Consider the following 72089-nt stretch of genomic DNA (forward strand, 5'->3'; position numbering starts at 1 on the left):
GAATCGGACGATCTTCTAGCATTCGCAAGCAAGAAGTTATCCAAGGTTGAAAAGAACTATTCCACCACCGAGCACGAAGGACTAGCCTTGGTATACATGCTCCAAAAGTTTAGACACTATTTGCTGGGTGGACATTTTAAGATGTATACAGATCATTCTACATTGAAATACCTGGTCAATAAGCTTGTGTTGGGGGGGAGAATGTGCAGGTGGTTTTTATTGTTCTAGGAGTATGATTTTGAATTTATTATGAAGCCTAAACGACTAAAGGCGGGAACAAATCAACTATCACGCATCGAAATGGGAGAAGAGCCCACTAATTTGGAGGAGGGATTTCTTGATGTGTAGCTATTTATAGTGCATGTCACGGATGGTTACTTTGAAGACATCATACACTTCCTAAAGATAAGAACTAACCCGAAAGGCTACACCATCTAGCAGAAAAAGGAGTTAGTGTTGTCCGCAACAGACTTTTATGTCATTGCCAGACATCTGTACAAAATGGGGTCTGATGAAGTATTGTGATGATATGTACCAGAGTTTGAAAGAAGCATTATCCTCGCAGACACTCATTGGGGTGTCATGGGAGGGCATTACGCAGGAAGGGTGACTGCGCAAAAGATCCTACACACAGGGTTGTGGTGGCCAACCCTCCATAAGGATTTAAAAGGCTACTACATGGCGCACGACGTGTGTCAAAGGACCGACAGGCCATCATGGAGAGATGAGCTGCCTCTGATCCTATAGATGATGTTACAACCTTTTGAGAAATGGGCAATAGATTTTGTGGGACCCATTTAGCCTCAAGGAAAGAAGATGGGTGCGTAGTACATTATCACTGCGACTGAGTATTTGACTTGATGGGCGGAGACATAGCCTATGAAGGACTGAACGGGTGTGACTACTACAAAGTTTCTCTTTGAGAATGTATTGACGTGATTGGGTGTCAAAATATTTTGATGAGTGATCATGATATGCACTTTCTGAACGAAACAATCAGCGTGCTGATGGCGGAATTTAAGGTATTTCACTAGAAAAACATGCCTTATCACCCACAGACTAATGGGATGATGGAAACATTCAATAAGGTACTGGAGAACATGGTAACCAAGGTCCTACCACAACATCATCCGTGACATTATCCTAGGATCAGAAGTTATGGACGTCGAAGCTGTGACAACTAAGGGGACTGTGCAAGAAGTTTTTATGGAGGCAGAGGGAGTTGCTATGGAGGTTGTATAGGTATTATCTAAGGTCCCTAGGTCACCACAGATGCCTAGACCAAAACCGACCCTAACCAAGGAGAGTGCAAAGGATAAGGAAGGAAGCAGGCTACAACACTGGTGCGCGCATCGCCTAGAAGAAACCCACAGAAGGACAAGCCCACTGCACAGGAAAAGGGCAAGACTATTAACTTGGAACCGAAGGAGGAAGAGATTGAGGACATCCTGATGGATGTTGAGGATATAGGAGTGGAAGTGGAGGATGTTGATGTCGAGGGTTCTTACCCTATCACTAAGTTTCCCGAATAGGTCCCTCCGTGCAAGGGCAAGACTAAGGTGCCGAAGGACATTGACGAAAGCAAGGTTATCTTGCACATATATCTGCTGTCAGACGAGATTGTTTTTGAAGGACCGCACTTGGGACAGGTTCTTCTCTTGAAATTGGAAGACTAGGACTTAGCTGACACTGAGAAGTTCCCTCACTTGGTGAAAAACCAGCTACTGCACTGCGTTGTTCATACAACCACTGGGATGATTGCGTTGGAACCATAAAAGTGGCTCAAGGGTGTAGGCAAGGTAAGTCTTCTCAACCTGCTATGGGTTCCGCACTACAATTGCACACCCATTACATTATTAGTAATCAAGAAACTGCTATGCTTGGTGCACAATGGGTGTCTATGGCTAGAGGAGCCAATAACCATCACCAACATGTTGATCCATAGGATTACATGGCTACCATATACAAGGGAATATCTGGCCATGATGTTTGGTGGAAAATGTGGCGAGCATACCCTCATGAATACCATGAAGGAGTATCTGTGATCCTACGGTCAAGGTGGCCATGCAGATATTGGCAGGAAAGGTTATGTGGAAATATCGCACAGATGAAGTGTCGGAACCTGTCGTCACTCTAGCGGCCCAATGCACATAAGGAGTTTAGCTTAATTGGGCAAGATATCTATGCAGTGAGTTCCTCATGATCTTCTGCGAGGCACAGGAGCTAAGAAAGACCTTCCACTATGTGTGGCTCTTGCTTTCCATTATGTTGGTATCCTAGGACTGGCCTAAAGATAGTCAATTTCCCTCAATCATTCTAGACCTGCCAAAAGCAGCGAAGTACGCTTCGCTGTGAGCAACCAAGGATTCTCAGTGCATCAAGGATAGCAAGGTCTTTTGGATCTTGATGGAAATGAATATATGCATGGCCATCAACCACAAACCACAATTGTCACATGTTGTGTTTGACAAACTGCAGGAGTACATGGAGTTCAAGGCAGAATTTCACCATGTATTGATTAGGGCATGGAAGGGCCCTCAGGAAAAGTGGCATGACTTGTCATACTTGGCAACTGATGACATGATCGATGTAGTTCTTCATTGCTAGTCGGGAGAGTGGCGCACTGCCTCAGACTTGGCGGTGGGATTGAGCGAGTCCACCGCGCAACACAAAACGAAGGATGCCAAGCTCAAGATGGCATAGCTAGCTGAGAAGAGGAGGAAGGAGCTTGATGACAAGGCCCAGGCAGAGCACGACGCTCCACATTAGGCGGAGGAGTAGACAGGCAGTGTAGAGCATGGTTTTGACAAAGGTCTGAGGTCACCCTCACCTGAAACAGAGGAAGAAATGAATGAGTAGATATAATAGCACGGAGTGGACCCATAGACAGTGTCATTCGATATCAAGCTTCTAAGAGGATAGGAAAAAGTTGGGCTGTGGAAGAAATCCAAGGCAAGTAATATGTTGCTGGATCTAATCACCCTAACAGAGGGAGATTTGAATGACATTGGAGATACAGTGTGGGATGTCACTGCAGAGGTACTACAACAATTCAAGCAGTAGCAACAGTAAGCATTGGGGGCCATCTAGATGGGTCTATATAAGTTTCAAATTTGTGTATCACAAACTGGCACGACATCCACTCACCTCACCATCGGTACTTCAGAAGCCACTAGGATGTTGCATGCAAAGGACTCTCGAGCGATAGTGCTACCAAAGGGAGCACTAACCACAAATATCGAAGCTAAAAGGCTTCCTGTCAGTGCCCTCAAGGGAATAGGGCTGAACTTGGCAGCACTTCCTGGTGAGGCTCTCCACCTACTGCAGGATGGGGTGATCACGGAGCTAATGGCTCGTGAACAACACGCTTTGCAAGTGATCAGTGAACAAAAAAACAATAATGTGTAGATGGCCCTATAGTGAGACTCTACCATCTCCACCGTGAGTGACTTAACTGACCAAAACAAGCACATAGTTTAGGTAATAAAGGAAGCATGTGTTAAAATTGGCAACCAGGGAAAAACTTCATGTGGGTCATCTTATTCATGGCTAATAATATTTTTATTAGATTCCTCTCATCTAGAGGTGTAGGATTGATATAAATATCATCCAATTCCGATAAGTATTCATGAAGATATGAATTTATTTTGATTATGGAATTATTATCAAGACGACCTACAACTCATGTAGGCTCAGAAGCCCAACAGTCGCATCTATTCACCCACCAACATTGTGTATAAATATAAGAGGACTTTTCCTCATCTAGACTCAGTCATCTCATCACATCTCTCTCTCTCTACTGTGCAGATATGAGTCTCTTCTCTACTGCGCTGAAATGGATCTCTCTCTCTCACACATGTGAAGCCAGAAGCTGTTGAATTTGAAGCTGCAACTGCAGAAGTAAAGATTGACTTGTGTGGCCTAGAAGATCTCCTCTTTGGAACTGTGCTGTAGATTCATCTGAACCTCCTCTGAAAGCCGCAACTTTTGGTGGTGGAATGAAGTCAATCCGACGAACGGTTTGCAAGATATCGACTGCCCTAGTTTGAAGCCGGAAACTACTGAAACTAAAGCTGCAACTGCAGAAGTAGATATTGACTTGCGTGGCCTAGAAGATCTCCTCATCTGAACTGCGCTGTAGGTTCATCTGAACCTCCTCTGGAAGCCAAAACTTTTGGTGGTGGAATGAAGTCAATCCGACGGTCGGTTTGTGAGATATCGTCTGCCCTAGTTTAATAATGAAGCCGCTAATGCTGATGCTGCTGATCTAGGGTTTGCTACTGCTGATATGAATCAGATTTATTGTACTATTTCTCTCTACTGAATTATTGAATATAAAAGAAGATTTGATCAAAGGGTTTCCCCACACATTGTGGGGTTTGTCCCTGGCTAGCCGCCACATCTTGTGTCTCTTGTCTTGGCTTGTTTTCTGTCGATCGTTTAATGTTCTATCTGCACTTCACTTTATGTACATGTGATTGCTAATCGATGGAATATAATAAGAAAAAGAAGTAAACTGTTATAAGCATAGAACATACCATAACTTAACATGGTATCGGAGCTGAGGTGAAGACAAAGCCCGAGCAAGAGCAAGAGCAATCATTGAAGAGAAGATTGGCAAGACTATCCTAAAAGAACTATGGGGTCCTCAACACTCTTTCCTACCGAAGACAAGCTCCGTGAGAAAGCTGACTATCACGGATGGAAGATTTCTATCGATCTAACCCTTGAAGATCAAGGAGTGCTGGACCATGTAAGAGGTAATATTGTTGAGCCTTCATCAAAGGCATCTGTTGCTGCCTGGACCAAATGGAAAAATGGAGAAGTCAAAACAAAGAAGATCATCCGGGACTCTATCGACAAGCGCTTGGTGGCCTACATCTCTGATCTAGACACCTCCAAGGAAATCTACGATAGACTGGTGAGTTTATTTAAAGTTAATGATGCAAATCAAGTTCTGTTTCTTAGAAATAAGTTGAGGGAAATCAAGAAGGGTAAAGATGAAAGTATGCAAGCATACTTCTTAAGAATCACTGAGATCAAGAACGATCTCCTATCTATTGGGGAAACTATTACTTACAGAGAAATGGCACTCACAGCTCTTGGAGGATTATCATCTGAATGGTATGTGTTCAAGACTACTCTTCTGAACTATAATGTAATTTCTAGTTTTGAGGAATTAATGGCTAGATGCATTCAAGAAGAAACAAGGGAAGAAGTGCAAGAAATGCCCATGCCTAAAGGTCCTCCTGCTGCCTTTTCTTCTCATGCAAAGAAAAGAAATAATTCCGGGACTAAATCAAAAGGAAAGGCTAGACCTAAGGGTGGAAGAAAATGACGATGTTACATTTGCGATAAAGCAAGTCACTATGTATGAGATCATGATCATCATGATGAATGAGATCATGGACATGGGCAGCATGATGATCATCATGATTAGAGAAGCATGGTACAGTATGCTGTGGTGCAACTCAAAATCCCTCTGATGGAAATCAAAGGAATGACAAATTCAACAGCATAGGTAAGAGGAGAGCTGCGGATCGGGGAAGAGGAAAACCATTCAAGAAGGCTAGAAATTCCAGATGTATTAAATGCACCTGACCTCAAAAATAACCTAGTGTCCATCTCAGCAATGGAAGACAAGGGCTACAAGGTAACCTTCAGCAATGGCAAGGTACATGTATATGGAAAAATAATGTTAAATATGCCTTTACTCTTGGGTTTAGTGTTGATTCATCATATCAGGTCGATGGAAGTCTGCTAGGTGTCATGTCTTGTGACACAACTCTTCAATCCGAACTTTGGCATCAGAGGTTTGCCCACCTTCATTACAAAGCTCTACTTGGTGTAAAACAAATGGTGACAGGGATGCCCGAATTCCAAGTAGAGAAAGAAGGTGTATGTCCGGGATGTGTCGAAGGAAAGCTCAAAAGGGGACCGTTCCCCTCAAGCCAAAGCAAGACCTCCGATGTATTACAGTTGGTTCACTCAGGCATATCTGAGGCTGGCATTAAGAGGGAGACTACTACACCATATACTCCTGAACAAAATGGTGTGGCAGAAAGGAAGAACTGCACAATTATGGAAGTTGTCCGGGCCATGCTACATGATCAAAGTCTTCCTAAGTTTATAAGGGCTGAAGCTACAAACACTGTTGTATATGTACAAAATCGATGCCCTCATCAAGCATTGGGTTCCAAGACTCCTGAAGAAAAATTCACCAGTAAGAAACCTGATGTTTCTCATTTTAAAATTTTTGGAAGCACTGTATACTTTCATGTGCTGAAAGAGAAAAGAAATAAATTGGTAGCATCTGGAAAGAAGGGAATTTTCGTGGGCTATGGTGAAAATACTAAAGGCTATAGAATCTATGTAGCCGGTCAAAGGGAAGTCATAATTAGTCATGATGTCACCTTTGACGAAGATATGGCTCTCAGCAAGGTGATCAATCTTCCGACTTTGAGGAGCTCTCAAGAAGCCGACACCAGGGAACCGAAAGAAAAGGATGATGAATCAATGCCTGATGTAGAAGAACCCATGGATCCGATTGATCCTCCTCCATATGAGCCTTCCTCTTCTAGGAAGAGGCCTTCATGGCTTAAGGGGTTACTTGATGATGCCGAAGGACATGCTGCGCCCCGAGGAACCTTTCGTGAAAGTAAGAAACCTAATAGGTATCAAGGATACCTGACCATCATGAGCATGATCATACAAAATGAGCCTTCGTCATTCTCAGATGCCGTCAAGCATCAAGTATGGAAGGATGCTATGACCGAAGAATATGACTCTATCATAAAGAATGATCTTTGGGAAGTAGTTCCCAGACCCCAGGACAAGACTGTTGTTACTTCCAAATGGCTTTACAAGATAAAGCATGCAGCAGATGGAAGCATGGAAAAGTATAAGGCTCGTTTTGTTGCTCGAGGTTTCTCCCAAAAGGAAGGTATAGACTATGATGAGATATTTGCACTTGTTGCCAGATATACGACCATCCGCTCGATCATAGCCCTTGCCGCTTCACAAGGATGGAACCTACATCAGATGGATGTCAAGACTGCGTTCTTGCATGGCTCGATCAAAGAAGAGGTCTACGTGGAGCAACCCAAAGGATTTGAGATTTATGATCGAACATCTCATGTATGCAGGTTGAAGAAAGCTCTCTATGGGCTGAAGCAAGCACCCCGAGCATGGTATGAGAGGATCAATAGCTACTTGATGAAGCTGGGATTCACTAGGAGTGAAGCCGATCCTAACCTTTACTTTAAAGTTGAAGATGACAAGCCTCTCATACTGGTGTTGTATGTGGATGACCTCTTTCTAACAGGTGCAGACCCTCTCATTCACAAATGTAAGAGGGAGCTGGCCTCTGAATTTGAAATGAAAGACCTAGGACTGATGCACTACTTCCTAGGACTTGAAGTGTGGCAAAAGCCAAGAGAAATTTTCCTATCTCAAGGAAAATATGTGGTGAAGATATTGGAAAGATTCGGAATGGTGGACTGCAAGCCTGTAACTACTCCGATGGAGCTTGACTTCAAGAAGTTAAGCAGTAGTGCTGGTGGACCTGTTTTACGAAATGCTACCGAGTATCAACAACTCATCGGAGCATTAATGTTCTTAGTGAACTCCCATCCAGATATATGCTTTGCAGTCAACACTTTGAGCCAGCATATGGTTGAACCCCACCACATACACTGGATTGGTGCCAAGAATCTGCTGAGATATCTTCGTGGCACTATCACTTATGGGTTAAGATACATTTCCAGAGATGTGAGACTATTTGGATACACAGATGCTGACTGGGCAGGAAATGTGGAGGACCTTAAGAGCACTTCCGGGTGTTGTTTCTCCTTGGGATCTGCTTCGGTATCCTAGATGAGCAGGAAGCAGAAGTCGGTAGCTTTGAGCACTGCCAAAGCAGGATATATTGTTGTTAGCATAACCTCGTGTGAGGCAATCTGGTTGCGAAAGCTCTTTAGTGAGCTGTTTGGATTTACATTGGATACCATTGTGATTCTCTGTAACAACCAGAGGTGGGATTCGATTATTGAGGAATCCCGTATTCATCAATTGCTCCAGAAGATAGACATCATCTGGGATATGGTAAGTCGATGAGCATGGAAGCTCCATCACATTAAGATGATGTACAGGTTGATACACATTGTCAAAGCCCCTAGGAAAGATCTAATCTGTGATTTTCCCAAACGACTTGGAGTCGGCAAGAAAACCTTGTACAAGGGTCCTGCATGTTGCATACATTGAGCTCTGGGAGCTCTGAGGACTAGCGATTCCTACTGGAGCAACATATGACCACAAGGTGACTCACCCTCCCCTGGTGGTGCACTCTAGAACAAGATGATTCGCTCTCTTGTGGGACAAGATGGTTCGCTCTCTTGTGGAACAGGATGATTCGCTCTCCTGTGTAGCAGGATTGATGAGTTCTCCTATGAGGCCTGGATTGATGTGTTCTCCACGACGATTGTAGCAGGATTGATGTGTTCTCCTGTGAGGCGTGGATTGATGTGTTCTCCATGGCAATTGTAGCAGGATTGATGTGTTCTACACGGCGATTGTAGCAAGATTGATGTGTTCTCCTGTGAGGACAGGATTGATTAGTTCTCCTGTCGAGGCATCCTACCCATGCAGTCTAGGACTCATGGGAAGTACCTCTCATCTGATCAATGAGCAGGGAAATGAAGTTAGGGACCATAGTAGTACCGATGGACGCATCATTGTAAGTACCGTACTCACTATGCTAGGATGACCTCCATTGATCTGGGATAAATGATACTGGTCTGGGACCAGTGGTAGGAGTTGTACCATACTATGACGCTAACTCGGGTCGGTTGAGACTGGTCTGGGATCAGTGGTACATACTCTGAGACTGACTTTGAGTCAGTGGAGGATGATATTGGTCTGGGACCATTGGAGTTGTACTCACTATGAAGCTGACTTTGGGTTGGTTGAGACTAGTCTGCGACCAGTGGTACATACTCTGAGACTGAGTTTGAGTTAGTATGATACATCCTCGATCATTTCTTCTTCTTCACAATTTGGACAAGAGCAGAGCAGAACAGAGCAATGCAAGAGCAGAGCAGAACAGAGCAAAATAGTACAGATCAGTGCAGGTAGAACAAGAAAAAGTAGAACAGGCAGAATAGAGCAAAGCAGGGCAAGGGTCAGGCTGTACAAGGCAGTGCATTTGATGGATGAATAATAACGACCGATAGACAGATTGCAGATGAAGTTCTCCATGGTTGAGAGGGAGTGTTAAAATTGGCAACCAGGGCAAAACTTCATGTGGGTCATCTTATTCATGGCTAATAATATTTTTATTAGATTCCTCTCGTCGAGAGGTGTAGGATTGATATAAAGATCATCAAATTCGGTTAAGTATTCATGGAGATATGAATTTATTTTGATTATGGAATTATTATCAAGCCGACCTACAACTCATGTAGGCTCAGAAGCCCAACAGTCACATCTATTCACCCACCAAAGTTGTGTATAAATATAAGAGGACTTTTCCTCATTTAGACTCACTCATCTCATCACATCTCTCTCTCTCTACTGCGCAGATATGAGTCTCTTCTCTACTACGCTGAAATGGGTCTCTCTCTCTCACACATGTGAAGCCGAAAGCTGTTGAATTTGAAGCTGCAACTGCAGAAGTAAAGATTGACTTGTGTGGCCTAGAAGATCTCCTCTTTGGAACTATGTTGTAGGTTCATCTGAACCTCCTCTGAAAGCCGCAACTTTTGGTGGTGGAATGAAGTCGATCCGACGAACGGTTTGCAAGATATCTACTGCCCTAGTTTGGAGCCGAAAACTGCTGAAACTGAAGCTGCAACTGCAGAAGTAAAGATTGACTTGCATGGCCTAGAAGGTCTCCTCATCGAAACTACACTGTAGGTTCATCTAAACCTCCTCTGGAAACCGAAACTTTTGGTGGTGGAATGAAGTCAATCTGACGGTCGGTTTGTGAGATATCGTCTACCCTAGTTTAATAATGAAGCCGCTAATGCTGATGCTACTGATCTAGGGTTTGCTACTGCTGATATGAATCAGATTTATTGTACTATTTCTCTCTGCTAAATTATTGAAGATAAAAGAAGATTTGATCAAAGGGTTTCCCCACACATTGTGGGGTTTTTCCCTAGCTAGCCGCCACATCTTGTGTCCCTTGTCTTGGCTTGTTTTCTGTCGACCGTTTAATGTCGTATATGCACTTTACTTTATGTACATGTGATTGCTAATCGGTGGAATATAATAATAAAAAGAAGTAAACTGTTATAAGCATAGAACATACCATAACTTAACAGCATGCCAAATGGTCCTAGAGTTTTCCATTCCTGAGGGAGAACCAGTATAGATGCGACTTTGTAAACTTGCTATGGGGGTTCTCGACACTTGCACAGAGTTGGGCAAGGTTCAGCTAGAGCTGAACCTCCAGATTGCAAAGTTGCAGTTGAAGGTCTAGCCTTCAACTCCGCAAAAAGTAAAGGAGTAGCACACAACCACTATCATAGAGGTGATAGCGGCAGTAGAGAGTGCAGTAGTAGACTGCACAAGGTTGTTTATGTTTCTGGGAGAACTAGTATTCCTAAAGAATGCTAGCCCTCTAGGTTTGGCAGTTACCCTAGAAACAATAGTTTAAATCAATTCAATGATTTCTTGTATGTGTAACAGATAAGAGAAAGATAATGGAACCAACCTGGAACTTCCGCTTTCCCTTGCTTGATCTCTCTCCCTTTTGATAGATCCTGCAACTCCTCCCCATACTTAACATGCTTGGGGAGTACCTGCACAAGTACAACAACAAAGAGCCGTCAAAGCATCATGATCTATTACAACATAAACATTACATAATCAGATATATAATGAACAAATGATAGCATTCACAAATGATAACATTCACAATTACACAATCATATGGAAGAAAACTTGAAGAGCTTTATTAATAGAAAGGATAATTAAAACCCAGTTGTCTGATCCAGCATCATCCTCCCAGCTTCAATCCTTATTCACCTCATGAAATAGCAAGATCACACCAACAATACAATTCTCTTTCCTCAATTACAAACTATCAACACTTCCTTGCAATTCACAGTATTCCAGCCTCTAGATATCTTGGATGAGGGATCCATTTATAGATGTTTGAAAGTGTGTGAGTCATCCATGGGATTTGATTAGTGTCATTCCACTTGTTATAATGGGTTCCACAAGAGAAGGGATTGGAGATTTCTTAGATCCCTTATTCATCCTTGGGTGAATTCAGAGAGGCAAGTGGCATAGGAGAAAGTTCTGGAACATTCCATGAGAAATCAACTGACAAATGTCTTGGAAAATTTTCCATCCTCACCCATCGCACCTTATAGAAGACCTAACAGTATGCATCACACCCTGGCAGTGTACCACTCAGTATGCATCACACTTTTCCAGTTGAGCAGTTAGTATGGTTCAATTTAGGCAATTTCTGGATGGTTTCTCAAATGGAACTTTTGGGGAATGATGTATTTAGATGGCTATGTTCCTTTAGGTTATAAAACAACTCTTTTAGGGGTTGATGTGCCTTAGTACATCAACATATAAGTTTGGGGTTGATGTGCCCAAATATGTCTATAACAGTTTGAACAGTCATTTGAAGTACTGACCAGTCTGCAATAAGATCCTAATGTACAGAGGCACAAGAATTGTAGCAGCGTTATGACAAGGTAAAAGTAATAGCGCACACTATCACCCTCACACAGAGACATGCGAAGTTACAAGAGACCAAAACATTGAAGGAACAGGTAGATGCAGCATAGCACAAAGAGGCAGTGCTGAAGGCACACTTGAAGCCTTGGTTGGACGAGGCCTATTTGGTCACGACCTCCGTTGAAGGCAAGCTTGATTATCTATAGGAAAATTAGTAGAGGCTTCAGGCTGATATTTCAGGACCAACGACAGATAAATTGGTCAAAGAAGTGAAGCAGGGAGCTGCGCAGTGCACCGTTGAGGTGGCAGTCATACAGGTTGAGCTGGGAGGTCATCGCACCAAGATATCTGCGCCCATAGAGTGACTCAAGGGAAAGTCACCATGTTTGTGTTGGGGGCCTATTGGGAGTAGGTTCCCCCAAGAGTAGTTTTGGGGCTAAAATCCCATGTTTTGGGACAATTTTGTAATAAAGTTGTAAAGTCTCCACATTTTGTGGTCGCGGAGTGCGAAGGTGTCAAGAGTCATAAAGGTATGTCTACCCTTATTTTGTAATGTGTCAAGTCGACTGTAAAGATCTACCCATGGTCTGCGGACCATGGGATTGTAAAAAATGGAGCTAAGTAGGTAAGCTTTAATTCCTAGAAGCCCTGGTTGGACAAACGCTCTGGAATTCGTGGTTGGAAAAATACTCTAGAAGCCATGTAACAGCTTGGGTTGAGTTACTAGTCCTAGAAGCCTTGGTTGGACAAAAAATATGGAAGACCTTGCTGGGTTGAGTTGCTAGTCCCAGAATCCCTAGTTTGAAAAATGATCTGGAAGCCAGACAACAAATATGGTTTGAGTTACTAGTTCTGGAAACCTTGGTTTGAGAAAACGCTTGAGATCTATGGAAGGCGTGGGTAGAGACCAATCTCATGATGGTTTTGTGATGTCAGACTATGAGGTGGAATCATTGTTTGATGGGTTGAGGTGATTTGGCCTATGGAAGCCCTAGATGGGTTTTATTGATGTGTTTTATGAGATCCCACATTCATTCTTGGAAGATGGCACAAGGGTGACTAGAAGAAGACAACATTGGCTCATCCATGTCTATGTTTGGGTGGTTTGTGGAAGTGCCACAACTGGTTGGCCTTTGCATCATTAATATGAGGTTATTTATTTTTGTTAATTCATGATTATTACACTGGTTTATATGTGGATGATATGGCTGATGTTTCCTTCGAATTTCTATTGTCATTATTTTGGTTGTGAACATGTATTATGACAATGGTTATGTATGGATCTCATAATGTTTTTAATTGTAAGTGAATGAAAAATGTATCTATGTCCTAATGGATGAAATGGAAGCTAATGTGTTGAAGAATCAATGCTTCTTAGTGATTCCTAGATTAGTATGAGATTCCTATGCTCAAATATATTGTTTAAACCTGTAGATTACATAATTGTGACATGTTCAACAAAATTTTTGTCATGGCTAGTAGGGGTCTAGTCAATTCCTTGTTTAAGTAATTAAAATTGTATCATTATTTTGTTGTTGTCCTTCAGTTATGAAAGTGTCATTTAGTTTTGGGCAATGACCTGGGCTCTTGGCCTAAAATAGGGGCTCAAATCTCGGAGACACAAGCATAACACTAGGTAGAAATGTCCCCAAACACATCCATACCCATGCTATGGGAGTGTCTAGAGCCTCCTAGATGTTTGCTTGTCTATATCAAGGGAGCATCTATGGTTTTAATGGTCTAAAAACTCAGTAAGACCAAGGGGTTGGTTAATTGAGTGGTCGGGATGGCTCCTCGAAGTTTTGTTGCTGATGTGGAAGGTTTGTACAATTTGTTTCCATCAGTTCCACTTCCTTAACTGACACATAGGGAGTCAAATCATATCATAGTAACTTCTTGCCACATGTTTACCCTAGTTGGCTGGTTACAGGAGTAGATGTGGGTGGAGTGTGTTACAGAGTGGTATTAGAGCATGGTTCAACCCTCAAAATGGAAGGGATATGTGTTGACCATGCATTCATGTCAGTTGAATATGTGTTTCTTGTGTTGTAAGACCATGTTCTTATTTCATTTGTATGGTATGGGTTATGGTTATAGTGAGGTTGTGATGGGAACTTGATGGTGTTATTGTGGAGTGTGTCATCATGAGTTTATGGTTGACTATGCATTGTGTGTGCATGTTAGTATTCATATGTAGTTAAATGTATAGTGATGTGGTGGTTTTTTTCATGCATGAGGTCATGGTATGTGTAGTTGATATGGTCATGCATTGATGATTGCACTCTAGTTGGGATGATGGTTATATTCTTATATGCTTATGTGCTATATTTCTATATGTTGTCATGATTATGTTATACATGTATTATGTTGATTTGTTAATCCTGTAGACAAGGTATCCTCTCCAAATTATGCTAAGGTACATTAGTTTATTGTTATTTGGTTTAGATAACATGATATACCTTGTAGGAAGAATATCAATGTTGTCTTAGTGGATCTTGACCCAGGTTCAAAGTTAGTTGCACCAAACAAAACCCTACACCACTGGCCCTTTCAGAATTAATCTACTTAGCGCAAACTAAAGTCTCACCCGAAGAAGTATGGGGGAATGTTGGAACCAAGTTTCTGCATCCAAAGATCAGTGTGATGTCTTTCTATGCCCTAGATCTATAACACATATCTATAAGCCCTTAGGGCTTGGGACTATGACCTCCTTCGAATGCTCCCTATACCTTTGTGAAGGTATAAGATTATCATTTGTGGACCCTGAATAGATGAATTATCTACTTATATGCACCGTAAGTTATATTTAGATTGGGATATACACAGATCTACTTAAGCACTCGATAAACATAGCAGAAGGTATTATGATTTTTACATAAATAATTAACATGTATTTCATTCAGTTAATAAGCCTTATCTAGTAAGTTCGCGCATCAATACATAATTATTTCATAAAGACATTATTTCATCACAACATATATCGCAAACATAAAAAACAGAGGTAAACATATAAGACACATGAATTTCTTCAATGATCTTCTTTATTGATCTCCAGCAATAGGTTACAGATTCAAAACTTCCCTACACACTCAGTTGTAAGGGTCCACATACCTAGCTATGGACACTACTCTAGGCCTCTGCGCACCTAACTGCAGAGCCTTTTCCCCCTCTAAGACTTACTTCTCTGCGCTATCTCTCTAAGAATCCATCCATTTGTACCCATAGATATAGACATAGATATGCCTTAGACTCTCTAAGACACCTATTTATACAATCCCATTGTCGGTGGACCATGGGTAGATCTCTAAACTGACTCACCTTTACATAAATGAGGGTAAAAATCATTTTTGTCTCCTAACTACCTATGTGCTTTGCATCTAGAATTCATGGATACTTTACATATTTTCATAAAAAATTGGGTTTTTAATCCCAAAACTGACCCAGGGGACTCCATCCCAACATGCCCCCAACATAATGCTTGTGACTCACCCTCGACTCACTCAACTGGCATGGTGATCTTGCTGCAAAGATTCCCTTGCTCTACCTGCATAACTGTGACCTCAATAGCACTTTGTGTAGTTTCTTGCTTGACTTTCTCGATGAGCTACTTTGTCGCTAGTCCTTTCACGGTCAGCGTCATCATTTGTTGAGTCATCTACAAGCCCGTTATATTCTCCTGAATGTTTATGGTAACCTAGTAAGCCTCATCTAACTAAGGTCCCAACCTTACCTTCAACATGGCCTCCTTCCTCTAAGCTACTTCAACCTACCCGCGGAGCTATTTCCCCTCCTGTGGGATGGCGAGGCATTGCGCTAGACCAATTAAGTGCGCCATCACCATGACCTCATCACACTATCGTTGGAGCTCGCATGATCCAGGTGGATGTTGGTGGACACCCACCTATCCCAATTGGACCCACACAAATGTCTCTTTTAGTTTTTCAGTTTCCTTAATTGTAGCACAATTTACTATTTTTAGCAGTTTTTCAGGTCCTAAACTTCCAGAGCTGTTTTGAGGCCCTAAGCGACCTTTTTTTGGGAAAGTTGGGAGAAAAATGGATCCATGGTCCAATGTTTCTCTTCCCAAAGTTTTATTCCTCAGGTAGATCTTTCGAACAAGATATGTGCCTGTCAAACAGAGATCGTATGCCAGAGTTACGGCCCCTAGAATTTGATGTACCAATTTACCCAAAACGGGGTCCACAGTTTGGTGTTTCATCTCCTAGGGTTAGGTTTTTGGATATTTAGGGATTTCCATTGTTTCTAAACAATAAATAGGCCTTTCAGCCTCACTGTAACACTGTTCAGAGGCATGTAGCTGCCACATCTCTTCTCAGAGATAAGCGACCATTGCTCTAGCTGGTTTATTTCCATTTCTGTTTATAAGCAAATTTCAGTATTTTACATTAATTAAATGAAGTATTATTTCTACTGCATCTCTGTGTATATGGTTATTTATGTATTGTGTTGGATTCCCTTTTAAATATGGATTAGTGGTATCAGAGCAGTCTGCTCCTTCTCTGTCTTTCTTTGCATGGCCCCAACAAGGTTGGGATATAAGGAGTTAGGGCTTGAACTGGTCGAACCTTTGTAAGACCAGCCTTGTAAATCCCGATGGCCTCCCATGGAGGATGAGAAGAAAGATGAGGGGGTAGGAGATCCTATCAAAATCTTGTTTGAAGAAGCCCACGAGCGACAAAGGAACGTGATGATGGAAAACTTTTCTCGGATCCTTCAGTGGCTACCTAGAAGCAATGCATCGGATTCCAACAGCTACTATGGAAACGCCACACCCTTTAAGGTACAAGTTAATTTTGAAATTCCCATATTCGAGTGTTAGATAGACGTTGATGCTGTAGATAAATGGTTAAATCTATTAGAAGGTTATTGTTTTGTTCATGATTTTTTCAGCCAGCAAAAGATCACTTTTTCTCTTCTCAAAGCCGTCCCCCATGTCAAGGACTTGTGGGAAATCTACTGTGAGCAGAAGGATGAAAGTATGAACTCACTGTTTTTGGCTGCTGCCACTTGGAATTCATCCTGGGATGCCATCAAGGAGCCGTACTACCCTATCAAGAGCTATGAGGACAAATACATAAAATGGACCACGCTGCGGTAGGGAAGGGACCAAGATGTGTCAGAGTTCACAAATATTTTTCATACCCTTTGCACATAGTTGGGCATCAAGGATTCTGTCATCACCCAAAGAACTTCGACAGTTTACATTTGTTCCTAAGTCATAGTGTTATATAGCGGTTAAGTTATTTTTATGTTTTTAGAGTCTAAGTCATGGTGTTAGAGTCTCATTTCCATCATCAAATAAAGTTCAACAACCCTTTTTTACACTTTATGGGTCCCATATCATGTTTTTGTTTCATGTGTCTAGTCATTTCAAAAGTTCAAACTTGATACCAAACTGTCTAGTCGTGTTTGTAGCGCAAAACCTCGAATTTACACTAGATGCGCTACGAAACTGTTGTAGGTGCAGTTTTGGTATTTTGCTAAAATTTCAAAGGGAAGAAACAGATGGTTTTTCGGAGAATGATACTGTTGGAGGGTGTGAAGAGATCACCAATTAAAATTTAAGACTCAAGGCAGGAAAAACTAAAGGGTTAGAAGATATGTACAAAGGAAAATTTCCGTGCTACGAAAACAATAGACAGTTTCGTAGCACTGTGAAATCAACCTTTTTTATGCTCCTTCAGGGGCTTTTTTTTGTATAGGTGAAAGAGAAAGGCTCCAGGGGTGATATAACACATGTCAAATGTCTTAAAGGGTCAATTTTGTTAGCAAAAGGATTCAAAGACAAGCATAAGGATGAAACCCTAAAAAGGAGGAACTTTGTCTCCTTGTTTTTAGCAGTCAAATTCCAAGGGGATTCTTGAGCAATTGAAAACTCATTTCTGAAACATCAAAGATTTTTCTATTTCTAATATACTAAACTACAAAAATCTCTTTTATTTTCTTCAAATTCAGTATGAGGGGGGAGAAATTGATGGTTTAACTTGCGCTACGAAACTGTTGAGAGGAACTCTGTTTTCCAGTTTTAGCAGTCTTTTTCAAGATCTGTTTCTAGCCACATGAAAAATTATTTTAGAATTATGAAGGAGGTTTCTATTCATAAAATATCCCAATACAATAACCTATCTCACATTTTTCATAAGTGTTACCAGTTTGGAGATACAAGGCTTTCTTTGAAGCCATATTTTCAGAAATCAGAATTTTCCAGTTTTATACACGATGTTCAAAGACAATTTCTGGGCAGTAGGAGAGGTATCACAAAAAACAAAGAAAGGTTTTTTTTTTCAGGATAGAATGGTTTCCAGAAGCCCCCTTTAGTTTCTTAAAATACATTTTGGATAAGGAGATAAAAGCTCTCTCTCAACACCTATTGTTCTGGGCTGAAGAGGTAAATTGAAGATTTTGAAATTCAACTAACAAAGTCTAAAGGTCAGCTACAACAGAGATGAAAAAAGTAGTGGAAGGGCATGGTTATATGGAAGTGATAACACATGTCACCTGTCTCAAAAAGGTGAAATTTCTAGAAAAATGGTTTGAAGATTATCAATAAAGGTAAAGTCCTAATTGCAGAAAACAGATTTTCTGGTTTTCACGGTAGTTAGGCCATGGAACAGTAGCGTTCATAACAAGGCTAGAGACATCACCAAATTCGACCTCATGAGGTTGTAGGTGGAAAAGGATTAATTGAAGACTAGATAAGGTTGTTATAAGCATATTTAGGAGTTTTAGTCCTACTTGAATTAGGACTCTTCAAAGACAGTCATGCTATCATTCTGTAATTAATGAGCTTGTTTTATGGTTAGAATAGGTGTCTAGGATAGGAATTCGAATTCCTCTAATGGTGGATCATAGAATCCAAGGTTTTAAATCTATATATGAAGTAAGTGGTTGAATTAGCAAGGGGTTGGATACTTTTTGGCCTAGTTGCTGCTTTATGTGAAGGAATACAATCAGTAATACAGAGAGGTTTTCTTAAACAAAATTGAGTTTAGATAGGGTTTAATCCTTTCTTGATCTATATGTTGTTTTAATTACTTGTAGTAGATATTATTGTTAATACTCAGAATTCATAATCTAATGCTCTGACTTCCTTTAACAATAAGATGATTGTGTTTTATCTTTGAACCACCAGCACTAGATCACATTGCTATTATTCAGAATTGACAACCATGTGCTCTGATTTCTTTTAGTAATGGAATGGTTGTGTTGAGCAGTAGATATCATTGCTATTACTCAAAATTCATAATCTTATGCTTTGAATTCCTTTAGTAATGAGATGACTATGTTTTTTCTGAATCTTCTGAGTAAACCACCTTTGAACCATTAGCATTAGATTTAATTACTATTACTCAGAATTCATAACCCTATCCTCTGACTTCCTTTAGTAATGGAATAACTATTTTGACCTATGTTATTGAGTGAATTATCCTTGTTTAAGAACCCAATTTGTCTCAAATTTTCTGTCAGGAAAGCATTCCACTAAATTTATTGACTTGTTGACTCCATAGCCCAATGGTAGCAAACCTTCATCTTTTCAACCTACAAACACACAAAACCAAGATAGAGTTAGCCATCTATATTATCATTAATCAATATCATTAACCCTTGAGAGAGAAAATTAAATAATCATAAGTATGAAAACCTTTAAACTATGTTCATAAGGTTTAAGAGAATATTCTTAATCTTACAAAAGATGTTGCTGATTTATTGATTCAAAGGGAATTAATTAAATAAACAGTCCATTAATTCATTCTCTTTATAGATTATCACTTCAGAAGCTTATAGGAATAGATTGAAACATAATTATTCCTACCCAGGTATCTCTGTAAGACATAAGAATATGAAGAAAAACAAATGAGTAATACTGGAAAAACTTATATGAAACACAAACTATGTAAAACAGAATTCAAAATCCTTTTCTTTGTATTAATGATCCAAAAAAGTCAAATACATCAAATGTTTAGAAATGATTCTTCAAGGGTGCATCCCATAATAACTCATGAAGAGAGTTATTTATAGAACAATAGAACTAAGAAAATATCCTAAACTATTTTTTCAAAAGTAGATTATTACAAAACCAAAATAAAGAATGCTAGTTGATTTGACACTATTTTGATGCTGCTCTGTTGGTGACTATCACTAAAAAACTAAAATTGTTGAAGCTAGCTAACTGTTCCTGTTATTTAGGTTCTGTTGTCTTTTAGACTTTTGATATTTTTCCCTTTAAGCTCCTTGGTTGTTTGGTCTTTACACTGTATGTCATATTCACTTATGACCTTTCATCTGATACTCTTTGACCTTCTTGACCTGTCAATTTCCTTTACTGTGCTTTTTACTTTAACTGTACATTTCAACTTTTTACTGTGTATTTCAACAGTAAATCATCTGGTTTTTTCACATGTATTTAGCATTTGGTAGTTGGATATTGATCATCTTCTTGTATATTTTATTTTTTTGTCTTTTAACCGTATGCTTTATCCACCTCCTGTATTTTAACATTTACTATCTCTGTGTAATAGATTTCTTCACCGTTTTAACCATTACTATGTAAATTGTTTCCTTATGCTTTGTTATAATTGTCTTTTTCTTCTGAATAAAGGCTTTTAAATGGATTTCCTTGTGAATCTTTGAGTAAATAGGTTTTTAGATCAGTATCAGACTATTTATCCAAACTTCTGGCCTTATGCCAATTATCAGCAAAATACAACAATTTATTAAGAAAAACACATGCTATCAGGGAGGTGACAAATGGCTTCAGGGAACAGGAAGTCTGTGGACAGAGTCCTGGCAGTGTTTGGATGGTAATCGAAGGTCAAATTGGTTTGTAGACGTTCAGGGTGGCACAAGAAGGTTTAGGAAAGTTTCACTGTCTAAATGGGTGAAAGAGCGAAAATGAAGGTCTTTGTTGTTTAAATGGGAAACTTTAACTTTGGCATAGAAATTCATAATGTGAATAGTGAGTGGTTTCATGGTACGCGGGGAGGTGTTTTTTTCACACATTTCACCGCTTTTTACAGTTGGACGATATTTTCCCGAGGGCATGCATGTTAACGTGAGACTGCCACGTAGCCCAAAGGGGCATGAGAAAAACAACGAATCTCGTGTGCTCTCATGTTGGTAAAGGACAGACATCGGGAGACCGCGATATGGATGCACACCATTAGATCTAGGGGTGAAAGATCTTATGGCTATCGTGTGGTGAAGTTGCATGGAGGTGAATTATGCAGAGATTAGTGGGGTTCGGGGGAATTGATTACAAATAATCGTAATTAATTAGTGAATGAAGCGGGGTTAAGAGTATAATGCGGGGTGAAATTTAATGGGACCAGGGTTAAAAGCGGTCGGGGTTTATTAAACACACCAAGGGGTTGGGTTAAAAGGATTTATATCAGGAAAAAATTAATTTGTGAAGTTACAGTTAAATAATGCAGGGTGAAAAAAATCATAGGCTAAAGGGGTCTTTAGAGGTCAAAAGGGTTAAGTCGGGAAAAAATTAATGGTGGAGTTAAAGTTAAATAAAGCAGAGGGGGGAATAAAAGTTAGGATAATGGGGGTTATATGGGTTTTTAGGGAAATTACAAGGGGAAAGTTATTTTTTAACGGGGAAATGGTTTCACACTAGGGAAGAGGGGTTTTCAGTAGGGAAATGACCTTTAGAGGGTAATTTTCTAGCGAAATGTGTGAAACCAAAGGGCAAGGGTGAAAATCAAGGGAAAAGGGTAATTTAACAAGAAATGAGGGGAAAATGGGGGAAATTAGTAAATAAGTATGTAGTGGAGGATGAAATGAAATGAGGGAAAGTTAATCAAATCAGCTAGTGAACACCTTTTCACTTTCATAACAGCTCCTGCACACTAAAACATTGGATCATGCATGATAAATGTGCTTATGCTTTAACAGCCTTTTTTCTACCTACCCTTTACTTATCCTAACATTTTTTCTTCACTTAATTTGGTGCATTTAAGCTAGCAGACCCTTTTCTTTAATTTTTCTTTTGAAAAGCAAACTATCTAATTCTAACTTTATAACGTCCAAGGGCTCAACTTAAACTAATGAGTTCCTTATTATTCTCTACCTAAATATTGATCTGCTAAGATTAAACAGTTTGGCTAGATCTTTATTTTCTAACTATAAACATGAAATTTAAAGCATGAACTAGTTAAGATTAAACTATTTGACTATCATGGGTTCGGTCATTTATGACAAGCTGCACAGAACCATTATTTTGCATAATAAAGTAAAAAGTAGTGGCACTTGGACTTGCACACTTTCATGATTTTATTTTTTGCTTTTTGCTTTTCTCTCTAACCTAACATTTTATTTTTTCCTTCATTTTTAGGGCATCTATTCTAACATTTTATTTGATATGGACATATTTATCAAAATATTTCCTAACAGTTTTATTCAGTATTGATTTTGTCCATATCCTAGCTTAAAATTTTTTGAAAAATATTTTCTTTTTTTGGACTAATTTATTCCAACTTACCAAAACCAAAAAATGCTACAACATTGGCTCCATCTGGGGACTACTTTCTCCGGTAGAATGCAGAGAACCTGCAGATCCATGTGCCTTCTCCTTGGGCTATGGAGTCTTCTTCTATAAAAAATCACATGGACAACTTGAAAAGTAAAAGAAAACGGGGCTTTTACAATGGTAGTAATGAAATCTACTTCAACTTCTCAATACTGAGTGTAATATTTGAGAAACCTTCCATTTATAGGATAAGTGGAATATAGCTCCTCAAGATTTTGTAGTACAAAAGTGTTGATTACCTTCACTTCAACAATTGCTAAAGGTCCAAACTACAAGTTGTCAAGCTTGCAATGTTTTCCCTTTTCTTCTCTCCTGGAATCCCATCTTAGAACTAGATCACCTTCCTTGAAGTCCCTTTCCCTGGCTCTTCTGTCAAACAAGCTCTTCATCTTATTTTGATACTTTTTCAATTTTTATCGAACTTCATCTCTGTTTTCATTTAGTTTAATAATGTGATTTATCCTCCTTGAAAAATCATCAGGTTCATCTGTTGAAGCCTGTGGGAATTTTAAAACAAGGAAGGCTAAATTGGTAAGGAAGATTGCATATTTCTCATAAACTAACTGGAAAGGAGATTTTCCAGTACATCTCTTTGGAGTAATTGTGTTTTCCTATACTGCATAAATTAAATGAGAGTCTCATCACTTTTTATGATCTATTAGAGTCTTTTTGATTACCTTTACCAGAATTTTATTTGAGGATTTTGCAAGGCCATTACCTTGTGGGTAATATGGAGTCGAACGATGGAATAAAATCTGATATTTCTGGCAAAACTCAATCATTTTAACACTAGAAAAAGTTGTTTCATTATCAGTGACAATTTGAGTTGGGCAACCAAATCTAGATAAGATGTTCTCTTCAATAAATTTGATTACTACTGAATCAATAGCATTTCTCACTAGGATTGATTCCACTCATTTAGTGAAGTAGTCTATTGTAGTGAGGATCCATCTATGCTGATTACTTGATGTGGGATGAATTTCTCCATTAAAATCTAATCCCCATTGGAGAAAAGGTTCTGAGACTATTGATGGAACCAATGGAAGAGCTACTAATTTTTGCTTACCAACAAACATTTGACAAGGAACACAACCTCTGACCTTTGCTCCTACTTGTAAGAAAAATGTTGGCCAATAAAATCCTCCCCTTAATATCTTATATGCTGTTGTTCTCCAAGCATAATGTCCTCCAGAAAATCTTGTATGAAACTGGTCAATTATTCCTTCAATTTTTGATTTTGTTAAACATAATAACAAAATATTTAGTGGGTTTTTCATTTATGATACAATACTTGACTGCTTTCAGTTTGAGAGTTTTACACTGGCTTTTGGAAAATGATGTTGGATATTTAAAATGGATCGAGAAATTTAGAATGTCTTGGTACCAATTCAACAACAGAAATTTATCATCAATATATAAAGGGGGGATTCGATCTGAAGGTAAAGGTTCTTCTAGATTATTTTCTTCATGATGAAGGGAAGGTTCTTGTGGATTCTTTCCTTTACGATGAATGGAAGGTTCTTGTGGATTATCTCCTTCTATAAAGACAAAAGGTTCTTGTGGATTCTTCCCTTGTATCTCTAAAATAGAATTGATTCTAAGCACTTTACAGTTGGATTCAGCTAGAAGCTTAGCTAATTCTTGGCCTTTTACTATATTTGTAGTTTTGATAGTTAGATCAAACTCTAGTATTTGAGTGATCCATCTACCTCTCTTTCCATCCGTGTATGGTTGAGTTAAAAAAGTTTTCAAAACACTGTTAGGAACATAATCAGTAATAGGAGAATGTAGAACATATGTCATGAATAATTCCAGGGCTTGAATAAGGGCATAGGCTTGCTTCTCAATTATGTCATACTTAAGCTCAACATCTCTCATAATTTTACTTAAAAAGGCTATGGGTTGGTCATCAGAATCTTCATTCTTTTGTGGTAGAATGGGAGCAAGGGTTGTTTCTGAGGAAAAGGGAAAGATATTGAATGGTTTAGTGTAATCAAGGCTGGCCAAGGTGGGATCCTCGGAGATAGCTTTCTTGATCTGATCAAGTGAAGGCTTGGAAGAGGCATTCCATTTAACTTCATGATATTTTTGGAGCATTTCAGTTATATATTTTACAATCTCAACATAATTTGGGATGAATCTCCTTAAAAAATTAATCTTGCTTAGAAAATATTGAATCTCCTTCTTGTTTCTAGGTAAGGTCAATGTTTTAATGGCAGACACACACTTGGGATCAATCACCACTCCTTTTTCTGAAGTTATATGACCCAACAGTTTTCCTTCCTTGATAGCAAACATAGAATTTTTAGGATTCAATGATATTCCGAATTTTCTACACCTGTCAAAAACCTTCATCAAGTGCTTTAGATGTTTTTGATCAGATTTAGAAAAATAGTTATGTCATCAAGATAAATGACCACAAATATATTTACCTGACCCACAAAAGCTATGTCCATAGCTCTCTGAAATGTTTCTCTAGCATTGGGTGACCCAAATGGCATTCTAGCATACATGAATGTACCCCAGGGTGTAGTAAAGGTTGTCTTCTCTTTGTCTTCTGAATCAACATTTACTTGATTATAGCCCGAAAAGCCATCAAGCATAGAAAGTCTTTGTGCTCCTGAAACCATTTGAAGTAACTGATCCATTTTGGGCAAAGGATAGTTATCCTTTAATGATGCTTTGTTCAAATGTCTAAAGTCCATATAGAGTCTGATTTCTCCATTCTTCTTTCTAACAGGAACTAAATTTTCAACCCAATTAGAATATCTAAGAGGGAGAATAATCTGGGAATCTAGAATTTTCTTAATTTCCTTTCTACAGTTGGTAGAAGAGTTGGGTTGATCCTCCTAAGTTTCTATTGATAAGGAACTACTTCTGGCTTTAAAGGAATCTTATGTTGTATTAATGAAGTATCATAGGTTTCTAGATCAGCATAGGTCCATGCAAAAACAAGCTTATAATTTTGAACTAGCTTTGATCTCAGGATCTAGAGATGCACAAGTTTTGATGTTTTTAATTTCATCATTTGTTCCAATATTAATTTCTTCTATGTCATCTTGTGAATAAATCAAGTGAGGGTTTCAGAGGACATCATTTTGATCAAACAATTTCTCTAAAGGAATGAGGCCTTTTGGAATAAAATTGTTAGACAATTGAATAATGTAATGTTCAACAATTTTTGAATTTAAATTTGAAGTATCATTTCCATTTGTATTTTCATTTCTTTATGTTCTATATTCATCAATTTGTAGAACTGAAAATTAATCTATAACCTATAGAAAAGATTTAAAATGTTCATCATCTTCAAATAGCTGCCATTGTTTTAGATTGTTTGGGATGGATGGTTTTTACTTGGCTTGTATTTCATAGAGTATATTGGTCTGATCAGGAATTTTGAATGAAATAGAAAAAATAGCTAAGGTATCTACATGAATATTTTGATTCCTTGGAATATAAGTCAAATTAAAAGCATCAATGAAGTTTTCGACTGAATCCCAAACTTCATTTTGGTAAGACATAAGTTTGGGATGTTTAGTCTGGCAAATATTTATCACTTGTTTGACAATAAGTTCTGAATTAGTAAAAACATTTAATTTTTGAACCTTTAAGCTTTTGGTTAATTGCAGTCCCAAAAGGAAAGCTTCATATTTAGTCACATTATTTGTAACTTCAAAGTCGAGTTTACATGATTCGGTAATATTTTCTTTTTCTGGTGAAATTAAAACTACCCCAGCTCTTGCTCCAACTTTTGACAAGAACCATCAAAAAATTGTTTCCATACATCAGTTTGATTTTTTACATGACTTTCAATTACATCTTCTATTTTAACTTGAGTTTCATGTATTTGGTTTGAAGAGAGTTGAAAGCGACCAAAATCCTGATCAATTGCATAAATGGGACGGTTCCTTGGCTGGTTTGTTTTGAAAACTGTGTGCACAAATATTACCTCTCTATATAACCTTAGTTGTTCTCCCCCATAAACTGGAATAGTGGAATAAGAAATATCCATCTGAAGAGTTCCCCCTAATTTGGCACAACAAGACCTAGAAAGGAGCATTCCCAATTTGCGAGGGATATCTATGACAACTATATCAAGCACTACACTTTCCACTGGAATTTGGGCAAGGGTGACTACTAAATCCTTAATCAATCCTAAGCAGGGCACCCTTTTAGAATCAAAGTTGTACAAGTCATGATAGGATCTAGTTATGTCAGGTTTCAAATGGTCCATGATAGTTTTTGGCATGAGGTTATGTGATGCTCCAGAATCAGGCATACAATTATATAACATGGAATCTTTTGCCTTAAGAGTTACATAGAAAGGAGGCACTATTTCATCTATCATATCTGAGCTAGGACCAAAGGAAACTATTGGTTTTTAATCTTGCAGACTAATGATATCACTTTTAGCGTCAATCGAGGTGTTTTGTATCCATTTGGAGACAATTTTTATACCTAGGGTTTTTGGAAAGTTTTGAAAGTGGAAATTGGGATTTTAACTTTTTCTAATTCTTTTTCAACATTAAATGTAGTCAAATCATTTTTATCATTTTGAGAAGTATTAGTTGACTGATTTAATGGTCGAATAATAGTTGTTTGAGTTTCAACATCTTTGGTACGAGGTCAATTATTGGAGTCTCCTTAGGAGGTCTTCCAGGGCTAGGTCTAGGCCTAAGATCATATCTCTTGTTCAACTTTGCAATTAAAAATTTAGAGAAGGCATGGTATTTAGAAACCTGTGAGGATTCTTGATCTTATTGGACCTGATTTTCTTGTGAGAGAGGAATAATAATTGTTTGATTAGAAGAAGTATCCATGTTATTGATATCTTCAGTAATAGTCATAGTATTTTCATCAGGTTGTTGGTCATCTATCAGTAATGAAGTGGGAACCTGTTGATCACTACTAGGTATCTGAAGAATTTTTGATTGTCGATTCCTTTTATATTGACATTGATTTTGATTTTGGGGTCTAGTAAATATTCGTTGAACTGTCCTAGGTTGAGTCTCAATCTTGGAAATTGTATTAGATATATTTCTAAGAAGAGAAGTTATTTCATCTATTTTAGAATCATCTGTTTTAGTCTTAGAAGAAATAGAGGAACTAGAGGCCTCTTGAATAGATTTAAGTTTTATTTGGGCCTTTTCCTCTTTACCTTTCAAGGAAGTCAAAGCAGCCCTATTTGCTTCCACCTCTATAGCATTTGTTTGCATATCTTCAAGATTTCTTGAAGTTCTCTCTCTTAGAAATACAACAAAACCATTATCAAAGGCTTTAGAAAACCTAGACTTAGCAGCTGCTACAGGGGGTTTACAATCAGGGGTCATCTTATGATAAAGTTTATTGAACCTTTTCCTAAAATATGATACAGGTTCACCAAAGTTTCTTTTAAGTTCTTCAAACTCAGTCAAAAAGTAAAGAGGATGTTTCTTTACACCCCATTGATTTTTAAATATGTTTTTAATCTCTTCCCAATTTCTAATGGAATTTATAGGTAACTGCCTAAACAAGACTCTTACATTTCCTTCAAGTGACTATACAAACAATCTCATGTAAACATTTTCTTGTTCTATATTCATGTTGTCTGCAAAGTCTAGAAAATCTTGAAGATGGTCCTCAGCTGTTGGACCAATTTCTCCATTATACCTAGGATGGTATTTCAAGTATATAGTTGGGAATGCATCGAGGTTAGAAGGTAATACTAAAGTTGCATATCTAGCCAGTAAAATAGGTTGGAATGCCATAGTAGAAGGTGGTGTATGAGGGGTTTGTATGGGTGAAGAAGAAGAAGATGAAGAAGAGGTGGAAGAAGGTGATTGAGGGGATCTGTGACTATGTGGAGGGGAAGAAGGAGGGATATCCTGAATGACTTTAAAGGAGTGTTAAGAACTAAATTTTCGACCTGTGAATGAATACCGTATTTTGTTTCAAAGAGTGGATTTGAATATACAGAGAGAGTCTCTTCAAGTTGTTCAGAAGTAGAAGCTTTAGGTCGTTCAAAAGTGGAAGGAAATGAATAAGTGGTAGGGGATATGAAATCTATGGGTTTGTATTCAGGTAAATGAACACCCAAGTCAGACTTAGTTTTAGGTGATCTTCGTTGTAGAGGGGGTTCTTGATGCGTTTCAAAACTCTAGAAGGTATTTGTGTCCAATCAAGATGTGATGGAATATTACTAAAAGGATCTAATGATGCTAAATCTTTAGACTGCAAGGCTGAAGAGGAAGAGGAAGATGGTTCATGTCTCCTTTTAGAACTGGCTTTTCTCCGAATTTTTTCAGGATCTGACAGAGGATTAACCAGGATCTGACAGAGGATTAACCAAGTCAGATTCTAAAGGAGATCTGGTGTGCTTAAAAGGTGCTAGTTTGGGCTAGTGGAGTCACCAGGTGAGGGATTTTAACCTTTCTAAACCTTTAATCACCTTAAAGGAATAGAATGAATATTGTTGCCCCAGGAAAGCTTAATGAAAATCAAAGTCCCCAGCAACAGAATCATATTGATGTTGTATCCCTGAGATAATAATGGTCAGCTATCATACCAGAGCATATAAGATAATTGTTTTAGGGCTCTGTTTTAATTTGGAGGACAAATGAATGTAGCAGATGTAACACTGTAATGCCTAACCTTGTGAATAATATTAATATTAAAGCAGAGGGCTACTATAAAATTTCACATAGAGATATAGCTTGTATGGTGGCGAGCAGAAACAAAGAAATAATATGATTATCACAGTTTTAAAACTAAAAATTAAATAATCATAAGTATGAAAACATTTAAACAATGTTCAGAAGGTTTAAGAGAATATGCTTAAGCTTACAAAATATGTTAACGATTTATTGATTCAGAGGGAACTAATTAAATAAACAGTCCATTAATTCATTCTCTTTATAGATTATCACTTCAAAAGCTTATAGGAATAGATTGAAACACAATTATTCCTACCTAGGTATCTATATAAGACATAAGAATATGAAGAAAAACATAATGAGCAGTATTGGAAAAACTTACAGGAAACACAAACTGTGTAAAACAGAATTCAGAATACTTTGCTTTGTATTAACGATCTAGAAAATTGAAGTACAACAAATGTTTAGAAATGCTTCTTCAAGGGCGCAACCCATAATAACTCGTGAAGAGAGTTATTTATACAACAGTAGAACTAAGAAAATATCCTAAACTATTTTTACAAAAATAGATTATTACAAAATCAAAATAAATAATGCTAGTTGATCTGGCACTATTTTGATGCTACTTCGTTGGTGACTATCACTGAAAAAACTTAAAATTGTTGTAGCTGGCTGATTGTTCCTATTATTTTGGTTCTGTTGTCTTTTAGAATTTGATCTTTTTCCCTTTAAGCTTCTTGGTTGTTTGGTCTTTACGCTAGATGTCATATTCACTTATGACCTTTCATCTGATACTCTTTGACCTTGTTGACCTGTCAATATCCGTTACTGTGCTTTTTACTTTTACTGTACATTTCAAGTTTTGATTGTGTATTTCAACAGTAAATCATTTCAATTTTTCACATGTCTCAGCATTTGGTAGTTGGATATTGATCATATTCCTGTATATTTTATCTATTTGTCTTTTAACTATATGCTTTATCTACCTCCTCTGTTTTAACATTTACTGTCTCTGTGTAAATAATTTCTTCTTTGTTTTAACCATTACTACGTAAATTGTTTCCTTTTGCTCTTTGATAATTGTATTTTTCTTCTTAAAAAAGGCTTTTAAATGGATTTCCTTATGAATCTTGGAGTAAACAGGTTCCTAGATCAGTATCAAACTATTTATCCAAACCTCTGGCCTTCTGCTAATTACCTGCAAAATACAACAATTTACTAAGAAAAATACAGGCTGACAGGGAGGTGATAAATGGCTTCAACGAATTGGAAAGTCTTTGGATGGAGTCCTGGAAGTGTATGGACAGTAATCAGAGGTCAAATTGGGTTGCAAAGGTTCAGGGTGGCACAAGAAGGGTTAGGCGGGCTTGACTGTGTGAACGGGCGAAATAGAGAAAATGAGGGTCTTTGGTGTTTAAATGAGAAACTTTAACTTTGGCATAGAAATTCATAATGTGAATAGTGAGTGGTTTCATGGTACATGGGGAGGCATTTTTATCACACATCGCATTGCTTTTGACAATCAAGCGGTATTTTTCCGAGGGCACATGATTTAACATGAGACTGCCACGTAGCCCAAAGGGGCCTAAGCAAAACCATGAATCTCGCGTGCTCTCGGGCTAGTAAAGGTTGGACATCAGGAGTGCATGATATGGATGTGTGTCGTTAGATCTGGGGGTGAAATATATAACGACTATCACATAGTGAAGTTGCATGGAGGTGAATCAAGCGGAGATTAGCAGGGTCCGGGGGGATTAATTACAAATAATAGTAATTAATTAATGAATGAAGTGGGGTTAAAAGTATAATGCAAGGTGAAATACAGTGGGACCAGTGTTAAAAGTGGCGAGGGTTTATTAACCACACCAAAGGGGTGGGTTAAATGGATTTATCTCAGATTTACTTTTCAGAGTTAAAGTTAAATAATACGGGGTGAAACAAAACTTAGGCTAAAGGGGTCTTTATAGGTTAAAAGGGTTTTGCCTGGAAAAAATTAACAGTAGAGTAAAAGTTAAATAAAGCGGACGAGGGAATAAAATTTAGGATAAGTGGCGTTTTATGGTGTTTTAGGGAAATTACAAGGGGAAAGTGATTTTTCAATGGGTAAAGGGTTTCACACTAGGGAAAAGGGGTTTTTAGTAGGGAAATGACCTTTAGAGGGTAATTTTCTAGGGAAATGTGTGAAACCAAATGGAAAGGGTGAAAATGAAGGGAAAAGGGTATTTTAACAACAAATGAGTGGAAAATGGGGGAAATTAGTAAATAAGTATGTAGTGGAGGATGAAATGAAATGAGGGGAAGTTAATAAAATAAGCTAGTGAACATATTTTCACTTTCATAACTGCTCCTGCACACTGAAACATTGGATCAAGAATGGTAAATGTGCTTATGTATTAACAACCTTTCTTCTACCTATCGTTTACTTATCCTAACATTTTTTCTTCGCTTAATTGGGTGCATTTAGGCTAGCAGACCCTTTTCTTTCCTTTTTCTTTTGAAAAGAAAACTATCGAATTTTAACCTTATAACATCCAAGGAGTCATATTAAACTGATGAGCTCCTTATTATTCTCTACCTAACTACTGATCTACCAAGATTAAACAATTTTGCTAGATCTTTATTCTCTAGCTATAAACATGAATTTAAAGCATGAACTAGTTAAGATTAAACTATTTGACTATCATGGGTAGTGGCATTTATGAGAAGCTACACACAACCATTATTTTGCATAATAAAGTAAAAGGTAGAATGCAGAGAACCTGCAGATCCATATTCCTTCTCCTCGGGCTATGGAGTCTTCTGCTGTAAAAAATCACACTGACAACTTGAAAAGTAAAAGAAACCAGAGTTTTTACAATTGTAGTAATGAAATCTACTTCAACTTCTAAGTACTGAATGTAATTTTTGAAAACCTTATATTTACAGGATAAGTAGAATATAGCCCCTAAATATTTTTTAACACAAAAGTGCTGTTTCCCTTCACCTCAGCAATTGTTAAAGGTCCAAACCATAGGTTGTCAAACTTTTCATGTTTTCCCTATTCGTCTCTCCTGGAATCCCATCTTATAGGTAGATTGTTAAGTTATGGTATGTTCTATGCTTATAACAGTTTACTTCTTTTTCTTATTATATTCCACCGATTAGCAATCACATGTAAATAAAGTAAAGTGCAGATAGAACATTAAACGATCGACAAAAAACAAGCCAAGACAAGAGACACAAGATGTGGCGGCTAGCCAGGGACAAACCCCACAATGTGTGGGGAAACCTTTTGATCAAATCTTCTTTTATCTTCAATAATTTAGCAGAGAGAAATAGTACAATAAATCTGATTCATATCAGCAGTAGCAAACCCTAGATCAGTAGCATCAGCATTAGCGGCTTCATTATCAAACTAGGGCAGATGATATCTCTCAAACCGATCGTCGCATTGACTTCATTCCACCACCAAAAGTTTTGGCTTCCAGAGGAGGTTCAGATGAACCTACAGCGTAGTTCAGATGAGGAGATCTTCTAGGTCACGCAAGTCAATCTTTACTTCTATAGTTGCAGCTTCAGTTTCAGCAGTTTCCGGCTTCAAACTAGGGCAGTCGATATCTTGCAAACCGTTCGTCGGATTGACTTCATTCCACCACCAAAAGTTGCAGCTTTCAAATGAGGTTCAGATGAACCTACAGTGCAGTTCCAAAGAGGAGATCTTATAGGCCACACAAGTCAATCTTTACTTCTGTAGTTGCAGCTTCAGTTTCAGCAATTTCCGACTTCAAATGTGTTAGAGAGAGAGAGACTCATTTCAGTGCAGTAGAGAAGAGACTCACATCTGCACAGTAGAGAGAGAGAGAGATGTGATGAGATGAGTCTAAATGAGGAAAAGTCCTCTTATATTTATACACAACGTTGGAGGGTGAATAGATGCGACTATTAGGCTTTTGAGCCTACATGAGTTGTAGGTCGGTTTGATAATAATTCCATAATCAAAATAAATTCATATCTCCATGAATACTTATCGGAATTGGATGATCTGTATATCAATCCTACACCTCTCGATGAGAGGAATCTAATAAAAATATTATTAGCCATGAATAAGATGACCCACTTGAAGTTTTTCCCTGGTTGCCAATTTTAACACTCCCTCTCAACCATGGAGAACTTCATCTGTAATCTGTCTATCAGTCATTACTATTCATCCATCAAATGCACTGCCTTGTACAACCTGACCCTTGCCCTGCTCTGCTCTATTTTTCCTGTTATGCTTTTTTCTTGCATTGTTCTATTCTACTCTGCTTTTGTCTGAATTATGAAGAAGAAGAAATGATCGAGGATGTATCATATTAACTCAAAGTCAGTCTCAGAGTATGTACCACTGGTCCCAGACCAGTCTCAACCAACCCAAAGTTTGCGTCATAGTGAGTACAACTCCAATGGTCCCAGACCAATATCATCCTCCACTAACTCAAAGTCAGTCTCAGAGTATGTACCACTGATCCCAGACCAGTCTCAACCGACCCGAAGTCAGCGTCATAGTATGGTACAACTCCTACCACTGGTCCCAGACCAGTAACATTGATCCCAGATCAATGGAGGTCATCCTAGCGTAGGGAGTACGGTAGTTACAACAATGCGTCCATCGGTACTACTATGGTCCCTAACTTCATTTCCCTGCTCATTGATTAGATGAGAGGTACTTCCCATGAGTCCCAGACTGCATGGGTAGGATGCCTCGACAGGAGAACTAATCAATCCTGTCCTCACAGGAGAACACATCAATCCTGCTATAATTGCCATGGAGAACACATCAATCCAAGCTGCCATGGAGAACACATCAATCTAGGCCTCACAGGAGAACTAATCATCCTGCTACACAGGAGAACGAATCATCCTGTTCCACAAGAGAGCGAATCATCTTGTCCCACAAGAGAGCGAATCATCTTGTTCCAGTGTGCACCACCAGGGGAGGGTGAGTCACCCTGTGGTCATATGTTGCTCCAGTAGGAACCGCAAGCCCTCAGAGCTCCCAGAGCTCAATGTATGCAACATGCAGGACCCTTGTACAAGGGTTTCTTGCTGACTCCAAGTCGTTTGGGAAAATTACAGATTAGATCTTTCCTCGGGGCTTTGACAAGGTGTATCAACCTGTACACCATCTTAATGTGATGGAGCTTCCTTGCTCATTGACTTACCATATCCTAGATGATGTCTATCTGCTGGAGCAATTGACGAATATGAGATTCCTCAATAATCGAATCCCACCTCAGAGAATCACAGTGGTATCCAATGTAAATCCAAACAGCTCACTGAAGAGCTTTCACAACCAGACTGTCTCACACGAGGTTATGTTAGCAACAATATATCCTGCTTCGGCGGTGGTAAAAGCCATCGACTTCTGCTTCCTGCTCATCCAGGATATCGAAGTAGATCCCAAGGTGAAACAGTACCCAGAAGTGCTCTTACGGTCCACCACACTGCCTGCCCAATCAACATCAGTATATCCAAGTAGTCTCACATCTCCGGCAGTGTATCTTAATCCATGAGAGATTGTGTCCTGAAGACATCTCAGAAGATTCCTAGCATCAATCCGGTGAGGCTCAACCAAATATGAGCTCACAATGCTAACTACAAAACATATGTTCGGATGGAGGTTCACCAAGAACATCAATGCGAATGAGTTTTTGAAACTCAGAGGCATTTCCCAAGTCTGGTTCGACATCGCTACCATATAACTTCTAAAAGTTAAGATCCTCGAGGTAGTCACAGGCTTGCAGTCCATCATACCGAATCTTTCCAATATATTTACCACATATTTTCCTTGAGATAGGAAAATTTCCCTTGGCTTCTGCCACACTTCAAGTCCTTGGTCCTTCATTTCAAATTCAGAAGCCATCTCCCTCTTACATTTGTGAATGAGAGGGTTTGCACCTGTTAGAAAGAGGTCATCCACATACAACACCAGTATGAGAGGCTTTTCATCTTCAACCTTAAAGTAAAGGTTAGGATCGGCTTCACTCCTGGTGAATCCCAACTTCATCAAGTAGCTATCGATCCTCTCATACCATGCTCGGGGTGCTTGCTTCAGCCCATAGAGAGCTTTCTTCAACCTGTATACATGAGATTTTCGATCATAAATCTCAAATCCTTTGGGTTGCTCCATGTAGACCTCTTCTTTGATCGAGCCATGCAAGAATGCAGTCTTGACATCCATCTGATGTAGGTTCCATCCTTGTGAAGTGGCAAGGGCTATGATCGAGCAGATGGTCGTATATCTGGCAATAGGTGCAAATATCTCATCATAGTCTATACCTTCCTTTTGGGAGAAACCTCGAGCAACAAAACGAGCCTTATACTTTTCCGTGCTTCCATCTGCTGCATGCTTTATCTTGTAATGCCATTTGGAAGTAACAACAGTCTTGTCCTGGGGTCTGGAAACTACTTCCCAAACATCATTCTTTATGATAGACTCATATTCTTTGGTCATAGCATCCTTCAATACTTGATGCTTGACGGCATCTGAGAATGACGAAGGCTCATTTTGTATGATCTTGCTCATGATGGTCAGGTATCCTTGATACCTATTAGGTTTCTTACTTTCACGAAAGGTTCCTCGGGGTGCAGCATGTCCTTCAGCATCATCAAGTAACCCCTTAAGCGATGAAGGCCTCTTCCTAGAAGAGGAAGGCTCATATGGAGGAGGAGCAATCGGATCCATGGGTTCTTCTACATCAAGCATTGATTCATCATCCTTTTCTTTCGGTTCCCTGGTGTCGGCTTCTTGAGAGTTCCTCAAAGTCAGAAGATTGATCACCTTGTTGAGAGCCATATCTTCGTCAAAGGTGACATCATGACTAATTATGACTTCCCTTTGACTAGCTACATAGATTCTATAGCCTTTAGTATTTTCACCATAGCCCACGAAAATTCCCTTCTTTCCAGATGCTCCCAATTTATTTCTTTTCTCTTTCAGCACATGAAAGTATACAGGGCTTCCAAAAAATTTAAAATGAGAAACATCAGGTTTCTTACCGGTGAATTTTTCTTCAAGAGTCTTGGAACCCAATGCTTGATGAGGGCATCGATTTTGTACACATACGGCAGTGTTTGCAGCTTTAGCCCATAGAAAATTAGGAAGACTTTGATCATGTAGCATGGCCCGGACAGCTTCCATAATTGTGCGGTTCTTCCTTCTCACCACACCATTCTGCTCAAGAGTATGTGGTGTAGTAGTCTCCCTCTTAATTCCAACCTCAGGTATGCCTGAGTGAACCAATTGTAATATATCGGAGGTCTTGCTTTGGCTTGAGGGGAATGGTCCCCTTTTGAGCTTTCCTTCAGCACATCCCGGACATACACCTTCTTTCTCTACTCAGAATTCGGGCATCCCTGTCACCATTTGTCTTACACCAAGTATAGCTTTATAATGAAGGGTGGAAAACCTCTTGTTACACTAAAAAATGTCACCATGACTATTTATAGTTAGTATGGCTCCATCCACTGTCATACTGTCCTCCTTGGCAAGTCTCATGCCTCTGCTCTTCATGTCAAACTTCAAGAAAGAGAGAAAGTCATTAAAAATCTATATATCTCTGGGTACGCAGTTTCTCTTAGCCTTACCTGTGTGTACGCAACCCAAGTTCACAATACCTGCGTACTTGTACGCTCTGTATGTAAAGGGGTAGGTGCGTACTCCTGTAAAGGTCAAAAGGCGCAAGTTTCACTCCAAAAAAGTTACTTGTGGTCATTTCTAGAGTCTTCTAGAAGCTTGTTTGACGTGTATGAAGCGCCTCCAGATGGTTCATGTATCCCTACCAAAGAGGAACTTATCCCATCAAGAGGGGAGCTATCCCATCCAAAGAGGGGCTTATCCCATTGATGGTGGACCTAAATAACTTCCTCTAGAGCACTATAAATACATGCATTGGGCAAAAGGGAGGGGAGGTTGAAAGCTGAACATTCCTAAGGGTAGATGTTGCTGGAATTAGGACTTCCTTGTAGAAGCTCATGAGGAGAGATTACCATCTTTGCTTGTTTCCATTGGGAGGTGGGTGAGCTGATCAGAGTAAAGGAGAACTCTTGTGGACCCTGGGAGGAGCTTGCACAACACCAAGGCTTAGGTTGTAATGGTTCCTTTTGTTACCTTTTAATACAAATTAGTCCATTCTTCTCAACAATTTGTTATTTATGAGTTGTTTCATATACTCCTTGGTCTATATGTTAAATATGTTTTATTTTATGTGATATTCAGGTGCTATTTAATCATTTGATTGTTAGTGAATGCAGGTTTTGAAGGGAAGGAGGAGCTCATCCAGATCAACGAAGCTGGACTACTACAACAGCGTTGGATTACAGGTAGGATCTAAACACTTGATTTCTCATATTGTAAAAGCATATTTAGGGAAGGATTGCTCTTATTTGTCTTGTTTGTCATTAGAAAGTCTTAGGCTTCTAGGAAGGTTGGTTGTGTCCGCACTAACGACTCTTTCCGTGTGACAAAATGGCGACTCCACTGGGGATTCCATGAATGTGTTTGAGTTCTTTTTGATTTGATATTTTGGTCTGAGAAAAATCGCTTATTTTCTGGTTTTTGGTTGTCTGACTGTGCATTTGGGTGGGCTAGCTTAGGGTTAAATTAGATTTTAGTTTTTCTTTGGTTTGCTAGAAGTACGCAGCCTCTGAGTTGAGCACAGTGCGTACCTGTACGCACTGTCACTTTGTGCATAGAGCGTACCCGCACCTGTGCAAATAGGTCGCCTGTGTACCCCTGCCAAAACTAAGAAAATTTCATTTTTCTTCTTTTTTGCCTTTTACATTTTGTTTTTAATTTGTTTTTCTGCCCAGATCCACTAGTTTTCTGCCATAAATCTTCACCTAAGCTTGTTTCATTAGCATTCCTGCTTTAAGCTTTCATCAATTGGGTGTTCTGAGTCTTTTTTTTGAGAAATTCTTAATTTGATTTCCTTTGGTCATTACTTGGAGGTTTGTCTCAGTCTTTTCACAATTTTGCATCTTTCTGCTTTTGTTTTTGCAAAAAAATTTCCCCCTCATTCGCCGGGGGGGGGGCTAAATTGTGTATGAGGGTTAATCGCCTTTGAGTGTTTTTATTTTCTGATATTTGGAACTCTCACCCAATTTTCTCGAGTTGCACTTGATTGGTTCTTAGATTACATTAGAATCATCTTGTGTTTGAGAATTCTCATTTTCAGAATATTAATGAAAAATGTGCATAGATTACATTTGCATACTTTTCAAGTGAATTGTGCATAGATTACAATTGCATAGTTTACATTCTGAAAAATCGATCGTAGATTTAGATCAGTTTTCTTTGATTTGAATTTACACAAAAATAAAAATAAAAAAATGGTTTGGAATTGATTTGCATTAGTTTTTCTTGATAAAATTAGTGCATTAGAAAATTTGTTATATTTTCTCTTAGTGATCAATTTTTTGCATTGTTGGATGTGAATGGAAACTCTCTCCTTACTTTAGTTAGGATTCATCGAATTGAAAAGATTACATTATCATATTCGATTGCATTCAGTTGAGTCGGGTCATAACACCATTGGTTTCATATCCATTTACCCCTTTGAGTAATAACAACCTAAATAACACAGCGCTTAATTAACATTCATATAGTAATTTTTACATTTTTAGGGCTCTGAAACACCAACATAGATCAGGCTAGTGTCTTGGAGTAAGAGAGTAATTAACTCTCCAAGACAGCAAAACCAAACAAGTAGCTCATCTTGTGGTAGGATAAATCCAACTGTTGCATTTATGCTCTGGGAAAGCTCCTCTTAAAGGAGAAGCACGAGACCGTGTCCGAACCAGTGAGGGGATCAATCCTCCTTCATTGGGAAAGACGCTAGATACGCACGTACTACAAACGGTAAACCTCGGATTATTGTCGAGGAGCTTGGGGTCACTTGTCGGTAAACCTTGGATGATTGTCAAGGAGCCGGCAAGGGGATTGAGCTTGTTACTCTACCCTTGCGTGCTATCGGGTCGTAGACTATTCCCCCAGGTGTATTTGTTGCTGTTGGTGACCTTAGTGACCATTATCTTTAGGGTTCTACCCAAGGTGACGGTGGAGGGAAGATCCCACTGTACCTGGAGAAGACGTCGGCTAGACTCACTTGGATTTTCTGGGGGGTTCACTTCACTCGAGACGGTTAAAGTGGAGGAACTTGGTCCAGTCTATTCATTAAGCAGGTTGCCGGGGTAACTGTTCCACCCGCCACTTCTGTACTGAATTCTGCGATGTTGGATTTCATTACCAACTAGTGTTTTCGGTCCGGAAGGCTACTGTTTGTGTGTGGTTTGACTCTTAGATTTGATAGCACGTGTTAATTTGTTTGTTTTTACTTTTAGAGACCATAGGTGTGAATTGCGAATTTTAATTGTTAGGTGTGAATTGTGAATTGTGAATTTTAGTTTTTAAAATTGTTAATAAAATTCACTGAAGTTGAATATAATGGCAAATGTTCCGGAATTTACCAACCTAGGAACCCCTCCTAATGAGAATCCTAGTACTTTTCCTTACTTTGGAAATGTTGGTCCTCCTTATATGGCTACTTTGTCATTACCTGGATTTACAATAGGATTACCGATATGGTTATTTTCAACTTCGTTGGCCCAAAGTACTCCAATTGTTCCACCTCAACCGGATGCTTCACCTCAACAGAGTTCACCATCTCAACATCACCAACCTTCTGTTGACCCTTTACCTTCTTCGCCTAATTTTTCTTCCTCCATTTCTTCCTCTTCGCCTGGTAAAATCCTTGATGCTAGTAACCAGGAGGCTAAGAAGAAGAAGAAAGGGAAGAAGAAGAAGAAGAAGAAGAAGAAAGATAAGAAAGAAGTCAACCAACCAACCATGACTGTAAGTGTTGGTTGTGTTGAGGAAAGCTCCGACATGCATCGTAAACCCAAATACCCTTGCAGGCTTTGTAAGGGTGACCACTTCCTTGTCAATTGTCCTGGTATTCCAAAGGTATTGGAAGTATGGTCAGAAAAATCTCATCAACTTTCTATTGATCCATCAACTAGTGATAGTCAGGTTCCTGGGAAAAAGGGTAAAGTTAGGTTTCCTTGTAAGTTATGCAAAGGGAGTCATCAAACTCACATTTTCCCTCACATGGATGAAGCCTCAAAATTGTTGGAAAACCTTACTGTTCCACAGCAAGAATTTCCAACTGGTTACCGTAAACTTTCTCCCAACCTACCGTCAACTGACGGAGTGATTGATCTAATTTCAAGTACAGTCAATCACACTCTTCCATTGGAGAGTGAAACTCATGTCACTCAGGTTGATGATCCATTAGTTGATCAAGTGGTCGATTCAATTTCACATTCGATCGATCACACTTTCCCTTTGGAGAGTGAACTTCATACCGCTCAGGTTCTTCTTGTTACATCAGATTCTTCTATGCCAGGGGGCATTTCACCTGTTCATACAGAACCCCCTCCAAGTACTGAGGTCTTTTCCTTTGATTGGAATAGACTGACAGAACCTCGTCTTCCTTCCTCCATCCCTTTCAAAATCATTGTCAAGGCTGGTGGTAGGGACATACATCGTACTCAGGTAGATGAAGGTGCTTCTGTTAGTATTTTATCCTCAACTGTTTGGAAAGCTTTGGGTTCCCCTCAGCTTGCGCCTATTACCCAGAATCTGAAAGCTTTTAACAGAACCATTAGCGAACCTTTAGGGATCCTTCCTAAGTTTTCTATTACCTTGGAAGGTAAAACTGTCTGTATTGATCTTATGGTAGTTCGAGGTCCCTTGGATTTCAATTTACTCCTTGGACGAGACTATGTTTATGCAATGAAAGCTGTCGTATCGACACTCTTTCGCGTGATGTCTTTCCCTCACAATGGCAGTATTGTGACTGTAGACCAGCTTTTGTTCCCTAGTCCTGTCTCAACTACCAATAATATGACAGCCCTAAATGTTCCTGATTCTCAAGTGGTATCTACCCTGCCACGGGTTAATTATGTGGCAACTGGTCCCATGTTTTTAGTTATCGATGTAAGTGAGCCTCTCACTGTTTGCTCATCTTCCTTTGATTTAGATCCGGTAATTGACATGGAAAACTCTATGGGATTACTTGAACATGATGTTCTTATCCCTTTTGAGTCCCTTGACATGTGTTCCTTCCAGAGAACTATTCTTCCTTCTGATGAAGACCTCTTGGAAGCCATGATCAAGGTGTGTCCATTGACATGTCTTTCTTTCGGTTGGAGGCCATGATCAGTGGATGCGAGGATAGTTCCTTTTCCTGTGTCAACCTCGTTAAAAAATGAAACAGGTGTCCGTAGAGGATAGTTTCTTTTACTGAGTCAACCTCGTTAAAAAATGAATCAGTGAGTCATGAGGACAGTTCTTTTCCTGTGTCAACCTCGTTAAAAAAATGAATCAGTGTGTACGAGGAAAGTTCATTTTACTGTGTCAACCTCGTTAAAAAATGAATCAGTGTGTACGAGGATAGTTTTGTTCCTGTCTCAACCTCGTTAAAAAATGAAACAGGGTGTTAGAGGATAATTCCTGTTACTGAGTCAACCTCATTAAAAAATGAATCAGGTAGATTTTAGGATATGTAGGTAGATTGTAGAAAGTAGGGTTTTTGAGGATAGTTCTTGTTACTGAGTCAACCTCGTTAAAAAATGAATCAGGTATGAGGATAGTTCTTTTCTTGTGTCAACCTCCTTAAAAATGAAACAACTCCATTTTCAAGTTAAATATTGAAAGTAAACCTTCATTCCATCCATCTGGTTGAATGCAATGAAGCCTGGGGGGCATGTACCTCATTTTGCATCATTAAACCGGGGGAATGCGAACTTTTTGAGCATAGTTCCTTGTCTTGTGTCAAGCTCGTTAAAAAATGAAATAAGGGTAGGTTAAGTAGGTAGATTGTAGAGAGTAGTCATGAGCATAGTTCCTTGTCTTGTGTCAAGCTCATTAAAAAATGAAACAAGGATTTTAGAGCATAGTTTCTTGTCTTGTGTCAAGCTCGTTAAAAAATGAATCAAGGTTTTTAGAGTAGAGTTTTTGTTAGGTAGATTGTAGAGAGTATTCATGAGCATAGTTCCTTATCTTGTGTCAAGCTCGTTTAAAAAATGAAACAAGGGTTTTGAGGATAGTTCTTTTCCTATGTCAACCTCACTAAAAAATGAAACAACTCCCACGAGTCTTTCCAAGATTTCGAAAGTAAAGCTTCATTCCATCCACCTCATTGAATGCAATGAAGCTTGGGGGGCATGTACCTCATTTTGCGTCATTATGCTGGGGGTATGTGAACTTATAACAAGCATAGTTTTTCGTTTCAAGCTTGCGTAAACATGAAACCGAATCTGAGCATAGTTCTTTTCCTGTGTCAAGCTCGTTACAAAATGAAACAAATCCTCCTCTAATTGAGTCGAGAGTTTGACTAGATCTCATAAATGTTAAGTTGTATATTTAGGTTAGTTATTTCAGTTTTTGCATAATTTTCTTACAGTTTTAGGTCGGTTCTTTCAAATGATCTCGTACATGAACCTTCATTCCATCCAGCTTGTACTTAGTTGAATAAAATGAAGTTAGGGGGGCATGCACTCTAGCAGTTATGCTTAGGGGGCATCAAGCACAGTTTTATCTCTGTTTCAAGCTTGTGTAAAAATGAAACTACTTTGAAGCATAGTTTTTCTCTGTTTCAAACTTTTGTAAAAATGAAACCTATCTCGAGTCAATTTCAGTTATTTTCAAGACTCGTTAAACTCATGAAAATACCGAGATTATTTTGCTATCTCTCATTCTCGTAAAACAAATGAAAATGCCGAGTTCTTTCCATCTTTTTCTGCTCGTAAATTAAATTGAAAGTCGGCCATACGAGTACATTTTTATCATTTTTTCGAACTCGTTAAAACTTACGAAAAAGTGAAACATCAGAGTCATCTTTTAAGCCCTTTTCTGACTCCTAAAACATGAAAAGATTGCCGAGCGTTTCTTTTACACTCGTTAAAACGGAATTAAAAGACGGTCCTCTTACAGCCCTTTTCTGACCGTAAAAACACGAAAAGATTGCTGGATTTTTGTCGTTTCAAATTTGATACTAGAAATAAAACGACATGCCTCTAATCGCTTTTTACTTTTCAGGTCAAAGGCATTAATCATGAAAGTACTCCTTGGTCGCAAGATCAAGCGGTTCTCTCAGGTATTATTTTATACTTTTTCGGGCTTGGGAGACACAAACTTACGAAAAAGTTCACCTTGGAGTCTTCTTTTGTTTTTTCAGACTCTCTAAAAATGAAAAATGCCGAGTTTCTCCTATACTGGACTCGTTAAAATTTCACAGTAAAGGACCTGTTCGATTACAAACAGGAACGGACCACTCCTTCTTAGGGTCTGAATCTAAACTAAGTTGGACTCATCCGAAGGATGAGCTTATAATCAAGCATATGTTATCCTCCTCAAGCTTGTAAAAAATAAAGAGGTACTTGCCAGAAATGGTGGGGGAAAATAGAGAAGAATGAACCTATTTGTTATCCTTTGTTACAGAAGAACCTTATCACCGCTCTTGAACACGACACGTTTCATTCACCTGGGTTGGGAAATCCTTTGCCTTAAAGCTGATAAAACCACTCTGAAAGTCTTCAACCGTTTCTGGGTATTAACTTTGGGTCAATCGTCACCAAGCCATCTGTCATGTCGTTATGTGTTCAAGAGGTCTCTGCAAATAAACCATTCATATGCAAAATACTTGTCATCCATTTGACCATCCCTGAGTCAGTCCTTACAGCAACATTTCTTCAACTTGAACAATGATTTCGTGTTGTGGGCTTGCCTGCGACGGGTCGCTTTCTATCGAAATCAGCACATTATCTAGAAAGATGACTTAGAAATCGTCAGTACCTTGAAGTCTGCATGCATCAATGGCAGGTTTCTCGCCTTTGACGACAGTTTACATCATTGACTTTCGATCAAAGGATTCCGTGACGTGTTCGACATCAACCCATTCATTCACATTTCATGGATTGTACTGGGTACTTTGAGAACCATTGACATCATTGGTGGTCTCTCTCATACTTGTTAACAGTTTACATCATCGACTGGTAATCAAGTGGTTTCTACCATGTTTGACATCAACTCATTTATTCGCATGGATAGAATCGTACCAATTCAGGAAGTAGAGATGAAGACCCTGGATCTAGTTTCCACCATCCAGGCTGCGAGGAGTTTTGTATTCATTATATAGTAGACTAACCGTAAACAGATGGCTGCGTCCATACTGTGTCTACAAAAATCTACGATTGTGATGTACTACAAAATCATTCTTGTATCAGAACAATAGTTAGATTGTTAGTAAAGTTTTCAATCTTAGTATGGGAATACCTACCTCAGCGATGATATCATCTTATATATATATTTTGTGGTTCTGACCGGGCTCTCCGCAAGATACTCCTTGAAATGATAAAGTACTTCACCCTTCCTAGATCATATAAAACCCTAATCTACTACAGGCTTCGCACTTTAGGGGGCAATTTGTTACACTAAAAAATGTCACCATGACTATTTGCAGTTAGTATGGCTCCATCCATTGTCATACTGTCCTCCTTGGCAAGTCTCATGCCTCTGCTCTTCATGTCAAACTTCAAGAAAGAGAGAAAGTCATTAAAAATCTATATATCTCTGGGTACGCAGTTTCTCTTAGCCTTACCTGCATGTACGCAACCCAAGTTTACAATACCTGCATACTTGTACGCTCTGTATGTAAAGGGGTAGGTGCGTACTCCTGTAAAGGTCAAAAGGCGCAAGTTTCACTCCAAAAAAGTTACTTGTGGTCATTTCTAGAGTCTTCTAGAAGCTTGTTTGACGTGTATGAAGCGCCTCCAGATGGTTCATGTATCCCTACCAAAGAGGAACTTATCCCATCAAGAGGGGAGCTATCCCATCCAAAGAGGGGCTTATCCCATTGATGGTGGACCTGAATAACTTCCTCTAGAGCACTATAAATACAGGCATTGGGCCAAAGGGAGGGGAGGTTGAAAGCTGAACATTCCTAAGGGTAGATGCTGCTGGAATTAGGTCTTCCTTGTAGAAGATTGTGAGGAGAGATTACCATCTTTGCTTGTTTCCATTGGGAGGTGGGTGAGCTGATTAGAGTAAAGGAGAACTCTTGTGGACCCTCGGAGGAGCTTGCACAACACCAAGGCTGAGGTTGTAATGGTTCCTTTTATTACCTTTTAATACAAATTAGTCCATTCTTCTCAACAATTTGTTATTTATGAGTTGTTTCATATACTCCTTGCTCTATATGTTAAATATGTTTTATTTTATGTGATATTCAGGTGCTATTTAATCATTTGATTGTTAGTGAATGCAGGTTTCGAAGGGAAGGAGGAGCTCATCCGGATCAACGAAGCTGGACTACTACAACAACGTTGGATTACAGGTAGGATCTAAACACTTGATTTCTCATATTGTAAAAGCATATTTAGGGAAGGATTGCTCTTATTTGTCTTGTTTGTCATTAGAAAGTCTTAGGCTTCTAGGAAGGTCGGTTGTGTCTGCACTAACAACTCTTTCCGTGTGACACCTCTAATGCCAAAGTTCGGACTAAAGAGATGTGTCATAAGACATGACACCTAGCAGACTTCCATCGACCTAATATAATGAATCAACACTAAACCCAAGAGTAAAGGCATCTTTAACATTATTTTTCCATATACATAACTTGCCATCGCTGAAGGTTACCTTGTAGCCTTTTTCTTCTGTTCCCGAGATGGACAGTAGGTTCTTTTTGAGGTCAGGTGCATTTAATACATCCTGGAATTTCTAGCCTTCTTGAATGCTTGTCCTCTTCCTTGATTCGCAACTCTCCTCTTACCTTTGCTGTTGAATTTGTCATTCCTTTGATTGCCATCAGAGGGATTTCTAGTTGCACCACTGCATACTGTACCATGCTGCTATAATCATGATTATCATCATGCTGCCCATGTCCATGATTTTATCCATCATAATGCTGCTCAAACTAGTGTGCATCATCATCATGCTATCCTATATGTCCATGATCTCATTCATCATGATGCTCATGATCTCATACATAGTGACTTGCTTTATCGCAAATGTAACATCGTCCTTTTCTTCCACCCTTAAATCCAGCCTTTCTTTTCGATTTAGACCCAGAATTATTTCTTTTCTTAGCATGAGAAGGAAAAGCAGCAGGAGGACCTTTAGGCAAGGGCATTTCCTGCTCTTCTACCCTTGTTTGTTCTTGAATGCATCTAGCCATTAATTTCTCGAAACTAGGAATTACATTACTGTTCAGAAGAGTAGTCCTGAAGACATACCATTCAGATGGTAATCCTCCGAGAGTTGTGAGTTCCATTTCTCTGTCAGTAATGGTTTCCTCAATAGATAGGAGATCGTTCTTAATCACGGTGATTCTTAAGAAGTATGCTTGCATACTTTCATCTTTACCCTTCTTGATTTCCCTCAACTTATTTCTAAGAAACAAAACTTGATTTGCATCATTAACTTTAAATAAACTCACCAGTCTATCGTAGATTTCCTTGGAGGTGTCTAGATCAGAGATGTAGGCCACCAAGCGCTTGTCGATAGAGTCCCGGATGATCTTCTTTGTTTTGACTTCTCCATTTTTCCATTTGTTCCAGGCAGCAGCAGATGCATTTGATGAAGGCTCAACAATATTTCCTCTTACATGGTCCAGCACTCTTTGATCTTCAAGGGTTAGATCGATAGACATATTCCATCTGTGATAGTCAGCTTTCTCATGGAGCTTTTCTTCCGCAGGAAAGAGTGTTGAGGACCCCATAGTTCTTTTAGGATAGCCTTGCCAATCTTCTCTTCAATGATTGCTCTTGCTCTTGCTTGGGCTTTGTCTTCACCTCAGCTCTGATACCATGTTAAGTTATGGTATGTTCTATGCTTATAACAGTTTACTTCTTTTTCTTATTATATTTCACCGATTAGCAATCACATGTACATAAAGTAAAGTGCAGATAGAACATTAAACGATTGACAGAAAACAAGCCAAGACAAGAGACACAAGATGTGGCGGCTAGCCAGGGAAAAACCCCACAATGTGTGGGGAAACCCTCTGATCAAATCTTCTTTTATCTTCAATAATTCATCATAGAGAAATAGTACAATAAATCTGATTCATATCAGCAGTAGCAAACCCTAGATCAGTAGCATCAGCATTAGCGGCTTCATTATCAAACTAGGGCAGACGATATCTCACAAACCGACCGTCGGATTGACTTCATTCCACCACCAAAAGTTTCGGCTTCCAGAGGAGGTTCAGATGAACCTACAGTGCAGTTCAGATGAAGAGATCTTCTAGGCCACGCAAGTCAATCTTTACTTCTGTAGTTGCAGCTTCAGTTTTAGCAGTTTCCGACTTCAAACTAGGGCAGTCGATATCTTGCAAATCGTTCGTCGGATTGACTTCATTCCACCACCAAAAGTTGGGGCTTCCAAAGGAGGTTCAGATGAACCTACAGCGCAGTTCCAAAGAGGAGATATTCTAGGCCACGCAAGTCAATCTTTACTTCTGCAGTTGCAGCTTTAGTTTAAGCAGTTTACGGCTTCAAATGTGTGAGAGAGAGAGACCCATTCCAGCGCAGTAGAGAAGAGACTCATATCTGCGCAGTAGAGAGAGAGAGATGTGATGGGATGAGTCTAAATGAGGAAAAGTCCTCTTATATTTATACACAACGTTGGAGGGTGAATAAATGCGACTATTGGGCTTCTGAGCCTACATGAGTTGTAGGTCGGCTTGATAATAATTCCATAATCAAAATAAATTCATATCTCCATGAATACTTATCGGAATTGGATGATATTTATATCAATCCTACACCTCTCAACGAGAGGAATCTAATAAAAATATTATTAGCCATGAATAAGATGACCCACATGAAGTTTTGCCCTGGTTTCCAATTTTAACATAGATCACCTTCCTTGAAGTACCTTTCCCTCGATCTTCTGTCAAATAGAATCTTCATCTTATTTTGATACTTTTTCAATTTGTATTGAACTTCATCTCTATTTTCATTTAGTTCAATAATCTAATTTATTCTCAAATCATCAGGTTCATTTGTTGAATCCTACAGGAATTTTAAAATAGGGAATGCCAAATTGGTAATTTTTTTGCTTTGTATGCTTCTTCCTTTACTTTGGTCAACTTTCCAGAGGTTGTCGAAGTTGACTCTTCTGCACTAGTGGAAGTAATTGCTTCTTCTGCATCATCAAAAAGCAAGAAGTGATGTTTGAACTAACACAGAGAGATATTCACTATCTTCAACCATCTCAAGACCTTGGACTCCGACTAGGATTTTCTAGCAATCCTTTATATGAACATTAGATAGACTGATGGCATAATCTGGGTAAATGGTACCATACTGACAGCCAGACGATAAATTTCCTAATATGGTTTCGATTCGGCCATGGTCATAGTTATGGTGCCTAGTGTCAAATAACTCAATTATACATGGAGTATTGAGTCCATGGCGAAATAGTGGAGCTAAACCTATTCTTATCCCTCCAAAATGCAAATAAGAAAACTTTTTCTCTTGAACATACTTTTTGAATTTTTTGATTTCATCTTCAGAAAATAAACTCAAACCTACTATCTCTATAGAAGAACTAGAAATCTTAATTTTCAATTCAACTTCTTTCAACAAATTTTTTCTTGATAGACTGAACATAGATGGAACCTGATCAATCTCTTTTGAACTCAAAACAGGTGGGTTCCAGCTTTCGGGATCTTCAACTCTTTCATGTTCAATATGATCAATTTCTATTGAGCGAGAATCGAATTCGTAAATAGTGCGTCTATCTATGTTAGAGAATGATTTTAAGAAGTTCGACATGATTTTAGTATAACCTAGACCAGAGATTGACTAAATCAACTTTTATCTAATCAGCAATTGTATAACAAAAGCTTTTCGAAGGTTTCCTGGATAGCTTTAGACTCTGTCTGTAGTTTATAGACTTAGGACCTGAACAAGCTCTGATACCAAAAATAATGTCAAAGTCGAAGCAATAACTTACTTTGAACCAGATCTTGAAGAATTGAGGGTGGCAAATCTAGTGGCAACAATCGAAACTCCTCACACAGAGAATACAAGCGGAAATGACCTCTCTCTCCTTGGGTCTTCTTCAACGCCTTCACTTTACTTCTCTAGGTTCTTTTGAAGTTTACAAAACTGTCCTCAGATAGGCAGCCTAGTGGCTTCAATATTAATTCAAAGATCAAGATTACAATACTTTGCAGATTACAATACAAGATCAAAGAAGCACTCCGTTCCAACCTATGGGCTTCTCTGCTTTGATCTCTCTTTTATAACCTCCTAAAGGAATCTAATCCTGTCTAAGATATGACACAAAGTGGAAATAATTGAGGGTCTTGTCAACATTTTCTTTATTCAACGATGTCTACTCAACCTTTCTGGTAAAATAATTCTACTAATATCCTTTCGGACTTCGGTCATAATCATAATCATCATCATTATCAGAAGACACTTGTCTTTCAAAGAAATTTCATTCAAGCTTTTTGAGGTAGTCGTATTCCAACATATTTGAGTACTCTTTGTCCCAATTGATATCAGGCGGGTCTTGTGCATCTGCATATGTGTCATGAAGAGTAGATTCTTCAACTTTACCTTTTTCTTTGGCATTTGTTGATACTGTTTCTTTGTTGTTTGGAGATGATTTCGACGTTTGTCCTTGTTCCTGATTTAATTTTACTTTGTGGAGGTTCTGTTATTGTGGGGTAAACATCACTTCTTGCTTTTCCCACTTGTTTAGAAAAGGTACTAGGCTGATATCAATATCTAGAAAGAATTTTTAAAGACTTTTCTGAATGCGAGAGAAGGTTGAACTGCCAACTCAATACCATGTAGAAGCTTCCACTTAAAGATATGAAATATGTTAGTGGAAGTCTCAATTGCATGTTGGACCCATAATCTACAGTTTTCATTAATGTATGCTTTTAATTTCCATCCTAATTCAAAAATCATTGAAGTAAAGATTTTTTTTGACAACAGTAGATTGATAATATGAACTACATTGTTGTTCCAATTTCCTGAAATAATGCTGATTGTGATTATTGTTGTTTGGTTAATCACAAATCTTAAAACTTTTGGTTCTCCTTGTAGTTCATCCAATTGTTTTAAAACCTATTGATTCTCTATTAATTTCAAATTTCCAAATTCTTTGAACTAGAGAGCCAGCTACTTGATTATTTCGATATTATTACTGGTCTTATTTTCTCCCAATATCTCATGACAGAATACTTGCGTAAAAGGATTTGGAGAAATACTTTCTCTTAATCTTAGACTTTCATAATCCCAAGGGGATGAGAAATTCCTTAGATATTGCGGAGTTCTCTGGATGCACTGAGACGTTCTAATAGATGGCCTTTTCCTGCAAAATCCTTCTTTAACTTCCCAATCAGCAAAATTTTTTAAAATTTTATATTGGGGAAAAGTGTCATTGGGTGCATAGTTTTCATCAAATCTTTGTAAAAAAGATGCTTCAAGTTCCTCAAACATATCAGGAATTTTTAATGACAAAAGATATTTTCCTAATTCTCCTTTCATTGGAATAGCTTCTAAATCCAAATTTTGAGCTCCTGTGTATATTGTTAGAGCAAAGTCTATTCCACCTATCAACTGATAGTAATTCAATGCCTTGAGGATCCAAATCACATTTTCAGTGAATTGACTAGACCATAGATCTGATAAACTTTTAAAATAAATCTTTACCTTCATGTTGGGCGAAGGGTATACCTTCACCAAACCAATGTCTAGGACTAATGATATGCCAACATTTTTAGACTACCATGCTTGGCATCTCCTAATCCACTAATTCCTCCTCAGATGCAGACCCAAAACTTTCTTGATTTCTTCTATAAAATGATTCATATGGCTTTCAAGAATTTTGAATCCGTCTGTCTACGAATGTGCTGAAATTATCATCTTGGGGTCCTTTACTTGGTATTATAAAGAAACTTCCTGGTGATGTGACAAAAACCTTGTTCATATCTCTAGTTAAAGAGTCTACTAAGAAATTAGAATTTCCTGGTATCCATTCAACATCAAAATCAAATTGTTGAAACCAAATCTGCCATGAGAGCAACCTTCCTCTAGAAAGTTGTCTTGAAATCTTAGCAAACAAGAAATACTTGGAGTTCATCGAATCAATCCCTATAAGAAACTTTACTGGTACCAGATATAGTTCAAATTTCTGTATCCCATTGAAAATTTCTAAAGCTTCCTTTTCAGCAATAAAATAATTCTTTTGACTAGGAGAGAATTCACTTGAGGCATATGCACAAAGTTTTTCTTCTTCATTCTCCCTTTTCTCAAAAAGGACTGCTGCCCAAAAACTATCAGAAGCATCCGTTTTTAAAATCAAAAGTCCTTCACCTGGTGGTTGTAACTTTGGAAGTTGCTGACATTCTGATTTAAGCTCTTTAACTGCTGCAATGTCTCCTACTGACCATCATTCTTTGAGATGTTTTCTTATTGGGGTTGTTTTCTCTGACAACCTAGGCATATATCTGTGAACATAATTTAAGACACCTAAAAATATTTGAATTATTTTAGTGTCTTTTAGCTCATCTGGAAACTGAGAAAGTTTAGTAAGAACATGGGGCTACATTTGGATTTGTCCATTAACTACATTGATCCCCAAAAATTCTATACTGTCTTGAAACAAAACCATTTTCTTTTCAAAAAGGACTATGCCATGATTTTGAACTTCACTTAGAAAAATATCTAGATGCTTTAAATGGGTTTCAAGATCGAGACTATGTATAACTATATCATCTATATATGTTACAATGCAATTGCACTTTCCAAAAATAAAATCCATTCTTCTTTGGAAGAATTCAGGAGCATTTTTGAGGCCGAAGGGTACCACCTTCCATTGATAAAAACCCGCAGGGCATGTGAAAGTAGTTTTATGCCTATCTTCTTCTTGGATATGTATTTGATAGTATCCAGACTTCATTTCAAACTTGTTGAATACTTTACTATTTTGAATCTTTTGCATAATGGTTTATGGCCTTGGTAAAGGGTAATGAAAAACTTGAGTGATAACATTTAGAGGTTTATAGTTAATTACCATTCTGGGCTTACCTCTGACTATTTTTGAATGGTTTCTAACCAGAAAAGCTGAACAAGAGTAATGAGACATACTCGATTCAATAAGATTTGTACTTAACAGCTCACTTATCTACCTCTTAATTTCTTGTTCATCTATGGGGATGCATGAAATTAGTTTTCCCTTGACTCCATTATCATGTAGAGTCTCTATTTCCTGCTTTGGGTTTTCTACTGTGATGAATTGTTGAGGATTGTTTGAGCAGCTTTTCAGCAATCTGTCATGCATAGAAATCTGCTCAGCGGACAAATTTAGGTTAATGCATGACTTTTGTTTGTTCTTTAACTCTATTCTTTCTTCGTATAATTGAAAAACTTCTTGCCAATTATTGGAGTCCTTAAGAGGTTTTCTTTCTCCAACTTTCTTTTGACTATTTTCTTTTCGTGCCTTAGAATTTGCTATGGATAATCTAGGCACAACAACAGCCATATTCTTTAAATTAATTATCAACTTATCTTCACTGATAGTGACTAGATTCATAGTGTTAATAAAAGGCATTCCAAGCATTAAGCTTGCAGAGGGATCAAAATACTGAATAACAAATATTTTTACTATATTCCCCCTGACTTTCAAAGATATTTTATCAACATAATGCGTCAATTGAACAGATCCCCCAATTGTTTCAAACACAAGAATATTTTGGAGTGGCATCCAAATAGATTTAAACAGAGATGGACAAGCCAGATTATTTCATCCTCTTGTATCTATGAATGCATCAACATTTATCCATTCATTTCTGACTTGCACTTGTACTGGGATATAAATGAGACTATTTGTTTTAATGACCTTTTTAAATAGAGCTTTCTCTTCAACTCTATTGTTTTCTGGAATTTTTAAACTTGTAGAAGCAACAATATTCTTTTGATAAGGAAAAAAAGAATTTAATTCTGGAAATACTGTGATGAATTGCTTACATGTTTGTTGCAAGCTTTCTGAAGCTAACTCATCATCTGAAACATCTGTGGTTTCTTCAGTTTCTTCTATTTCACTTTCATCTGACTGACCACTATAATGCAATTCTTCATAAACATCATCATGAGAACAATAATTACACACATTCATCTTTTGTACACTAGCTTCAACATTACCTTCATCTTTTGAAGCTTCTGTTAAAATATATACATTAGAAACTTCATCTTCTGAATCGACTACAAACCATTCATCCTTGAATTCCTCAATCTCAAAACAAGATTTTAATTTAGAAGAGGAACTACTAGGACATTTGCATGCAAAATGGCCTTCCTGTTTGCAAATGAAACAACAATTGTTGTTTCTTGGTTTCTTTCTCTTCTTCAAAAATTTGAAATTTCTCAAAGGCTTCCTTGGATTGGAGACTCTCTTGGGTCTAAATTTTCCATACCTTTTTGTTTTCTTCTTCTTTTTAAAGGGTGTCTAGGGTAGCATTGTTCTGCAGACATCTGAACTGGGTATAATGTCGTGTGTTTTCTTCTGCCAACACAAATACTTAACCTTCTTTGTACACCTGAAAAGAAGATCAACCCAATATATTTGACCTATTTCTTGTTCTATACATCTAGATCTTTCATAATAAGATCTCTTAAATTACCAGGAAGCTTAGACAAAAATGATATTTTTTGAGCAGTGTCATTAGAAAGTTTTGCCTTAAAGACCTTTGGCCATGAAATCTTTGCCAAATTGATCAAGATATTTTAAATATTTTAGTTCCATACGGCTTAATTTTGTTATCAACTATTTTCTCTCATCTACTGGATCTAGGACAAATTTTGTTTTCAACAAAAGTTGTAAAGTGGCCAGTCCTGCTTCCATGACTACTCTTCTTTCTTCATCTGATGGTCCCATCCACCAATCATATACAATGCCGGTCATTATTTTCTTGGCTAGGACAATTATAGAAACATTATCTAATTTTGTGGTGACATGCACCTAATAAAAAGCCCCAGTCCATATCCATATTGATTCTCCTGGATTGGATCAATTGTCTAGATCTAAAATATACTTACTAGAGTTTGCAACATACAAATCTTCTTCTACACCTAGGTATTTAAAGACTTCTTTCAACACATGAGCTTTGTTTTGGTTATTTATAGAAGGTAAAATAAAGGAAGGGAATTTAGAAGCTGCTTGATCAAGAGTCATAATTCTTTCTTTGAAGCAAATTGTTTTTCTGCTTTGTATGCTTCTTCCATTACTTTGGTCAACTTTCCTGAGGTTTTTGAGGTTGACTCTTCTGCACTAGTGGCAGTAATTTCTTCTTCTGTATTTTCTTCCTCTTCTTATTTGTCCCAATAATTGGGAGTGCTCATGTCAATTCTAAATTTAGGAATTTCTTTGGGCTTTTTCTTATGTCTTCTTCTCTTCCTCTCTTCTTTCGGCTTTCTCAGATTGTCGCTCTTCATAGAGCAACTTAAGATTTGCATTAATAAAATTTGAATGCCGACCCAAATCATCAAGAACATCTTCGGCATGTGCACACCAAGTGGTAAGATAATTTCCTATCTGATAGACCTAGTCAAGATGAGTAGGATTCTGGGAGTTATGTTCTAAGTGTGGTGCACAATCAGCTCTTGTGCGTGGTTGTCTTTATTGAGATGAGGAAGTGCAAAACTTAGTTTTTGGTGGCCATTTCCCCCTTTGACATATCTATGGTTAGCATACTGGAATTCTTCTACAGGTGAGACATTGGATACATATGTCCTGAACATCTTATTTACAGAAAGGAATGGCTTTTCTTCAGGAATATACAATTGATCTGATGGAACAGATACTGTGGTTTCTTTTGATGGATGACTATACACATTTCGTGAGATAGACTTGCGATTGCTGATCGATGGTTGCTCAAACTCTGAAATGGCTGGTAAAACATGCTTTTGTGGAATAAATATTGGTTTGGGTATGGATGATGTATCAGGTAATATGCAGACATGACCATCACTTATAGACATTCGTTTGATTTTACTTCTTGGAGAATCTGCCAGTATAAATTTTTGTGGCATAAAGATTGGTCTGGGTATGGACAATCTATCAGGTAATATGTGGACATGACTATCACTTATAGACATTCTTTTGATTTCACTTCTTGGAGTATCTTCCATCATAAATTATTCAATTTAAATCGTTGGCAGATACTCCAAGAAGTATAAATCATTGGCAGATACTCCAAGAAGTATAAATCGTTTGTAGATACTCTAATAAGTAAAATCAAAAGAATGTTTAGAAGTGATGGTCATGTCCGCATATTACCTGATAGATCATCCATACTGAGACCAATCTTTATGCCACAAAAGCATGTTTTAACAGCCATTTCAGAGTCTGAGCAACCATCGACCAATGGTGGGAAGTCTATTTCACAAAATGTATATAGTCATCCATCAAAAGAAACCATTGTATCTATTCCATCAAATCAATTGTATATTCCTAAAGAAAAGCCATTCCTTGTGGTAAATAAGATGTTCAGGACATATGTATCCAATATCTCACCTATAGAAGAATTCCAGTACGCCAACCGTAGATATTTCAAAGGGGGAATGGCCACCAAAAACTAAATTTTGCACTTCCTCATTGTTAGGACCTCATATTGTCTCTTTTTGACCATACATTTTTCTATAATGTCACCCTTTTTCAACTTACATTTAAAGTCCTTGATTACTGTTTTAAACCCGAGTATTCCAAAGGTACACAATATTTCTTCTCATCACTATACGTTTAATTATTTTGCATATAATTATGCTATCTTCATTATTAACCATTGAATTGATAATGGTTGAACTGTTAAAGAACAATGTCCAGTTCACATTGATGAAACTGCCTGGAGATTTCAAGACTACTTCCACAATTTCTTAAATAGTAGGAACAACACAGAAATCTCGTGGCTGAACAGTTGTGATCTACAGTTTAGATTCGACAGCAGCAGAAGGAGATCACTGAAGGAGTTGCTATACTGGATGCAACGATCATGCTCTAAAGACAATATTTTTGTAACAACATTTTGTTAAAGGGAAAAACTAACTTCCCTATCTTTGTACAAAGGGTTAAAATAGGACTTACAATGTAATCTATTGTAATATATGTCTCCTCTTTAAAAAGAGGAGACATCTACATTAGGGGGGGACGAACAAACTGTGAAAGGGGGCTTAGTTGAAGGAACATAATTGTAATTTGTTTTCTCTATAACATAAGTTATTGACAGATGAATAAAATTTTGTTCTGAACATTCCTTTCTAGTTCTTGTTTCCTCAGGAATCTTGTGAGAAGGACAGGGCCCACCTTCATCACAAGATTCACCCATTTAATTTCTGCAGTGCGTTAAGTGTTTCTTTTATTCATGCTTTGTTAATAGAACTGTTTAATGAGTATCATTTTGCTGAAACTCTATTTTCTTTTCAATTAATTGCTGCAGCAATTATTTTATCAGCAGTCAATTCATGTGTGTTGCAACTAGGTTTACAGAGCAAGGTGGCAGCTTGATAATCAGGAATAGGTGTTGAAGGTTCCCACTCTGGGAATAGGGTCCTGTTCTCTATTACAACATAGCCAACACTCTCCTGTGCAGATTGATTCTTTAGATTTCTTTCTTTTAAGAATTCTTTGATAGCTATCTGCAATAGGTTGTTTTTCTGTCACTCGGAGTGGAACTTCAGTTTTCTTAAAGAAAAGTATGATCAGTTTTTACTACAACTTTTGTTGCTTTTAAGATTGAGTACATATAGTACGTAGTTGCCTTTGAAATAACAAGACTTCCTCAGGTTGACAATTGATGTAGCACATTGTTGTTTAAATCAATAAGAAATTAAAGTGACCAACATTTTGGCGTCGTTGCTGGGGAAGGCAATTATAGATTTTAAAAGCACTGATGATTTTTTCGTAGATATGCAAGATGCATGAGAGGATGCAAGAAAACTAATCCTATAGGTGGCAAGGGCAAAGGAAGAGGAGGAAGAAAAACTTTCATTGATGAGATTATTTCAAAAGCTGAGACATCCCAAAGGCTAAGCTCTCGGAGGCCACAGACTCAGCACTCTCTCCAAACGGAATATCAAATAGAGGAAGTAGTGTTACAGGGAAAAGTGTCTATTTAGAACTGCTCTATCCCAATAAGGTGTGATAGCTACCTTAGAAACAAACAGAGAAAATCTACTTTTGTATTTCCTTTATGAATTATAGATAAAGAGGAATAGAAAGAACCAACCTGTGTCTTGCGCTAATCCTTTGATTCGATCCCTCTCTTCTTTGATAGTCTCCAGCTACCTGCTCACTAGCACGCCCAGCTTCAAAAAGTACCTGTAAGATCACAGAAGCATAGCACTATACAAAGACATGGATCTATATTCATAAACAACTTAGGATCAGATTTAAATTGACCATACAAATGTAACAAGCATCAATGATACAAAAGTATGGAGGAGAACTCAAATAGCTTTTATTGATAAACAAGAAAATATCCAGGAGGAGTTACAACCAGTGGTTCCGACCCAGCATCAACCTCCCAGCAAAGAAGCCCCTCTTCACCTCAAACAAAGCATAGATCATCCAACAATATGATGTTTTTCTTTAGAAACCAACAGCAATTCCTTACAATATACAAAATTCCAGCCTCCGGATCTCTGGGATGAGGGATCCATATATGGATATCTGTAAGGAGGATGAGTCAACTTGTGATTTGATTAGTGTCTTCTCTCTGTCAGTTCTTGCTTCCACTTGGAGACTGAGTACCTCTTACTCATCCTTGGTCGAATTCAGTGAGGCAAGTGTCACAGGAGAAGATTCTGGAAGCTTCCATTTCCTCTCCACCTCGCGGAATGACACTGCCATTTGTCATTTCTCGCCCATCGCACCTGACAGAAGGGAGTTTTGAAATGCAACGCACCCTCACAACGCATTTGGGTGAGATGCAAGGCACCTAGCCAGTGGAGCAGCTGCAATGATCCTTTTTTGACCAATTTTGAGTAGTTTTTCATGGAGAACTTCTGGGAAAAGCTGTAATCTGTTGACCTTGTTCCTTTAGGGGTTAGAACAACACTTTTAAGGACTTAGGATCCCTTGGTTTATGGACATTTCATGCTTGGTGTTGTAAGGCACAAAAATGTCTATAACAGTTGCCCCCTAAAGTATGAGGCCGTTAACCTTTTGGTGTCGGGTGAAATGCTTTATTATGAGGATCCAAAGTTATTTCAATGCTGGGAGGAGACCTGTAATAAGATACAATACAATACATTATCTTCATAATATTTTCATGATCTAGTTGAGGCGGGCATTCCCATGCTTAGCTTTATAAATTCATTTTCATGTACATAGGACAGACAATCGTCTGAGTGTAGACTGATGATTCTGATAGAGCCATCATCCTTTTGGTAGGATGATTATCTGTGCTGCAATGTTGTACATTTAATGTCTTTATTTCCCTGAATATATATCGTAGCCCGGATGGGTGAAACTAGATCCGGGGTCTTCAATCTCGTCTGATCTTCACTCGAAGTACAAGTCGATCCATGTGAGAAATGTTCTGAGGTCGAACATGGAAAGACATCGCTTGATTACCAGTCAATGATGTAAACTGTTAACAAGCACGAGAGGAATCATTGATAATGATAATGACCCTCAAGGTACTGCAGTACAATTCACGTGGTGTGAATAAAGGACTTGGCGTCGAACGCCACGCAAAATCTTTCGGTCGAAGGCCATTGATGTAAACTTGTCGCCGGAAGTGAGAAACTTGCCATTGAGGCATGCAAGCTTCAAAGTACTGAATGGGGTGTTCCTAGATCAACTTCTTGGATAATGAGCTAATTTCAACAAGAAGTGATCCATCACAGGAGGGCCTTAATGAATCCAACATCAATGACGCGGAACGGAGCAAATGATTTTGATGGAGGTGAAAACGATCTGGTGATATAAGGTTCAGGGTGGCGGTCATGAAAGAATGGAGTATAATGTATGGTAGTGGGTGAGACACAGGTGACTTCTCTAGATGACTTCTCTTGAACATATCGGCGACACTGTTGTGATGGATTGGTAGCATTAACCCCAAATGTGGATGGTATGGTGTGACCATGGTGATGTGACCGGTGAATGAAACAACCCAACCCGACTCGGACACAGAGTGGAAGTGTCATGTTCAAGAGCGACTTGCTACCAACAAAGTTTCTTTGAGTTTTCTTCACAATTTTTCCCCAGTCATTGCTGACCAGTACCTCTTTATTTTTGTCAAGCTTGAGGAGGATAACATATGCTTGTTCTATAATTTTCCCTTCGGGCAAGCCCATCGCTATGTTTTAATGAGCCTAGCGATAGTGAAACTCGTTCTCGTCTAAAGACAAGTTTGTCGCTATTAATCTTTTTAGCGAGTTTAACGACAAAGATAACTCGGTCCTTTTCAATTTTAGAGAGTCTGAAAAGGAACGTAAAGGTAACTCCAAAATTCCTTTTTCGTCATCTAATCCCTTAAGTCTGAAAAAGTATAAAACAATACAGAAGGGATGAATTTTCGATAGCTTTAACGAGCCGAACAAAACAAGCGCTCGATCTTTTGTTGTAATAATCCCTCAGGTCCTAAAAGATTAAAATCTAGAGGAGGGATAGCACTTCCTGTCCCTTTAACGAGCTGGAGAGGCCAATGGCTCGGCAATATTTTCATATTTTACGAGTCAGTTGAAAAGAGCTTAAAGGAGACTCGTTTTTTGAGGAACGGGTGATAAAACAGGTAGCAGCTGATTCCAGGTAAGGTTTGGAATTTTCCAATCACGGCAGTGTCACAAGGATGGCTAGTGAAATCACTCTTCGCAGCTGTTCCTAAAAATAGGTAAAAAATCAAATGGAGGTGAATGACCGGCCAATGAAAAAGTGGAGGTGAAGGTGAAAACATGACCAAGGCTTTAACGGCTGAAGTACTACATTCACGATGGTTATTTACCGAGGAATAGTTCATTTTTTAACGAGCTTAAACGCGGGTGGAAGCATTTGCTCATGTCTTATGTTTATTTTTTAACGAGCTTGAACTATGTGCTAAAACTGCTCAATGCGGGTTTATTTTTTAACGAGCTTGAACCTTGCGGTAACACTGCTCAATCAATCCAGTCGTGTGATAAGAATGTCTCATATAAAACGACAATTTTTAGAGTTTTTCCCCACATCCTTTCTTTATGCAAGTTAGGAAATGACCAATCCAAAAAACGGATAAATGATCATTCTTTGCTTGCACTCCAAAAGGTTTGCATGCCCCCAGGTATAAAACAGAGTTTCAAGGTTACCTCTTCTTTATTCCGTTAAAAAATTTGTTTTACCGAGAGAGGCCTACCTCTTACAGGTTACCCAAAGATTGCTCTATTCATAGCGCAAACAAAACACTTCTCTGGCGATGTCTACCGAGATAAACAAAGGTGAGCGACGGTGCTCGCCACCTCACGTAACTTTGACAAGAGAATATTGTTCCAGTCCAAGTCCCCCTTCCAATCAGAGACGGGAGTACGGAGGTCATATTCTCTCGCGGAAACCTACCCTATACCCGAAGTTTCCCTGCCGAAGCAGACCAGGATGCATGCCCCCTGGGTTTCAGTCATATCCTTCCGAATCACTCGCGCTCATCGGGAGGACGGACTAGAGATTGAGACATTTCTTGCGTGAAAATACCACTCAGGGATGGTATATGACTATTTGCTCTGTATGATCCGGGAAATGAAAGCTGGTCCACGAGCTTGACCACTCTTCCTTCGTGCGGAAAACACATTACTCTAAAGAGTGAGGAGACAATTGCTCCCATGCAATAAATATAGTCTCTTCCAAGGAGTAGATTGTAATCCAGGGGCCCTTGAACTACCATTACGTTCATGTGAACGGTTTTCCTTCTCAATGTTATGGGCACATCGGGAAGGATCCCCAGCGGAGTCGCCATTTTGTTACAGGGAAAAGTGTCTATTTAGAACTTCTCTATCCCACTAAGGTGTGACAGCTACCTTAGAAACAAACAGAGAAAAGCTACTTTTGTATTTCCTTTATGAATTATAGATAAAGAGGAATAGAAAGAACCAACCTGTGTCTTGCGCTAATCCTTTGATTCGATCCCTCTCTTCTTTGATAGTCTCTAGCTACCTGCTCACTAGCACGCCCAACTTCACAAAGTACCTGTAAGATCACAGAAGCATAGCACTATACAAAGACATGGATCTATATTCATAAACAACTTAGGATCAGATTTAAATTGACCATACAAATGTAACAAGCATCAATGATACAAAAGCATGGAGGAGAACTCAAATAGATTTTATTGATAAACAAGAAAGGATCCAGGAGGAGTTACAACCAGTGGTTACGACCTAGCATCATCCTCCCAGCAAAGAAGCCCCTCTTCACCTCAAACAAAGCATAGATCACCCAACAATCTGATGTTTGTCTTTAGAAACCAACAACAATTCCTTACAATATACAAAATTCCAGCCTCCGGATCTCTGGGATGAGGGATCGACATATAGATATATGTAAGGAGGATGAGTCAGCTTGTGATTTGATTAGTGTCTTCTCTCTATCAGTTCTTTCTTCCACTTGGAGACTGAGGGCCTCTTACTCATCCTTGGTCGAATTCAGTGAGGCAAGTGTCACGGGAGAAGATTCTGGAAGCTTCCATTGCCTCTCCACCTCGCGGAATGACACTGCCATTTGTCATTTCTCGCCCATCACACCCCATAGAAGGGAGTTTTGAAATGAAACGCACCCTCACAGTGCATTTGGGTGAGATGCAACGCACCTAGCCAGTGGAGCAGCTGCAATGATCCTGTTTTGACCAATTTTGAGTAGTTTTTCATGGAGAACTTCTGGGAGAAGTTGTAATCTGTTGACCTTGTTCCTTTAGGGGTTAGAACAACACTTTTAAGGACTTAGGAGCCCTTGGTTTATGGACATTTCATGCTTGGTGTTGTAAGGCACAAAAATGTCTATAACAAGTAGTGGGACCTGAAAGGGTTTTAGAAACAGTAGAACATACCAAGGAACTAGTGGAGGAAATTGAAGAACCAATAGAAGATATTGAAATTGAAGAACCAATAGAGGATATTGAAATTGAGGAACTAGTTCAGGACATTGAGAGTCCAACAGAAAACACTGAAGACCGGGAAAGTGCAACAGGAAAGCAACCAATGGATGGAAACAATGAAGGAATCTTTGGTGGAGGACATAGAGGCGAAGGAAGAGGCGAGAATTCTCTCTCCACCTTGGAATTCCCTATTGAGGAACTTCCTAGAGGAACAACTCCTATGAAGAATATTCCACTCTCAGCCCTACCTAACTTCCATGGTTTATCCTCTGAAGACCCCGATGAGTTTCTTTTCGAGTTTGATATATTGTGTAGAAGTTATGATTATGTTAATAATACTCAAAAATTGAAGTTGTTTCCAACAACATTAAAATGAAATGCACTAAGATGGTTTATGAGCTTGGGAGGTCATGTGATCACAACATGGGATCAAATGAAGGAGAAATTTATAGCCAAATACCAAGACTATTGCCAGACGAGAGAAAAAAGGGAGGAATTATTCAAGATGGTTCAGAAGGAGGATGAAAATTTGGAGGACTTTGTGGAAAGACTCCAGTATAATCTACAGAGATCTGAGCACCCTGATGTAAGTAAAGATATTATCAAAATAATATTATTGAAAGGGGTAAGGGATGATTGTTTAGATATGTTAAATATGCTAGGTAAATGGGATATATCTAAAGAATCATGTGATGAAATCATTAACGTCTACAAGAGGTGTTCAAGAGGAGCTACAAATAAATCAAAGAGTAGGGATAATACTTATTCAAGGGTCCAGAAATCAGCCAGTGGAGGAGCAACAAGAGCTGAAATAGGTAATCTACTTGAGGAATTCAGGACTGAAATGTTAAGTTCTTTTGCTTCAAATATTGATAACTTGTAGGTTAAGAAGAAACAAGCAGAGGTAGAAGATGCTTTGGCCATCTTCTGTCCTAAATGCAGAGAAAAACATCCGTTAAGGGAATGTCCACTTGACAAGGTACCAATCTGCACCATTTGTGAGAAGGACGATGAAACTCAACAATGCCCCTCTTTACCAGGGATAAAGGTAGCGTTACAACCAACTAAGGAGGAAGCTGAAGTAGTTTATCTGCTGACACAAAGGAGGCAATGGTAACCATGAGGACAAGGTACGAACTCTAGTATTCCATTTAATTGTTGGAATAATTATCCTTCTTTTAATCAAGAAAATTACCCGCCTTTAACCAAATGTAATACCCACTCTTTAATCAAATTAATTTCCCACCCATGCAGCAAACAAACCTTCCCTTTGTAGACCCTCAAATGTGGAATCCTTGGCTTCTATAGCAATCTTATTTTAATCAATGGAACCCAAACTGGAGAGCTCAACGAACTCCGTTCATAACCCAATTTCCTCAGTTCCAGCAATAACTTTCTCTCCCATCAGGTACCCCACCGAATAATCAGACCATGAAGCCTCAGCTACCTATACAACCGAACCCCAACCCTAATAGTAATAATAAAGTTGTGCAAGTCATCGAAATTTAGAACCTACCTACATCTCCTATGCAATGTAATGATATTCATTTACGATCCGGGAGAGTAGTTGAGCCGATCATTGATGATATCACCTCTTATAACTCTGATAAAGAAGATATAGAAAGGAATAATTTACAGAATAAGGGTGCTGAAACAGTCAAGCCATCCTCTAATAAAACTGCTAAAACAATAGAGCCACCATCCCTGAACGTCTAAGTCTTGCTAAGACACTTGAGATGCCTGTTTTTAATCTTCTAGGGGAACTACAGAATATTTATGTTAAAATTCCACTTTTACAAGCACTCAGAGATGTACCAATCTATGCTAGAACCGTCAGAGACATTTGCATCAAGAAACCTGGTAGGAAGGCTAAAGGTCCCCTTATAGTTCATGTGGTGGGGGATCTAGCTGCTTTAATGTCAGGAAAAGTTCCTCCTGTAAAATATGGTGATCCTGGTCACCCTACGGTCACAGTACAGGTCAGAAAAACTATTGTTTCACGAGTTCTCGTAGACCTTGGAGGTGCTGCTATAAATATTATGACCCTTGAAACTGCACAGCTGTTACAATTGAAAAATGTAATTAGAGAGACACCAATTATCCTAGAATTAGCTAATCATTCCACAACCAAACCGGAGGGGGTCATTGAAGACCTGATCATTTCAGTCGAATCTTGGAATTACCCAGCTAACTTTGTTGTATTACAAACTAAAGCAAAGTTGGGGGGGCATCCTCTGATTTTGGGGAGACCCTGGCTGGCTACAACAGATGCTTTTATCAGTGGTAGATCAGGTTCAATGACAATTTCTAATGGATGTGAAACTAAGAAACTTACATTGTACCCTCATGCTACACCTATGATGAACAATGATGATTCTATATGGTTAGACTATGAGGATAATGATACTCAACCCATTTTGACCATTGGACAAGCCTTAACTCTTAAAGAGACCACAGAAGATGAAGTAATTAGTAATTTTATTTCTGAACCTTCCTCAGTTACTTCTGAAACATATAATCAGTTAACTACAATTCTGGATCCTGAAACACCGGAAAAATTTGATTTTGAAAATTTACCTCAAACATCAACTGCTATCTCCTCTAAAAGCATAATAGTAGAAATCGAACCTGGAAAAACATTAAACATAAACCCCAATTTATCTGATGCTAAAACACAATAGCTAATGAAGTTGCTCCATGAAAACAAGGAAGCATTCGCATGGGACTACACAGATATGAAGGGGACCTCTCCTGAATTATGTACTCATCGTATCTATATTAATGAGGGGGCCTGACCAGTCCGTCAACCCCAACGGTGAATGAATCCCAATTTGAGGGAAATTGTTAAGGAAGAACTTCAAAAGTTGCTTAATGCAGGATTTATATACCCCATATCTGACAGTGAATGGGTTTCTCCGTTAGTGATAGTACCTAAGAAAAATGGGAAATGGAGAGTGTGTGTAGATTATAGAGCCTTAAATAAGGCCACTCAAAAAGATCACTTTCCCTTGTCATTTATTGACCAGGTGCTGGACAGCTTTTCAGGGAAGAAAGTCTTTTCCTTTTTAGATGGTTTTAGTGGATATAACCAAATCAGAATTGCACCCGAAGATCAAGACAAGACCACTTTTACTAGTCCTTGGGGGACTTTTGCTTATAGAGTTCTCCCATTTGGACTATGTAATGTTCCAGTAACATTTCAAAGAGCAGTGATAGGAATCTTTTCTGATATTCTTAATGACCCTTTGGAGATATTTATGGATGATTTCACTCCCTATGGTGTGACTTTTGAAGATGCATTACAAAACCTTGAGAAAGTACTTAAACGATGCATACAAGCTAATCTTTCCTTGAGTACCAAAAAATGTCATATGATGATGAATGAAGGAATTGTACTAGGACACTTCATTTCATTCCTTGGGATTCAAGTAGATCCATACAAAGTACAGGTAACTCAGACCCTTCCTTTTCATAAAATGCAAACAGATGTAAGAAGGTTTTTAGGACATGCTGGATATTACAAAAGATTTATCAAAAAAAATTCTAAAATAGCTTCTCCTTTGTTTGTGTTGCTTATGAAAATGCTAAATTTAAGTGGACTGATGCCTGTCAGAAAGCATTTGATGAACTTAAGCATCATTTGTCTACAACTCCTATTCTGAGGGGACCTAATTTGGCACTTCCCTTTCATATATCCTTTGATGCTTCAGACACTGCAATTGGAGCTGTCTTGGGACAAGAAGAGAATAATCTTCCTTATGCTATCTATTTCATTAGTAAGAATATGACCCCTGATGAGCTTATTTACACAATTACTGAGAAAGAATTTTTAGCAGTTATTTATGCTATTAATAAATTTCAACATTACAATACCGGTTATCCTACTTTTTTTCATACCGACCACTTGGCTATCAAGTATTTAATGAATAAATCTGTTACAAATGCTCGAGTTACCAAGTGGTTATTGTTACTACAAGAATTTGATATTACAATTGTGGATCGACCAGGTAAAGAAAACGTAGTTTCTGATTTCCTTTCTCGGATAAAAACTGATGATAATACTCTAGTAGATGATTCCTTTCCTGATGAATACTTGTTTGCAGTATCTGCTCACTCACCATGGTATGTAGACATTTCCAATTATCTGGTTGCAGGGAAGCTACCATCACACCTATCACATCAGGAGAAAAGAAAGATCATTCAAAAAAGTGCTCGGTATAAATGGATAAGTGGGTGTCTTTTTCATACGGGACTTGATCAGGAAATTCGAAGATGCATTAGAGAAGATGAGGTTTATGATATATTGAAGGCTTGTCATGATGGCCCTTGTGGGGGGAATTTTGTTGGTAAGAGAAAAACACATAAAATTCTCAGGATCGCTTATTATTGACCCTCACTTTTCAAGGATGCAAAGAAATATGTCAGGGCTTGTGACAGTTGTTAGAGAATGGGTCAACCGAATCACAGAGATGAAATGCCACTGAACCCCTAAGTAATACTTGAACCCTTTGAAAGATGGGCTCTAGACTTTGTAGGGCCCATCAATCCTCTATCCAACCAAAGAGTTTATATATTGGTTTATATAGATTATATGACTAAATGGGTGGAAGCTAAGGCACTTATTAGAGCTAATGAAGAATCTATTTTAACCTTTTTATTTGAAGAAATCTTCGTTAGGTTTGAAGTGTGTAGATAACTAATTACAAATGCAATACCACCTTTCGATTCTCATGGTTTTAAATCTATGCTTCAAAAATATCATATTAATCATAAAATGATTACACCTCATCACTCCCAAGCTAATGGGCGGGTGGAAAGTACAAATAAAGTCATAGAATCTATTTTAACAAAAACAGTGAAGGAGAATAGGAAGGATTGGTCTCAAAGGCTTCCTGAGGCATTATGGGCTTATAGAACCACCTGGAGGAACACTACAGGTTTTTCACCCTATGAATTGGTTTATGGAAAAAGTGTTGTTTTTCCTGTGGAATTTGAAATTAAAACCTTAAGAACTGCTTTAGTTGTTAACCTTGATTTGATTGATGCACAGACAACTAGGTTGCAGCAGCTGTAAGAACTGGATGAAAGAAGGTTGGATGCCATCCATCAAACAACTATGCTTCAACAACAAAGAACCAGGTGGCATGATAAAACTATTAAGCACAAGCAGTTCCAAAAAGGTGATTCGGCTCTATTGTATGATTCCCGGTTTGAAAAATTTCAAGGGAAATTACGAACAAGGTGGCTCGGACCTTATGAGATAGATATTGTTTTTCCCAATGGAACAGTAAGGCTCCTAACAATTGATGGTTCTAGAACACCATTGCTAGTAAATGGGTATCGGCTTCGTTTGTACTAGAAACTAGTTTATAAGAAAGATTTTAAGGCCACTTGCATGGCAGATTCACATTATATCTTTTTGGGGGAGCCTGCTGCCCCTCATTGCATTTAATCTCTGCATTATATATTCTCGTATTATTATTAGATTAGATTACTTAACTAATAATCCCTGTCAAGGGTTTCCATGTTATAATTTATTATTTTGCAGATCTCAGATTGGGAGGCTGGTTGGAAAGAACAATTGCAGTGCAAGTAGGATCAAGTTTCATTTTGGGAAGCATTCTCATCTCATCTCAATTCATAGCTCACTTTCCCACATTACCTTTCAGCAACACTTTCCTATTTTGCTTTACAACAACATTTCTCTTTATTTTCCACACCATTTTCCTTGTTGCTGAAACACCGACTTTCTCCATCTTTCCCTAAAACACCAATTTATTTATTTATTTTTTTTATTTTTTTTAATTAATTAATTAATTTATTTTATTTTATTTTTTATTTTTTTATTTTTTTTTATTTTTTTTATTTTTTTCTGGTTTTCCCGTAATTGAAACATTAATTCTTCTCAAAGGAATGGATACATATTTCCATTGTGAGAAATATCCATTGATCCCTATAACTTTATTATTTCACGGCCTCCTCCTATGTTTATAAAAGCCTTTCATGAAAATACCCTCAGAATACAAAACCCTTTTCATAATCATTCGTGATCTATTAGCAATGACATTTTCAAATATCAAACAAAGGTAAACATGAGGTATGCATTCTTTATGTGTGTAAATATTAAACTATAGTTAATGAGAAGATTGTGACATGATTACCGCAATCGCTGTACATTCAAACTTATCATTTGAGCTGCAGTTGGGAGGGAGTACCAAAATTTTGTAATCATTTCATGATATGCCAATCACCATCGATTTTACCATGATTATGTCCCATCACCCCATCTTTGTCTTATTATGTCACAACCTTATTTCCAAAACCTACTCTGTTTCGAGTGCAGTAACTTGGCTCTGTACTGTGCATTTTACTGAGGCAAGTAACTATGGGAGGCAACGCTATTCGAAATGAACCTGGCTCAACAGCTCTATTGGAATTTCCCTTAGAGGTATATCAAATCTTTCAGCAGGTAGGCTGGGTGGATTATTTTCGAAGGCTCCAAGAATTTGATCCTCAACAAGTCCTTGAATTCGCACGAAATCTACAGGAAGGCTACTCTACCGTTCAAGGAGTCTGAATTCCAGTAACAAAGGATGATATAGCACAGGTTTCAGGTTTATCGGCCACTGGAATTCGATGGTTTAGTCGTAAACACATCATTTTCGATGCACAATAGGACTTTCTTCTACCATGAGAGCAGGTCGAGCCTAAAGGCAGGGTTGTTGCACTTCATTCATTACCACCTCCATGGCCAAAGGTTGCCAAATTTGTAAAGCATTATCTCACCTGCGAAGGGTGTTACCAAGTAGTTTATCGGCATGATTTTGTTCTGTTGAATCATTTAAGACATGGTCGTCTGTTAAATATGCCATATTATCTACTTGGGTGTCTAAAGAATATGTCACATAATTCCATGAATGCAAAGTACCCACTCCTGTCCCTCACTCACCATCGTCTTTTTCAGCTTCTAATTCAGAGGGGCTTTGCTCAATAGAATCCCCCTCTCCTTAAAAATCCACCCCTAGAACCCCACGAAGATGCTAAAATACCTCAAGTAGCAGCTGAAAATACCCAAGAGACTGTTGAAATTCCTCGAGCAGCAGCAGAAAATCCTTAGGAATTTGCTGAAATTTCTCAAACAACAGTCGAAATTCCCCAATTAAATGCTGAAAATCTCCAGCCACCCATGACAATTAGTCCAATTGACCCCTCCATTGCATCAACCCCACCCCATAATTTACCTGAATCATCCACTCCCACTATCCGTATCCCCAGTGATGATTCAGATGACGACATTCCCATTACTAAGCTGAAAAGGAAAAGGTAAGAAAAGGTTGTGCCCCCATCAAAAAGATGAACAAGGGCCTCAATTAAAGAAGCTATCATTTCTGATGACCCTCCTACCCTAGAGAAGGCTACCCATAAAAGAAAAACCATTTAACTTCCAGCCTTTTTACCTTGAAGACGAATGAGAGCGTCTTCTGAAGCAGCAACCAAAGTCACTACCCTGAATTCTCCACCCATTATCCTAAAACCCCATACCCCACCATAGTCCCAAGACCCTGAATCTTTACCTACCTCACCCTCAGGTACTGAAATGAAAAATGCACAGGATTTTGTGACATCATTTCTTTCAGAGAACGTAGCTATTACACAAGAACCAGCTACTGATTCAGCAGCTGCTTCACAAGAACCTGTTGTTGATCTATCAAAAGAAGATACCCAAGATGATGTACAACATGTAGCTTCCCCACAAGAACCAGCTACTGACTCAGCAGTTGCCACACAAGAACCACCTACTGCTGTCCAGGAAACAGACAACCTAGATGTATCTACCCCACAAGAACCAGCTACTAACTCAGCAGGTGCTACACAAGAACCACCTATTGATGTCCCTAGAACAGACAATTTGGATGTAGCTGTGCCAGCTACCGACTCAGCAATTGCCACACAAGAACCACCTGCTGATGTCTAGGAAACAAATGATGTAGTTGTGCCAGCTACTGACTCAACAGTTGCCACACAAGAACCACCTGTTGATGTCCAGGAAACAAATGACCAAGATGTAGCCATGCTAGCTCCTGACGCAGCAAGTGATACACAAAAACCACCTGCTAATGAGCAGAATATAGATAATCAGGAGCCAGCTTTGCAGTCAGCAGTTGCCACATAAGAACCATCTATTGACATGCAAAATGTGGATGCATAGCATGAGATAGTAGCTACAGAACTAGCTGATGATTCAGCTGATGTCACACAAAAAATACTTGCTGAGGCCATAAGTAATGAAGTTGCTACTGAACAACAACCTTTCCATTCATTAGAATCAGCTACTGAGACGGTGACTGCTGCACAAAGCCCAATCACCTTGGCGTCCCTTTTACAAGAAAATGAGTTTCTAAAATCAGAGCTCGAGGTTTATAAGCAGGAACTAATAGTGGCAAGGGAAGCTTATGAAAGAGAGCTTAATCTGTACATCTTAGCTCATGTAGCATTTGCAGCTGAGAAAAGTGCAGAGAAGGATCGATATAGTGAATACATGTGCAGCCAATGTGGTAATATTTATCAGCAAGTTGGTTATAAGATAGTTGAGGTCGCATTGCCTAGAGCCACTCCTACATCGACTCTTGTTATAGTTAAGAAGGAACACCCTGTTGTTACACAAGAATGAGCAAGGCCTTCAACTGTTTTTGAAAAGGAAGTGAACCACAAATATATCGGCCCACCCTGCTTGTTAAAACTAAAAGTCCTGCATCAAGGCCTACAAAGACTATGTTTACCCAGACTGAACCTCAGCAGTCAGAGACTATCTCCACTCAGCCCATAAGCACTCAAGCACAAATGGATGCATGGAAGCAGGAATATGTCAAGTCACAGGAAAGGATCTTGCAAGAACATAAATTATCATGGAAAAATCATGTATATGAAAATTGGGAAGTGTTGGAACAGTCTTGTGCACAACACAGGGAAAATAAACAGTTAAAAACTAAATTGTCCCTCATGTTTAATTTTGTTCAGAGACTACTGGCCACCAGGAAACCATCTTTTAATTATTCTATGTTTCTGGTAGAGTGCCTAGCGTTCTTCCAAGCAAAGGCAATCAAATATGGACAACCTCACAAGGTATCTACACCTCAAGAGTTTATCAAGACATTCAGAGAGGCATCATTTAGTGAAAAAAACTTGCTCTGTGAACTTTACCTCCATAATGAAGCCATGCCTGAGGATAGGAAATTTAATATGATTCCTTTGGTTGGGGACATTTAGATTCGAGCCTTTGTCTCTTTCCTGGCTAATAAACTCACATGACAAAATGCATTTCTTTCAGCCAAACACAATGAAGATAATCGCCTTCTGTGGATTCAATCCGAACCACAGAATGTTGCTGTTTTTTTGTTGAACATCATTGGTTTTTAAGGGAAACAGGAATGACTGAGCATTTGAGAGAACTACAGGTGGCAGTCTTACAGGATTGCCAATATTACTTCAAAGATAAGGGAGCTCTTTCCTTGCAGGCAAACAATCTATTTTGGGAACACTGCCCTCAGGAGAGAAAGGAATATCATCCCTTCAACCCTCTGAATCTTCAAACAAAAATTTCATGGCTACCTAATTATGTGAAATGAATTCAACAGTGTGCTGAAAAGTGGTTAGGATATCATTTTCACTTTCCTCTTCTATGGTTGCCAGCACAGCAGTATAAGGCTTATTTTAGGTTGTCCAAAAAGGTGGAGCTCGCAGCATGGGAGAGAATACAAAATGTCCAGGGTTTCAGAGATTTGGTTGATAGCACCTTCTATACTTATTGCCTAAGCAACTTGCACTGTACAGCCCAGTACTCAGACTCAGACTCAAAGTAAATGTTGCATGAGGACATGCAACCCTTTCAGTTGGGGGGGATGTTAGGACCTCATATTGTCTCTTTTTTACCATACATTTTGCTATAATGTCCATCAATAGCGAATATCGAAGAAGAGACCTTGTCCATTCCACTCTGATGGATGAGGGAGATGAAAAGCCTCTATTATGCCTTAGCAGATCATGCTG

Source organism: Pinus tabuliformis, chromosome X (assembly GCF_031772625.1).
Source record: "Pinus tabuliformis cultivar Carrire ecotype Pingquan chromosome X, CPIR1, whole genome shotgun sequence".
NCBI classification, from domain to species: domain Eukaryota; kingdom Viridiplantae; phylum Streptophyta; class Pinopsida; order Pinales; family Pinaceae; genus Pinus; species Pinus tabuliformis.